At 42.8% G+C, this 72,089-nt stretch overlaps 1 protein-coding gene across 2 annotated transcripts; it reads left to right on the top strand.

Moving 5' to 3' along the window:
* Window positions 1–19,274: 19,274 nt before the first annotated feature.
* Window positions 19,275–51,385, top strand: THOC1 (THO complex subunit 1). 2 transcript variants are annotated; one of them, XM_077492547.1, is made up of 22 exons: window positions 19,275–19,433; window positions 26,180–26,253; window positions 27,152–27,212; window positions 29,600–29,666; window positions 30,936–31,054; window positions 31,712–31,760; window positions 32,103–32,198; window positions 32,305–32,387; window positions 32,496–32,572; window positions 33,182–33,290; window positions 34,266–34,397; window positions 34,623–34,723; window positions 36,344–36,410; window positions 36,505–36,555; window positions 36,628–36,698; window positions 38,288–38,383; window positions 40,914–40,979; window positions 42,854–42,937; window positions 45,787–45,934; window positions 46,388–46,417; window positions 46,496–46,580; window positions 50,907–51,385. In XM_077492547.1, the coding sequence occupies exons 1-22, from the start codon at window positions 19,386–19,388 to the stop codon at window positions 51,206–51,208; spliced, it is 2,016 nt and encodes a 671-aa protein (XP_077348673.1). In that variant the 5' UTR covers window positions 19,275–19,385; the 3' UTR covers window positions 51,209–51,385. The 2 variants fall into 2 exon arrangements, with proteins under 2 accessions (XP_077348673.1, XP_077348674.1); XM_077492548.1 differs by lacking the exon at window positions 46,388–46,417 and having other exon boundaries at window positions 19,276–19,433.
* Window positions 51,386–72,089: the final 20,704 nt, after the last annotated feature.

Consider the following 72,089-nt stretch of genomic DNA (forward strand, 5'->3'; position numbering starts at 1 on the left):
TCTCTCCTCCAGCTGTCGGCATCTCCTGCTCATATCTCAAATAAGCCGCGCTGAAGAAGGGGGCGGGTACACTGTTTTCCCATTGGCTGAGGAGGCAGTGGAGAGGCGGGGCAACTACAATCTCGGGATTTTTACATTAAAAGTATGTCGGTAAGGGACATTTCAGGGATAGAAGTAAAAAAACACAGATTTTTTACATACTGTCCCTGTTTTTATTATGGCTGACAACCCTGATGGGGCCCCCTAGTGGCCGGGCCCTCGGTCCGTGACCGAGTGACCGAATGGTCAGTCCGCCCCTGGACCGAAGGACCTGGTATGCTCTTGGAGGGAGAACCCATGCCGGTTTTTTATTTCAAATTTGGTGTGGAGTTCCCCCTCAAGATTCATACCAAACACAGTGCCTGGTATTGGCGGGGATCCAAGTCGGATGTCCGTTCATTGAAGTCGGACGCGTCTCTGACTTCAAGTCGCAGGGCAAAGTCGGATCCAGAGTAGGACGAGTGTCGTGTCGCACCAGTGTAAACCCGGGCCTCAAAGTTGGACCGACTTGTGCCGGACCAGTTAAGACAGCTATCATAGGGAAACATTGATTTGCACACGTCATGCGACATGATCTCCAAAAGTTGGAGCGTTTGTTGTACCAGTGTGGACCTGGTCTTAGGCCGACATCCATCCAACTTCAATTAATGGGGATCCGACTTTGATCCCAACAATGCCAGGCACTTGCATCTGGTATAAATGTTTAGGGGGAACTCCACACAAAAAAATGAAAAAACCTCCATATGGTATGGAGGGAGAGTTCCCCCTCCAAGACCATACCAGGCCCTTTGTTCTAGCATGGATTTTAAGGGGAACCCCCATGCCAAAAAAACGGTGTGGGGTCCCCCCCCAAACCCATAGCAGAGCCTTCTCCGAGCACGAAGCCCGGCAGGCCAGGAAAGGGGGTGGGGACCTGAACCATAGCAGGCCGCATGCCCTCAACATAGGGGGTAGGTGTATTGGGGCAGAGCGTGCGCCCGCCCACCCCAAAGCATCTTGTTCCCATGTTGATGAGGACAAGGGCCTCTTCCCGACATCCCTGGGCGTTGGTTGTCGGGGTATGCGGGTGGGGGGCTTATTGGAATCTGGAAGCCCCCTTAAACAAGGGGGCCCCCAGATCCAAGCCCACCACCCTATGTGAATGAGTATGAGGTAAATAGTACCCCTACCCATTCATGTAAAAAAGTGTCAAAAATAAAACACAGTACACAGGTTTTTAAAGTATTTTATTAAGGCAGCTCTATCATCTCTTTCAACTTCTTCCCCTCTCCGGCTCTTCTCCCTCTTTTGGCGACATCTTCTGCCTCTGCCACTGTCTTCTGCCCTCTCCAGTTCTTCTCCCTCTGTCCGCTGTCTTCTCGCTCTTTTGCCATGTCTTCTCCCTCTGTTCTTCTGCCGATGTTGACTCAACGCTCTCTCCCGCTCTAATGCTGGGAGCGTGGTGTGCCACTACTTATAGTGGCATGGGCGAGTTCACTGGGTGACTTCACCCGGAGGCCCCACCCCTTATGATGTCACGGTCTGGGACATCAACGCCCCCCCACCCCAAAGCACCCATCCCCCCATGTTGAGGGCATGCAGCCTGGTATGGTTCAGGAGGGAGGAGCGCTCGTCCCCGCCCCCTTTCTTGGCTTGCTGGGCTGCGTGCTCAAAGAAGGGTCTGGTATGGATGTTTTTTTCGGCGTGGTGCTTCTCCTTAAAATCCATGCGAGACCGAGGGGCCTGGTATGGTCTTGGAGGGGGAATCCATGCTGTTTTCCTTTAAATTTGGCGTGGAGTTCCCCATTAAGATCATCAGAGTACAAGTCGCATGCCAAAGTCGGATCAGTTAGGACGGCGATCCGACTTTGATCCGTCTTCAGTGATATTCAATGGGCTGAAGTAGGATCAAAGTCGGACCAAAGTAGTGCAGGGAGCATTTTCAAAGTCGGACCAACTTGTGTCGGACCAGTTAAGACGGCTCTCATAGGGAAACATTGGTTTTCACACGTAATGCGACATGAGCTCCCAGTGTTGGAGCATTTGCCGTACCAGTGTGAGCGTGATGTAGATCATTGTTTTTTTTCCTAAAGTAGAGCAAATGGAAAAGAAAAACAGATAAGCAGAAATTATTTCTGCTTATTTATATTGAACTTTGTGTTTTTTGGTAACCAGTAAATTATAGGGTGAGTTTTAAAACATACCATGATACTGGGAAAGAAGAAAACTTCCCATAGTATAAAAATAAATTGCATGAGGAGAAAGCGGACTGGAATGGTTGTTTTTTTTCTCAGTCCAGTTAGCTACTACAAGCAACATAGACTGTTTTTCAGCCAGTAAGCATGGTTAGGAAAACATAAAGGTAAATTCTGTCTAAAGCAAATATTTAGAGTGACACTAAATTCTTTAAAAACAAATCTATTAAAGCACAGTATGTATTCTTTATTGATACTAAAGTCTGTTTTTTTTTTTTGCTTAAAAATAACAAACATATACTTACCCGCTCTGTGTAGTGGTTTTACACAGAGCAGCCCAGATTCTCCTCTCCTTGGGTCCCTTGCAGGTGCTCCTGGCCCCTCCCTCCTGTCACGTGCCCCTACAGCAAGCAGCTATCTATATTGGCACCCCGCCCCCTCTTTCTCCTCATTGGCTCCCTGGCTTTGATTGCCAATCAGTAGGGAGCGTCCTGGACAGTCAGACTCTCGTGCAACTTCGCTGGATCGAGATGGGGCTCAGGCAAGTATTTGGGGGACTGGGGGGGGCTATTGCACATAGAAAACCTTCCAACTTTAGAACCACCTTAACTCAAAAGGTACCTTCCTAAGCCTAAGCCTCCTCCAAAGACCTTTATTTTTCCTACTGTGACCTGACTTCCTGTTAGAGGGTAGCTACATTTGTGTTCCATTGCCCTATATGTAGGAACATAGCTACCTTCTTTTGCTCACTCCCGAGATGGACTAGGTACTACAGACTATGGACTGTGGACTTTGGGATTTGTAGTGTGCATTGAGCAGTGCACATGACTGTAACTAATGTGCACTGCTCTTTTCCAACAATTGACAGGGGATGTCACAAGAAAGAAGAAAACACAATACAGGCAGTCCCCGGGTTACAAACAAGATAGGGACTGTAGGTTTGTTCTTAAGTTGAATCTGTTTGTAAGTCGGAACAGGTACATTTTTTAAGTGTAGCTCCAGCCAAAAAATCTATTTTTAAGCTTTTTGGTTAACATAGGGAAGGGTTATCACCCCTGTAACATTTGTTTTGCTGTCTGTGCCCCTGTTCAGAAGATTTGCCTTAATTTCTGTCCCCATGACAATTGGATTTGGAAAATTTTGGGTTGTTGTGGATTGGTGATGGAGCATCAGTGGAGACACCTTTTTCCCATAATAACTCTTACAGGAGTGAATTTGCCTTCCTAGGGCTAGATTTAATCTCACTTCATCTCACTTCCTGCGGTCTCCTTCTGTTTGCAAGTAGGAATCCTTTGTAAGTTGGATCTGTGTAACTAGGGGACCGCCTGTAACAAACAATTTCATGAAAACTATCAATTATATTTGGAAAATATGGAAATTGTTTATCATCATTTTAAAGCCTGAATATAAAAAATAAAAAATAAAATTTAATAATAATACCAATGACTTGCAGATCTAGAAGTACCAGTAGAATCTTCAACATCCAACACTTCTGACTCTGCTGGCCACTGCATCACTTTAGTGTCCCTGCAGCATCAAGTGTTGAATGCTGAAGATTTTACAAAACTGAGAATAAAATGAAAATTGGTTTAACTTTGCCCCTTACACTGATACACTGACTAGCAATGCAGTCATATAATGCTAAATCTATTATGTTTGTAAATTGATCATGTAAGCATTTCAGATGTCTTTGGATGATAGAAGCTGGTGAAAAAGTAGTGAACTTCCGCACTGATGTAATCTACCTGAACAATATCCCTGCTGGTCTTATTTTTCCTCAACAAGGAATGGGGATGAGAAATGTGTTTTCAACTGTTCCACTCTAAAAAAAATTGATATCATTATCATGAACTAAAATTCCTGTTGACACACAAATCTGGACTCACCTTTAGTTCCTGCTGATTTATTACAACGCCTACTTAAAGTAGTAGTAAAGGCAGAAAAAAAGAAAAAAAAGAAAAGAAAACTTCCCCCCACAAGTCGATGGCATAATGTGCTAGTATGCATAGCATACTAGCACACTATGAAAGACTCATCTTAAAAGGAAGCCCTCCAGTGGCGCTTTGTCAATGCTAACAGGGAGCCAATGGCTTCTCTCCTATCAATCTATCCAATCAAGACCCCGTGCAGAGAGGGAGAGTGCGTCAGGTAAGTAAAACAGGTGGGGCTGGGGGGCCGGTCACTGCCAGAAGTTTTTTCACCTTAATGCATAGGATGCAGAGTATTGGCAGGGTATTGCAGAGTATTGGCAGGGTATTGCAGAGTATTGGCAGGGTATTGGGTATTGCAGAGTATTGGCAGGGTATTGGGTATTGCAGAGTTATGGCAGGGAATTAAGGGGCTAAATTTCGGTGAGCAGCGATGTGGGCACTCCAGATGCAGCCCGAAGCGCTGCTGACACCGATCTCTTCCCCCTCCGCTGTACCGATCGGTACAGAGAGGGGAGGGAAGAACCGGCGTCATAACATGTTTACAAGTGATCGCCCTGTTATTTGAAGGAGCGGTCACGTGGTAAACGGCCGCGATGAGGACCTGTGGACCCGGCGGTCCTGGATGCTCTCGAGTGCGTGCCCCAGGGGGCACGCGAGAGCAGAATTCTGGGAGGCCGTTAATTAACGGCCTCTCAGAGTAAAACAACCACACTGTAGCCGTTAATCGGCTATGGACCAGTTGTTAAGTGGTTAAAGTATCACGCTACCTGAATTTCAGAGGTAGTATCGACCACGACACCAGATGTTTTGATGTAAAGAATGGGAGCCAATGCATTGTAATGTATTTCCACCTCTTTAATTCACTGTAACAAATGTCTCATTGTTAATAGAGTCTCTTCACATCTTTTGTTCCCACAGTAACACTGTCTGTTTTATGTCTTTTCTCTCAATAAAAAAAAAAAGGATTATACAAAAAAAGTATTCACAGTCAATGTAGGTGGAAAACCTTGATACAGCTAGACCCAGAAGCATAGTTTTCAAAGTAACCCCTAAGCATTAGTCCTGTCCCCACTCCCCTAGAAAGATACAAACACTTCATACTCACCAGATATGCACGTCCACTCACTGATGGCGTATTTCACAGAACTTTCAGGACCACTCAAGCAGGGCTTCAAAATTCACAAACCAGCACAAATCTTGTCCACAGGAATGCTTTCTGTTCTGGGTCTCTTGTAGAGGACTTCTTAGCTTATAGGAACTCAAGACAAAAATACATTAGGGTTTGGGTTCTGTGCAGGATTTCTTTCCACACTCCTGCTTCTGGGGTACCAAATGAAATAAATAGGGGAAATTCAAAACCACCCCATATTTATTTCACCCAACTTCTATAAATCCCCCTGCCAATAACACCATCACCAAATTGCTTCCTAACATAAAGCCCCCAACCCTCATAACCTTTACTGTACATCTAATCCTACCCCACAACTTTTATAACTCATAAAAAATGTAGCTGCTCCCTTGGTTCAGGGTGATGGCAATGGTGAAGACACTTGGATAAGGCTATGTAGACATGTGGCCACATTTCTAAACCTCGGTTCAATGTTTGTTAGATATAACTACAAGCAGTGTAAGCCAGCCCTGGGGGGTAGCTAGCTCGGGAGGCTACACTGTGTTATCTGTATAACAAGTGTTACACTATTCCTATTTTAGTACACAAAAGCTGCAGCTTGTTTACCTTTGCCTTGTGCAGACGAAAAGTGAAAGATGTTGGCTGCTAGAAGTAATAGACATATTTTGTTTCCCTTTTTTTTGTTTTAGGGAAAAAAGCAGCAGGGGTAGACAAACTTTGACCTGCCAGCTCTTGCCAAACTGCAAGTCCCATTATGCCTCATCATGCTTGTAGCTGTCAGAGTCTTGCCATGCATCATGGGACTTGTAGTTCTGCAATACCTGGAGGGCTGAATTTCACCTAACTCAACCCTACAGTGTCTGTTTCCTGACATCTCCCAGCTCCATTCTACCAGGGAACCAAACTGCATTTTAACAGGTTCCTTGGTTAAAAAAAAAGTAGACAGAAACAAGTAGAAAAAATAACTCACAAAGTTTATGACCATAGATAAATGCACATCAGTAAATATATCTATCTATCTATCTATCTATCTATCTATCTATCTATCTATCTATCTATCTATCTATCTATCTATCTATCTATCTATCTATCTATCTATCTATCTTTTCTGTTCTAGTTTTAGTATCTTTCCAGCAATGCTCCAACACAATGCTGACACCTGCTGTTCGTTTTGATGTGTGTTTGTTTCACAGTCAGGAACATAGAAAATCGTTGTCTGTATGTTATCACTTGAAGTGTGACTATTGCAAATTTTACAAAACGAAATACAAAAGCTAAAATTTGTTGCAAATCTACTGGGATCAGCACTACAATATTTACCCAAGATGTTCCATAAAAATCCACAAGAGAAAGTATATACTGTATAGATTGTAAAGCCTTTGTATAACTCCCAACTGTCCTGCATTTGGAGGGACTGTCCCTCTTTTGAGACCAAATCCCACTGTCCCTTGTGCAGCCTCAGTCACTCATTTGGTCTGTTGTGTACATCTCTATACAAAACAATCTATTTTCCTACCAAAAGGGTTGGGCTGCACTAAACCTTTTGGGCTAGTTCACACCACAAAAACATCCTCCAGATCTGTTCCAGATGCGTTTCTTCATGCACGTTTTTGATGAGTTTCAGTGCGTTTTTGATGTGTTTCTGAGGCCATTCCAGACGCTTTCAGTCCAGTACAGTTTTGTGCAGGAAAAATGGTTTCAAGAGGCTTAAGGAAGAAGCCATCCCAAACGCATTGCTATGCCTACCCATGCCTCCAGTCTGTGATGAGCCTTCTGGGATTCCCCAGTTGTCATCCTCCTGCTCTGACTGAGTTCAGTGCTGTCTGTGCCTCACTGCAGCCTGGCTTGCCTTCAGCATACATAGTTGCCAACATTTCCCAAAAAAATTTAGGAACACTTTTTTGTAAAAAGCGAGTGTAGGCAGAGTAGTATGTTAATTAGGGGTGGGGTATTCATTTTATGGGCATGGCCGACAGGAAAAATGGTAGTGCACTGTGGCAAAAATGGGTGTGGTTTAAATTATGCTAAATTGTTGGGCATGGCTTAAAGGGGTGTGGTTAGTGTCTGTTTACATCTGTCTGTCCATAGGGATGCATGGACCTTAGTGCAACACAACTGAGAATGCTCAGACCTGCATATAGCTCTAGTTTTAGCTCCATTAGAGTTCATTTACTAAAGATAGAGAGTGCAAAATTTGTCACACTTCTGCAGAGAAACCAATCAGCTTTTAACCTTAGCTTGTTTAATTAAGCGTAAATAAAACCTGGAAGCTGATTGTTTTCTATGCAGAAGTGTGACAGATTTTGCACATTTTAGCTTTAGTAAATAAACCCCAATGCCTTTTTTACAGAGCACTATAGTAAATACCAGAATGAGCGCTGTGTTAACCACTACAGCCCCGGACCAATAAACACCTTAAAGAGGAGGTCCATTTAAAAAAAAAAAAGTCAGCAGCTGCAGTGTTTGCATAAACAATAATAATAATAATAATAATAAATAATAATAATAATAAACACACTCACCTGTCCAGGGCGCCCGCGATGTCGGCCGCCCGAGGCCGACCCGTCCCTCGGCTCTCGGGTCTCGGCGCCGCCATTCCCTCTAAGGGAAACAGGCAGTGGAGCTTTATGGCTTCACTGCCCGTTTCCTACTGCGCATGCGCAAGTCCCGCAGCTACTGCGCATGCGCGAGTCCCGCAGCGCTTTCTGAATGGGACGCGCTGTGTTCTGGAACACACAGTTCTGAGAACACAGCGCGACCCATTACCCAGAAGACGCCGCGACGAAGAGAGAAGACAGAAGATCTCCGCGGAGGAGGAAGAGGAAGATTAGGAGAAAGTGCCTAGCAACAGGCATTTCTGGTAAGTAAAAAAAAAATTTTTTTCATTTTTTTTTTTTATATTTTTTTGTAATTTTTAATATTTTTTTGTTTTCAGGGTGGCCCTCCACTTTAAGGACCAGAGGTATTTTTCCAATTTCGCACTGTGCTGCTTTAACTGGTAATTGCGCGGTCATGCAATATTGCACCCAAACAAAATTTGCGTCCTTTTCTTCCCACAAATAGAGCTTTCTTTTGATGGTATTTGATTGCCTCTGCGATTTTTATTTTTTGCGATATAAATGGAAAAAGAGCGAAAATTTTGAAAAAAAAAGATATTTTCTTCTTTTTGTTATAAGAAAAATCGAATAAACTAAATTTTAGTCATACATTGAGGGTAAAATTTATTCAGCCACATGTCTTTAGTAAAAAAAATGTCAATAAGCGTATATTTTTTGGTTTGCGCAAAAGTTATAGCGTCTACAAACTAGAGTACATTTTCTGGAATTTACACAGCTTTTAATTTATGACTGCCTATCTCATTTCTTGAGGTGCTAAAATGGCAGGGCAGTACAACCCCCCCCCCCCCCCCCCCAATGACCCCATTTTGGAAAGTAGACACCCCAAGGAAATTGCTGAGGGCATTGAATTTTTTTATTTTTTTTTGTCCCAAGTGATTGAATAATGACAAAAAAAAAAAAGTTTACAAAAAGTTGTCACTAAATGATATATTGCTCACACATGCCATAGCTATATGTGGAATTGCACCCCAAAATATATTCTGCTGCTTCTCCTGAGTACGGGGATACCACATATGTGGGATTTTTTGGGAGTCCAGCCGCGTACGGGACCCCGAAAACCAATCACTGCCTTCAGGATTTCTAAGGGTGCAAATTTTTTGATTTCACTCCTCACTACCTATCACAGTTTCGAAGGCCATAAAATGCCAAAATAGCACAACCCCCCCAATGACCCCATTTTGGAAGTAGACACCCCATGCTATTTACTGAGAGGCATATTGAGTCCATGAAATATTTTATATTTTGCCACAAGTTGCAGGAATCTTACAATTTTTAATTTTTTTTTGCACAAAGTTGTCACTAAATGATATATTGCTCACACATGCTATGGGCATAAGTGAAATTACACCCCAAAATAAATTCTGCTGCTTCTCCTGAGTACGGGGATACCACAAGTAATGCAGCGGGGGCATTTTAATAGGCAAGCAAGGGGACTAGTAGGAACAGCAGGGATTTCACACAAACGAAGCAATACAAAGATTGAGTGTGTTTTTATTTATTACACAAAAAAAGGGGGTTTATACTTGCCTGTTGTGTGCAATGCTATTTATTCATTTTTTTTTTTTTTATGCTATGTTTATTTGAAGATGCAGAATGAATGTTTTTAGGGCCGGTTCACACTGCTGCATGGTGGAAGATCGCATGTGATTCACACTGCAGTGCAAATCACAAATCATAGCTGAATTCGCATCGCATTCAGACCAAACTCGCACAGAACCCTTTTTTAGTCCGCAGCAGAATCGGATCACATGGGTGTTCACACCCATGTGATCTGATTGCTGTCCGAATTTGCAGATCACACTGCAATATGCAAACTGATCTGGGGCTGTCACTAACTTTTAACCACTTCAGCCCCGGACCAATTGTCAGCCTAAGGACCAGAGGTCTTTTTACAATTTCGCTCTGCTTTAACTGGTAATTGTGCAGTCATGCAATGTTGTACCCAAACGAAATTTGCGTCCTTTTCTTCCCACAAATAGAGCTTTCTTTTGATGGTATTTGATTGCCTCTGCGATATTCCTTTTTTACGATATAAAAGGAAAGACTGAAAATTAAAAAAATATATATATATATATGTATATATGTATATGTGTGTGTGTGTATATGTATGTATGTATAATATAATATAATATAATATAATATAATATAATTTTTTTTTTTTTTTTTTGTTATAAGAAAAATCGAATGAACTAAATTTTAGTCATACATTTAGGCCAAAATGTATTCAGCCACGTGTGTCTTTAGTAAAAAAAAATGTCAATAAGCGTATATTTTTTTTGCGCAAAAGTTATAGCATCTACAAACTAGAGTACATTTTCTGGAATTTACACAGCTTTTAATTTATGACTGCCTATCTCATTTCTTGAGGTGCTAAAATGGCAGGGCAGTACAAACCCCCCCAAATGACCCCATTTTGGAAAGTAGACACCCCAAGGAAATTGCTGATGGGTATGTTGAGCCCATTGAATATTTCTTTTTTTTGTCCTAAGGGATTGAATAATGACAAAAAAAAATAAAAAATTGCACGCCAAAATATATTCCGCTACTTCTCCCGAGTATGGGGATACCACATGTGTGGGACTTTTTGGGAGTCTAGTCGCGCACGGCACCCCGAAAACCAATCGCCACCTTCAGGATTTCTAAGGGTATATTTTTTTTTGTCCCAAGTGATTGAATAATGACACACAAAAAAAAAAAAGTTTACAAAAAGTTGTCACTAAATGATATATTGCTCACACATGCCATGGTTATATGTGGAATTGCATCCCAAAATAAAGTACAAACCCCCCCCAAATGACCCCATTTTGGAAAGTAGACACCCCAAGGAAATTGCTGATGGGTATGTTGAGCCCATTGAATATTTCTTTTTTTTGTCCTAAGGGATTGAATAATGACAAAAAAAAATAAAAAATTGCACGCCAAAATATATTCCGCTACTTCTCCCGAGTATGGGGATACCACATGTGTGGGACTTTTTGGGAGTCTAGTCACGCACGGCACCCCGAAAACCAATCACCACCTTCAGGATTTCTAAGGGTGCAAATTTTTGATTTCACTCCTCACTACCTATCACAGTTTCAAAGGCCATAAAATGCCAAAATAGCACAAAACCCCCCAAAATGACACCATTTTGGAAAGTAGACACCCCAAGCTATTTACTGAGAGGCATGTTGAGTCCATGGAATATTTTATATTTTGCCACAAGTTGCGGGAATATTACAAACTTTTTTTTTTTGCACAAAGTTGTCACTAAATGATATATTGCTCACACATGCTATGGGCATAAGTCAAATTACACCCCAAAATAAATTCTGCTGAGTACGGGGATACCACATGTGGGGGACTTTTTGGGAGCCTAGCCACGTACGGGACCCCAAAAACCAAGCACTGCCTTCCGGATTTAAATATAAAATGCTACCAAAAAAACTGTTAGCGATCACAGGGATCAGGCCTGACTCTGCGATCGCTGCAGTTATGTGTTTAGTGTTTTTTAAGTGACAGTGATCGATCGATACTGCACTTGGGTGGGCTGGGCAGAGGAGCAAAACGCAGGTGCTAGCAGGTATCTGGGCTGATCCCGCTAACAATGCGTTTTTTTGGAACCCTAAACTGCTGGGGACGCTAGTATAGATCTGATCAGATCAGATATTGATCTGTTCAGATTCTATACCACTACGGGAGGTTTATGCTTTGCGTGTGGGTGTTAGCGGTACTGGCACTAACCTAGCGCTGCCTGGGGCGACGCAGACCCTGACCCTAAATCCTAATTGATATCACCCGCCGGGTGATCAGGGGGTTAAACCTTTATTGGGTAATAAATGGTGGTTGCCCTGATGCTATAAAAAGCAAACTAACCAGAGTCACCCGTAACACTTATACGGTGATCAGTGGTGAAAGGGTTAACTAGGGGCAATCAGGGGGTTCAAATTTTTATTAGGTAGTATATGGGGTCCCTGGCGCTATATAAAAACCTGACGGGGAACCTAAATAACTAACTGGCTAACCAGCGTCACCAGTGACACTTATACTGTGATCGCTGGTGAAAGGGTTAACTAGGGACAATCAGGGGGTTAAAACCATTATTGGGTAGTATATGGGGGTACCTAACGCTATAAAAACCTGGCGGTGAACCTAAAAAAATAACTAGCTACCTAACGACACTAGTGACACTAATGCAGCGATCAGAAAAACGATCGCTTAGTGACACTGGCAAAAGGGGGTGAAAGGGTTAACTAGGGGCAATCAGGGGGTTAAAACCATTATTGGGTAGTATATCGGGGTACCTAGCGCTATAAAAACCTGGCGGTGAACCTAAAAAAATAACTAGATACCTAGCGCCACTAGTGACAATAATGCAGCGATCAGAAAAATGATCGCTTAGTGACACTGGCAAAAGGGGGTGAAAGGGTTAACTAGGGGCAATCAGGGGGTTAAAACCATTATTGGGTAGTATATCGGGGTACCTAGCGCTATAAAAACCTGGCGGTGAACCTAAAAAAAAACTAGCTACCTAGCGACACTAATGCAGCGATCAGAAAAATGATCGCTTAGTGACACTGGCAAAAGGGGGTGAAAGGGTTAACTAGGGGCAATCAGGGGGTTAAAAACATTATTGGGTAGTATATCGGGGTACCTAGCGCTATAAAAACCCGGCGGTGAACCTAAAAAAATAACTAGCTACCTAGCGACACTAGCGACACTAATGCAGCGATCAGAAAAATGATCGCTTAGTGTCACTGGCAAAAGGGGGTGAAAGGGTTAACTAGGGGCAATCAGGGGGTTAAAACCATTATTGGGTAGTATATCGGGGTACCTAGCGCTATAAAAACCTGGCGGTGAACCTAAAAAAATAACTAGCTACCTAGCGACAGTAGCGACACTAATGCAGCGATCAGAAAAATGATCGCTTAGTGGCACTGGCAAAAGGGGGTGAAAGGGTTAACTAGGGGCAATCAGGGGGTTAAAACCATTATTGGGTAGTATATCGGGGTACCTAGCGATATAAAAACCTGGCGGTGAACCTAAAAAAATAACTAGCTACCTAGCGACAGTAGCGACACTAATGCAGCGATCAGAAAAATGATCGCTTAGTGACACTGGCAAAAGGGGGTGAAAGGGATAACTCTAGGGGCAATCAGGGGGTTAAATCTTTATTGGGGGGTGATAGGGGGCTACCCTGGACCTAACACTAACTGCCCTGACAGTTTTTACTGTTACAACTGACACTGAATGGAGTGATCAGTAAAGAAATGATCAATGCAATCAGTGACACTGTGACTGGGGGGGAGGGGGGGCGGGGGGGATCGGCGGGCGATCGGGGGGGGGATCGGGGGGGGGGGGGGGGTTTGTGTGCCTGTGTGTACCTACATGTCAGTGTAGTGTTGGTGCACACTTACTTTTAGTCTTCTCCTCGTAGTCCGGTCAAAAAGACCGCCCCGAAGAGAATGACATCACTTCCTCCTTCCTGTGTAAACAATACACAGTGGGAGGAAGCTTCTCATTGGCCAGGAGCGATCCAGAGGGGGTGGCCAGAAACCAACGGCCATCCCCTCATCACGGATCGCTCCTGGAGCGAACCGGACCGCCGTATCCAGCGGGAGGGGGTCCGATCTGACCCCCGACCCGCTGGAAGGCAGGCACGTACATGTACGTGCTTGTGCCTGCCTGTGCCATTGCGATGACGTACAATGGCAATACGGCGGTCCTTAAGTGGTTAAAGAGCCTTTTTTGGGAGTCAAAATTGGTGCTATTATGCCTCGCACACACTGGACGTTAAGATAACATTATAAAAACATCAGTAGCTTTGCAGTTTTTCAACTTTGTCAAATTTTTTTTTCAATGGATCAAAAATGTTAAAAAATGTTTTTATCAGCGTTAGAGCGTTTTTACAGCTGAAAAACGTCTCTCAGAACCCACTCGTTTTGGGGTTTATTTACTGCTCAAAAACGCCATTGCCCAACTGTTGATAACAGCCTATGTGTGCATGGACACATAGGATAACATGATGGAGATGTTTAATAACTGTAGAAAAAAAACATCTACAACCAAAAACAGCTGCTGTATAAACGTCAAAAAAACGTCCAGTATGCATGTGGCCAATTGTGTATTCCAATGCAAGTTTTAGCCATTGATTCTTATGGTACAAGTGTAACTTCTCCAAATAAATCCTTTTAATGTTGAGATGGATTCTCTGAAATAAATTTTCCTTTGCAACATTGTAATCTATTTTGTTTTTAAGAATGCTAGAATGTTTTGATGTTTTGGTAAAATATATTTTTCTCTGCCACTTTCACTTGTTACTATTCATCTCACAAGAATCTTTACCCAAACTGACTCAGGCGTCTTTACAAACCACAAACAATACCATTGCTGATGCAAATTTAAAATGAGTCACAATGTTTGTACTTTTTATTATTTACAAATAATCATAATTTGGGCCCAAAAAAGATGTACCAAAATCAAACAGAAATCAAAATGTAATTTCCAAACACTTGAGGGTAATATCACTATTCTACACTCACCCACAAAGAACCACCAAATATCACAGAAGTCAAGAAGAAGAACTAAATTAAAAACTAAACTAAATAATACATTTATAAATAATAAATCAAGAAGAAAAACTCTTGAGTAATGTAATTCCATCACCAGTATGTACAAAGAAATGCAGTATTAATGTGTAGGAGGTCCTCACATGTGGCAGCTCTGTGGCTTAGCGGTTAGAACTTCTATTTAGCATCCCTGAGCGTCTGGGTTTGAATGCCGCTTCATGGAGAGAAGTTGTCTTATCTCCCAGGTCTTACAACTATGTCTGAATATAGTATTTATGTGTAGGAGGGTTCCACCACAATTGTAAATCTTGCCAGATACACTATCTAGCCAAAATTTTTGGAATACCTGCCTTTACACACACATTAACTTTAATGACAGCCCAGTCTTAGTCCATAGGGTTAAAAAATTATTTGGCCCTCCCTTTGCAGCTAGAACTGCTTCTGGGAAGGCTAGGAAGGCTATACACAAGTTTTAGTGTGTCTATGGGAATATTTGACCATTCTTCCAGAAGTGCATTTGTGAGGCCAGGCTCTGATGTTGGATGAGAAGGCCTGGCTTGCAGTCTGTGCTCTAATTCAGCCAAAATATGTTCTATTGGGTTGAGGTCAGGACTCTGTGCAGGCCAGTCAAGTTCCTCCACCTCAAACTCCCTCATCCATGTCTTTATGGACCTTGCTTTGTGAACTGGTGTGCAGTCATGTTGGAACAGGAAGGGGCCATTCTAAAACTGTTCCTACAACGTTGGGAGCATGAAATTATCCAAAATGTCTGGGTATGCTGATGCCTTAAGAGTTCCCTTCACTGGAACTAAGAGGCCAAGCCCAACCCCTTTTTGAAAAAAGGGGGCAGGCTTTCTGTGTGACGACAATGGATGGTCACGCCCTATGGCTGTGTAAAAAACAACAGACAGAAGGTGACAACACAACAGAGGAAGATGGCAGTGAGGAAGAACCTGGCGGCGAGGAAGAACACAGCAGCGGGAGACACAGAGGCTGCTTGCCCTTTCTTAGTGGCCCATGAGCGTCTGCCTCTCCTCGTTGGCCTTCGGGACATGATGTATTTTTTGTTTTCCAAACCACACTACACTGTATTAGATACTGTGTACACCGCCTGAAGTGTATTAGAAAGTGTACAATGGCTGCACTGTATTGTATACTGTGTACACCACCAGAAGTGTAATAGAAACTGTACACACTGTATTAGATACTGTGTACACTGTCTGCACTGTATTAGCAACTTACAATGGCTGCACTGTATTATATACTGTGTACACCACCAGAAGTGTATTAGAAACTGTACTCACTGTATTAGATACTGTGTACACCGCCTGAACTGTATTAGCAACTGTACTATGGCTGCACTGTATTGTATACTGTGTACACCACTACAAGTGTAGTAGAAACTGTACACGCTGTATTAGATACTGTGTACACCACCTGCACTGTATTAGCAACTGTACACCATGGAAGGCATTGTAGATATAGGCTACACTGGATACAGAGTATATACATATATATATATATATATATATATATATATATATATATACAAGACTGTATATATATATATATATATATATATATATATATATATATATATATACAGTGCCTTGCGAAAGTATTCGGCTCCCTTGCCACATTTCAGGTTTCAAACATAAAGATATAAAATTTTTATTTTTTGTGAAGAATCACCCACAAGTGGGACACAATTGTGAAGTGGAACGAAATCTATTGGATTTTTGAAACTTTTTTAACTAATAAAAAAATGAAAAGTGGGGCGTGCAAAATTATTCGGCCCCCTTGCGTTAATACTTTGTAGAGCCACCTTTTGCTGCGATTACAGCTGCAAGTCACTTGGGGTATGTCTCTATCAGTTTTGCACATCGAGAGACTGAAATTCTTGCCCATTCTTCCTTGCAAAACAGCTTGAGCTCAGTGAGGTTGGATGGAGAGCATTTGTGAACAGCAGTTTTCAGCTCTTTCCACAGATTCTCGATTGGATTCAGGTCTGGACTTTGACTTGGCCATTCTAACACCTGAATACGTTTATTTGTGAACCATTCCTTTGTAGATTTTGCTGTATGTTTGGGATCATTGTCTTGTTGGAAGATAAATCTCCGTCCCAGTTTCAGGTCTTTTGCAGACTCCAACAGGTTTTCATCCAGAATGGTCCTATATTTGGCTGCATCCATCTTCCCCTCAATTTTAACCATCTTCCCTGTCCCTGCTGAAGAAAAGCAGGCCCAAACCATGATGCTTCCACTACCATGTTTGACAGTGGGGATGGTGTGTTGAGGGTGATGAGCTGTGTTGCTTTTACACCAAACATATCATTTTGCAATGTGGGCAAAAAGTTTGATTTTGGTTTCATCTGACCAGAGCACCTTCTTCCACATGTTTGGTGTGTCTCCCAGGTGGCTTGTGGCAAACTTTAGACGAGACTTTTTATGGATATCTTTAAGAAATGGCTTTCTTCTTGCCACTCTTCCATAAAGGCCAGATTTGTGCAGTGTATGACTGATTGTTGTCCTATGGACAGACTCTCCCACCTCAGCTGTAGTTCTCTGCAGTTCATCCAGAATGATCATGGGCCTCTTGGCTGCATCTCTGATCAGTCTTCTCCTTGTCTAAGCTGAAAGTTTAGAGGGATGGCCAGGTCTTGGTAGATTTGCAGTGGTCTGATACTCCTTCCATTTCAAAATGATCGCTTGCACAGTGCTCCTTGGGATGTTTAAAGCTTGGGAAATCTTTTTGTATCCAAATCCGGCTTTAAACTTCTCCACAACAGTATTACGGACCTGCCTGGTGTGTTCCTTGGTCTTCATAATGCTCTCTGCGCTTTCAACAGAACCCGGAGACTATCACAGAGCAGGTGCATTTATACAGAGACTTGATTACACACAGGTGGATTCTACTTACTATTATCTAGACGGTATATATATATTACTACACTGCCTGCACTGACTGAATATCAAGTAAACACTGAATATAAAGTCTATGCTAAATGCAGAGTATATATATATATATATATATATATATATATATATATATATATATATATATATATATATATATTATATATATATATATATATATATATATATATATATTAGACTGACTTATATATATATATATATATATATATATCAAATACAATGGCACTAACTGAATAACCTGCCTGCTTAAACTAACTCAAGCTACCTCTCTGTCCATGCCAACAACAGTACACACAGCCGCTCGGTAAGCAGCCTTATATAGTGTGGGACGTGGACTTAGTCCACCTCAGCCATGATTGGCCAAAGGCACCTTGCCTTTGACCAATTATGGCTCTCTCAGCAGAGCGTGTTGTGATTGCCCAAAGCATGCAGGTCAGGTGCATGCTTTGGCCAATCATTATACAGCAATGCACTGCGATCTCGCAATGCATTATGAGGCATTCTGTAGCTCTCAATTTTTCCGCTAACGCCTCATATGTTTGGTTCATTTTAGAACAAACACAGACTCGAACTGTGGGCTCACTACCAACAGATAAACCTATAATAAGGCCTACCTGTAGGTAAAATTTAGGAGATATTCCCCTTGCATGGAGCCACTGACGACAGCGGCGCATGCGCAGTGAAGGTCCTGTGCATCGTGCCAGAACTTGCCGGAACGGAGGGCTCCCGCACGCTAGGGTTGCCACCTCATCCCTTTAAAACCGAACACATATTAATTACACAGGTTCTGTGGCTGATTAAGGTGGTAATTAAACTCACTTGGTGCCTTGTCCGCATTAAATTAGCCTCAGAACCTGTGTTATTCATATGTGTTCTGGTTTAAAGGGATGAGGTGGCAAGCACGCGTGGGAGCGACACCATCACGGTTCCGCCACTGACAGCACCGGAGCCATGAACCCAGAAGAAATGCAAAGGGAACATGTCAGCCCCCTCATCGGTGACTGGGCGGCCCTGTGGGAGCTTTGTTCGAAGGTAAGTGTTTCATAATGAGCTAGTATGCAATGCTCATTATGCCTTTGCCTTACAGGTTTTTTTTTTTTTTTGGCATACAACCGCTTTAAAGCAGAGTTCTGCCAGAAATTTTTTTTTTATTTAAAGTCATAAGCTACAAAAAGTGTAGCTGCTGACTTTTAATAATGGGACACTCACCTGTCCCATGGTCTAGCAATGCGGGCAAACGAAGCCTCGCTCCTCTCCGCCGGCATTCTTACTGCCTGGCACACACTGCGCATGCGTGAGCCACACGTGCTGTGAATGGCCGGCCAATCTTCTGAGACCTGTGACGAGTCCCAGAAGATTGCAGGGAGGGAGGGAGGGGGGAGAGGTCATCTTCTTTCCAGCCCCGTGGAGCCAGGGGAGGAGGAGGGAGCTGGGTACCTCTAAAAAGAGGGTATTTGCCCCCCCCCCCCAAAAAATGACATGCCAAATGTGTCATGTCAGGGGGTCACCATCACTTAAAGCAGTTCCATTTTTTGGTGGAGTAGTCAGTAAATGACCTCCTAACGCTGTTCTGATGAATTGTATAATTGTATAACTGTGCTGTATCCCTTTATTCTGTAAAGCCCTGCACATACTGTTAGCCCTATATACCCTATATAATGATAATAATGTCATACTACAAGGTAACCAGCAAAATATAACTCCAAAATGTGCAAAGCTAAATCACTGAAGAGTGTAAATACAAATGTCTCTGATTGGTCATTCTACTTGTCACATCATCCTTATGACACGACTCAGCGTTCACACAACACACTAGCCCAGAGCCCCGCCCCATCAACACTAGCAAATAACCCCGCCCACCCCATCGTTCGCCTCGGTACAAGCGACATCTCCATACGGTAGCTAGAGTGTCTCCCCTACCGGAAGTGACCTTCCCTTCCTTGCCTGAGAGTTCGGCGCTCTGTGATGATGTCATGAACAAGGGACGGGAATTGTAAGAATCGGTGAAGTATGTCTCCGCTGTTGTTCAGCCTGCAGGAGGCGAGGAATAAATTCATGGTGAGTAGTTTCTGCCACTGTGTGCTTGTGTCATCTCATGTGATGTTACATGGAAACAACGTGCAAAGAATTGCAGTCCCTGATTCATAGGGACAGCCTGGGGGTGTTGTGCCTGGCGTTTCCCGTGGTCACTGAGCTGCACGTGTAATGTTTGGCCCTATATCCTGCTTATATTTTTTTATTCCTATCTTCAGTGCACACTAGGTCTGCATGTTCCTTCAGGACAGGGTTGTTACCCTGTGCACATGCACATTGGGCATCCAATCGCGGGGCCACTTCACACCGGTGTCCTATCACATTGTGTCCCTCATCAGATAGTGTCCGCTGTGTACTGCGCATGCGCAGGACACACAGATTCCGAAAATAGCCGAAGATGAACGGCGCCTGCCCCGTGAGTCCAGGTTCTAGCCCCACCATCCAAGTGGACATAGAGTTGTAATAAAAAGAGCCGAGCGCAGCGAGGCCATGCCCGAAGCATGGCACAAGCGCTGCCCCTGCACAGTACAGGGTGGACACTATCTGATGGACGGATGCTATATGCCAGAACACCGGAACAATTGATTATTAAAGAGGAAGTAAACTTTCTCTGCTGGCATTTGCCTATAGGTAAGTCTATAATAAGACTTGCCTATAGGTAGTGTAAATATCTCCTAAACGTGCTCCATTTAGGAAATATTTACATTATATGCAGCCAGTGACATCACTGCCACATGAGCTCTGAATGAACCGCTGATTGTACTTCCGCGTGTATGCGGGCAGTGATGTAATCGCGGCTCTGGCCATTCGCATATCCGGAGCACACAAACCCGGAAGCAAGATGGGTAAAGATAGGAGCGTCTGCAGCGCTGATATTGAGGCACTGGAACAGCTTAGTTTTTAAGGTAAGGTTCACATAATGTGCTAATATGTGATGCATACTAGCACATTATGACTTTACCATGCAGGGAAAAAAAAACATCCCGCGGTATACAACCGCACCATGAACACATCTCATAAGTACAGCGCGTTTGTAGCCACCAAACTGCATGCTACTGCATTACAATGCGGTACAATCTGAAAAAGTAGCGATTACCACGTTGCAGTACATTTGGTAGCTCATTGAAATGAATAAGCTGTTAACACTCCTGAACTCATCTCTGCTTATTTACACCAGCTCAACAAAGAAGTCCTGGACATTATTTTAACCCTTTTAGCTTCTATGCAAGACACAATTATTTTTTTTCCGTATTTGCTCCCTGCTGATGGCTTTTTTGTAGAAGGGATTTAGGTGGCTGAGAATAAGTAGCGTAGAACTGCATAGATTTACAGCCAGTTTAGTAATGGAGGTTAAATTAACCAGATTTAATAAAAAATCGGGTTAGAGAATATTTGTTAAAGGTACTGTGTGTTTGTGGTGTTTTTTTTTTTTTTTTTTTTCATTTAGAATAACAAAACTTGTCAAACCTACCTGCTCTGTGCAATAGTTTCACACAGAGCTGCCCTGAACCTCCTTTTCTGGGGTCCTCCCCCCCCTCTTTGTCTTCTTTTTCCTCCCCCATAGCCAGCTGTGGGGGCAGATGCTCCTGAGCTGGGCTGTGTGTCTCTCTAGACACACACAGCCTGACACAGGCCTGCTCATTATCACAGGGTATGATTGACAGCAGCAGGAGCCAATGGCTCCCATTGCTGCCTCTGAGTCCTGTGAGGAAAGAGAGTGCAGCGCTGCTGTTCTCAGGCACAGCGCTCGATCGAGATTCAGCTCAGGTAAGTATTGGGGGGGTGGGATGCGGGTAACTAATAATGGGGGGGGGGGAAGATGTCCAGCCTGAGCTTTTTAAACTGGGCTCCTCCAGTGGGTCAAAGGAGTGCACTTCTTCGTTTTGCACTTCTGTGACTCATTTATAGCGGAGCGCAGTCTGAAGTCCACTCTCCGCTGACATCAGTCGAGGCAGCAGGTCATCTCGACTTTCAAGTCTGGATCCGCCAGCTGCCTTGACTGATGGCAGTCTCAGCGAGCCACTGAGACAGCCTCTCCCCGCTCCTCCACAGCTCATCGCTCCAATGAGCTTGGAGAAGCAGACCAGGAGGGATGCTGACTGACAGTGCAATATTTTTGTTTGTTTATTAAACTTTGTTTTACTTATATAAATGTTCTATATCGCATAGAGCAGCACGATTCTAGATGCAATGAGAATCAACATTTATTTTGATTAGAATAAAGTTCATCATCTTTCACATTATAAAAAAAAAAAATTGGGCTAACTTTACTGTTTATTTAAAAAAATAAAATAAATCTCATTTCATTGAAGTGTATTTTTTTTCTCCAAAAATTGCATTTGAAGGACCGCTGCGCAAATACAGCGTGACATAAAATATTGCAATGATTCTCATTTTATTCTTTGGGGCAGTGATGGTGAACCTTGGCAACCCAGATGTTTTGGAACTACATTTTCCACGACGCTCATGCACTCTGCAGTGTAGTTGAGTATCATAGTTCCAAAACATCTGGGGTGCCAAGGTTTGCCATCACTGTTCTAGGGTCTCTGCTAAAAAAAAATATATTTATTAATTTTTGGGGGTTTCAAGTAATTTCCTAGCAAAAAAAATACTGATTTTTAACTTGTAAGCAATAAGTGTCAGAAAAAGGTTTAGTCTTTTAAAGTGGACCTTCAGTCAGTTTCAATCTTTTTCTCTATTAAATCTTCTGCCCTTGTTTTAACTTTGGATACAAAGCCCACTTCTTGTTTCTTGTCTGGTAAAAAGCCTAGGCTTACTACACCATTCACATCTCTATTACTCTTGTGAGAGTTTGCCATAAAGGTAGATGAGTCATAAGAGGGCCAATGAAAGTTGCAGAGCTGGAGGTGTGCCTTTGTGTGTCTGTGTAAATCCAGGAAGTAAACGGGCAGCAGCTTTAGCTGCCTACAGTTAAAGTGATTGCAGCCAGGCTCAGCTGAGGGAGATTTCTGCAGCATATTCGGCAAGTACAAAATCACAGTTTTATATAAAATATGCAAAGTGATGTTTTTATTACAAATTATGTACACAGACTGCAGTTCCTCTTTAAGTGGTAACACTGACCTCATTTACAGGCCGAAGTTCACCCCTTTAAAGCGGTAGTTGTTTTTTTTAAACCTGCAAAGCAAAAGGCATAATGAGCTAGTATGCACTGCATACTAGCTCATTATGAAATACTTACCTTAGAACGAGGCCCCGACATCTGGCCCGAACCACGCCGAGGGAGCTGACATGCTCCCTCGGCGTTTCTTCCGGGTATCGCGGCTCCGGCGCTGTGAGTGGCCGGAGCCGCGATATCGTCACTCCCGCGCATGCGCGCGGGAGATTTCATTCCGGCCTGTCGGCCACTGCCGGATTTTCAGGCCGAGAACCCCCTTGTGCGCATGCGCCGCTGCAGTCAGCGACGCATACCGAGGGGAATATTTTTTTACCTACAGGTAAGCCTTATTATAGGCTTTCCTGTAGGTAAAAGTAAAAAAATTGAGCATACAACCACTTTAAAGAGAATGTAAACCCACTCTCATGATTTCTAAATTTTTTTCCATAGTGTTCATCTATAAGGCGATACATGCCTCCTGCGTGTATCCTTACCTGTCAAATATTTCCCCTTTAGCTGTTTGGAGCCCTGCAATATGCTGGATTCTGTGGGCAGGTCTGTTGTCCAGGGCTCGGAGGGTGAAGTTGTGATGTCAGTAGAATCGAGATTGCAAATTTTTTTATTTTTTACGATTAATCGCGTAGCTCTGTTATCACAATGGCTAAATCTGTGTTGGTAGTGCATGTTTAAATCCTAATACCATAAATAATACGTTTATTTGATTTTTAGTCCAGGAGTATATAATGAGTTTGGCAATTCTAGACAAATGCTTAAATAAAGCATTACAGTTTAACCATGTGCCACCAAATCACATGCATGTAAGTCGTTGGCTTGAGGTAGTTGTGCTGGAGTGATGCCTGCAGATTCGGGCATCACCCCGGTACCTTTTTATTTATTTTTTTACAGCTGATGGTTGGCTCTCTTGTAATAACAATCCAATGCGCTAAGCAGCCACTTGGCTGTTATTACAAGCAGCGGGAGGAACGAAACCTGAACAAATCTAGAATCGGCTTTGAGTGAGGACTGGATATGGTAACCTGGACATCACTTCTGGTTTACTCGGAAGCCAGCGGTGGCAGTTTTCATAAATCATAAGTTTTCAAAAATACCAATCTTGGCCTTTTGTATACTTTGAAGTGCAGGTAGGGGTTCAGGGTCCTATAGAACCCCGATCCCTCCCTAAAGACGACATTCCTTGTGACAGCAATAAAAGTGATTCCAAAAAATAATAAAACATTTAAAGGGACCCTGTCCATCTGCACTCAAGCGCATAAGCAAACAGTCAGGTTGAAAAAAGACACAAGTCCATCCAGCTCAACCAAAATAAATAAATAAATAAATAAAAAATATCGTACAATCCAATATACCCAATTCTATACCCACAGTTGATCCAGAGGAATGCAAAAAACCCTAGCCGAGCATGCTCCAATTTGCTACAGCAGGGGGAAAAAATTCCTTCCTGATCCCCCAAGAGGCAATCGGATTTTCCCTGAAATACTTTACCTATAAATGTTAGTACCCAGTTATATTATGTACATTTAGGAAAGAATCCAGGCCTTTCTTAAAGCAATCTACTGAGCTGGCCAGAACCACCTCTGGCAGGAGTCTCTTCCACATTTTCACAGCTTTCACTGTGAAGTAACCTTTCCTTATTTGGAGATTAAATCTCTTTTCCTCTAGACATAAAGAGTCCCCCCTGTCCTCTGTGTTGACCGTAAAGAGAATAACTCCACACCAAGTTCACTATATGGACCCCTTGTATATTTGAACATGTTGATCATATCCCCACTTAATCTCCTCTTCTCAAGAGTGAATACATTTAGTTCCTCTAATCTTTCCTCATAGCTTCCTTCATTCCTCTTATCAGTTTGGTTGCCCTTCTCTGCACTTTCTCCAGTTCCCTGATATCCTTTTTGAGAACTGGTGCCCAAAACTGAACTGCATATTCCAGATGAGGTCTTACTAATGATTTGTACAGGGGAAAAATGATATCTCTCTATCTGGAGTCCATACCTCTCTTAATACAAGAAAGGACTTTGCTCGCTTTGGAAACTGCATCTTGGCATTGCATGCTATTTATTGAGCTTATGATCTACCAAAACCTCCAGATACTTCTCCACTATGGATTCCCCCAGTTGTATTCCCCCCTAGCATGTATGGTGCATGCATGTTCTTAGCCCCCAAGTGCATAACTTTACATTTCTCAACATTAAACCTCATCTGCCACATAGTTGCCCAATTAGACAGGGCATTGAGGTCGGCTTGTAAATTGGAGACATCCTGTAAGGACATTATTCCACTGCATAGCTTGGTGTCATCTGCAAAGACAGAAATGGTACTTTTAATCCCAGACCCAATATCATTTATAAAGATATTAAAAAGTAAGGGTTCCAGCTCTGAACCTTGGGGTATACCACTGATAACCTTAGACCATTCAGAGTAAGAACCATTAACCACGACTCTCTGAATTCTGGCTTTTTAGCACGTTTTCTATCCATTTACAAACTGATATTTCCAGGCCTGTAGACTTTACCTTACACATGAGCCATGTGTGCGGAACTGTATCGAACACTTTTGCAAAATCCAAGTATACCACGTCCACCACCACCCCTCTGTCCAAGGTTTTACTTGCCACCTCATAAAAAGAAATCAGGTTTGTCTGACAACTTCTGTCTTTCATGAATCCATGATGTCTGTTGCTTTAATGTTTTTTTCCAGCAAGAACTCATCTGTGGTCTTTTATTAAATGCTCTGGTATCTTCCCGACTATAGAAGTTAAACTAACAGGTCTATAGTTATTTGGTAAAGACTTTGATCCCTTTTTAAATATAGGCACCACGTTCGCCCTGCGCCAATCCAGTGGTACTATTCCCGTCATTAATGAGTCCCTAAAAACGCACGCATATGTAAGTCAGGCCTGCAATTGTTAGAGCGAGAGCAATAATTCTAGTGAAAGACCTTCTCTGTAACTATATAAACAGGTAACTGTTAAACATTTTTAAAGCGTTGCCGATGGTGATTTATAAGTACCGTTGTTTGTCGCCCATTCCACGAGTGTGCACAATTTCAAAGCATGACATGTTGGGTATCTATTTACTCGGCGTAACATCATTCACATTCAACAAAATAATTGAACTAACTTTACTGTTTGTTTGTGTTTACAATTCATTAAAGTGTATTTTTTTTTTCCAAAAAAAATTGCGCTTGAAAGACTGAGCAAATACGGTGTGACATAAAATATTGCAAAACCTCCATTTTATTTTCTAGGGTCTCTGCTAAAAAAAAAAAAATGTATGTATGTTTGGGGGTTTTTTCCAGCAAAAAAATACGGATTTTAACTTCTAAGCAACAAATGTCTGAAAAGGGCCTGGTCTTCAAGTCGATTTTTAGTTGACCAAAATGGACTGGAGATTTTAGCCAACTAAAATACAACTAAGATGGGATTTTATTCAAAAGACTATGACTAAAAAAAACTAAATTAAAATTTGATGTCAAAATTAACAATGGTTTCTAATTGATCGTGGCTGTATTTGTTCTGTGCTGTAATTTTCTATCAACCGGTCTCTTTGTATGCAATAGAAGGCAAAATTATGTTACCTGTGACATGTATTCATGTGATTAACGCTGCTTTTACTTCTGCTTGATTCCTCAGAATGCTACCAGAGAAGCTGTGGCTAGCAAGAACACCAAGCAATTGTTGACTGCGTTTAGCCAGGTGGCTGGAAGGTAATGCAGACTTTGTTTTATTTTTATTTTTTTACAATCAAAGGTGCTTTATTGTCATAAAAGGAAAAATTACAGTATACCAGTTGACACAGTACATAACACTACACGTGAGTTGGACATAATTACTGACAGAAATCAACTTGGTGCAGGCAAGATATAGACTATAGTGCATTTGTACTAATACATGGATAATTTCTGTATTCCCACTCCACTTCTAAAGCCCTTACGGATATGAAACGAAGGGTATTAGGAAGATGTCCATGGAGTCCACACCCTCTCAAATTTCCATGGACAACCCCGGTTCACATAAGTTATCCTATACATGGGCTGCCTCGTTATACAGACTCTAAAGTAATTGGCTAAAGCAGAGCTCCACCCAAAAGGGGAAATTCAGCTTTAAGGCCTCCTCCCCGACTCCTGTTTGTAAAATGGAGCTTTTGGGGCGGAAGGGGGGGGGGGGTGGCGAGTATTTTGATTTTGACAAGTACCCGCTCCCACTTCCACTCCAACCGCCTAGGCGATCCGAAGTGGAAGTTCTTTCCCTCCCTCCCGCAGGCTTCTAGGACCCGTTACGTGTCCCAGAAGACCGCTGGACTATTCAGTGTGCAGTGGGCACCCGGCTGTGAAGCTGCAAGCCTATAGTAAAGATCCTGGTGGCAAAGAGAGATACACACAGGGTGAAAACAGCTGGGCCGAGCATGGCGCTGGATCATGGGACTGGTGAATGGTTGTTTGTTAAAAGTCAGCAGCTACAGTTTTTTATTTATTAATTTTTTTTTGTAGCTGCCGACTTCATTTCTCCATAGGAGACTGGAGCTCCTCTTTAATTTTTGTTTCCATGCATTTCATACATCTGACCTTCTCCCCTCCCTTTTTTATTTATTTTTATGTTTTGCAGTGAAAATGAGAAAAAGCTGACACTTGACCAAGTTTTCAGAGGTGTTTTGGAGGAGGAAATTGTAAGTAAACTGTTGAAATAACCATTTGAAAAGACAGTTCAACCTGTGTGGATATGTGTTTGTGTACATAATCATTTCCCATATCTCTGTATATTGTGTTCGCTAAGATGCACATCCAAGAGTATTTTAAACTATCAATATTCCTGTTGACGCCACTGATTGTGGAAGTGAGTTCCACATCCTTTACTGCCCTGACAGTGAAAAACCCCCTACGCAGCTCATATACCCAGTGAAGTGAACAGCCTCAGATGTTACACAGAGATGAAACAAATCTCCCTACATAAGTTTTACTTGTATATCTGCTGTCTTCAGCTTGCTATATTCTTTAGAATGTGCACTTTAAAGTGGAAGTAAACTCCCCTATTGTTTTCAGCCAAGGAAGCTGCCATCTTTGCCTCTGTTTAATCTTCAACTGCTATGGTGCTGCCCATGTGATTTGTTATACCACCAGCCGTTGGATGGTTTGATAGTTTGGCTGAGAGCACAGCCAATGTGCAGTTGGCATTCCCGGCATGCCTTTTTTTTTTTTAACTGTTTAAATCAATGGGTTTACTTCCACTTTAAGTTCCAATTTTTTTTCTTCCTATTCAGCACTGTGAGTGAAGTCTTGCCATACACTGTGTGACAGCTTGTTGGAACACACACACACACACACACACACACACACACACACACACACACACACGAGCAGCAGAAAGACACGTGACTTAAGGCCTTGGAGAGAGATAAGTAAATGCTACAGATGTGCTTAGGTCAAATTATATGAATCAGGTTTATATTCACTTTAAGGTTAAAACGCTTCTCTTCAAATCTCATTGTGTGTCCTTTTACACTCCCGAGACTGAATAGTTTCCTACCTACACTGGGACTGCCATTGAGATATTTGTATATCGCTATCATATCCCCTTTCAAGTGTCTCTTCTCCAGGGGGGATACGTTTAGTGCATGTAGTCGTTCCTCATATTTCAGCATTTGGCCTTTTATTTAGGCACACACAATGCTTTCACTTGGTATAGTGGTATAGTCATCCAAGATTTATTTATTTTTCCTCTCTAATGGAAAATATATATTTATATTATAATGTGTGTGTGTTTCACCTAGAATTGTGCCTATTCTGGCCTATGTGGTTCGTTGCAGTGCAATTTTGTTAAGGCAGCTCAATGAGGCTTTTTTTGCCCAACAATGTACCCCAGGAGAGTTGGTTTTTGTTTACAGGGCTGCATTCACACTTCTATGACTCAAGTCAAGTAACTTTGGAGTGCAACTTGGATGTAACTTGTTGTCACTCTGCAAAGTCAGAACAAACTGTTGCACCACTGTTGAATGTGAAGGATTCAGGCAAGACTTTCTTTCAACCTCTTATGCCGTGTACACACGATCGGAATTTCAGCCTTTAAAAGACCGATGAGAATTTTTTTGTCGGAAAAATGCGACCGTGTGTAAGCTCCATCAGTCTTTTGCTGCCCGAATTCCAGCCAACAAAAGATTGAGAGCATGCTTTCAATTTTTCAGTTGGGGAAAAGTTCCTATCTGAAAATGCTATTGTCTGTGGCAATTCCGACGTGCAAAATTCCTAAGCATGCTCAGAAGCATTGAACTTAATTTTCTCGGCTCGCTGTAGTGTTGTACGTCAACGTGTTCTTGACGGTCGTAATTTCAGTGAACTTTTGTGTGACCGTGTGTATGCAAGGCAAACTTGATTGGAATCCCGTTGGAAAAGCAGTCCTATCTTTTTCCGACGAGAAATCCGATCATGTGTACGCGGCATAAGAGTGAACATTGTAGTCTGTGGCCCTCAAGTTGCATGAAAGTCAGGCCAAAGTAGTGCATGAACTACTTTAAAGTCCCTAAGACTTTAAATCGCACATATATGAATAGTAATCATTGGAAAACAGGGTATGACTTGTCATGCAACTTTGAAATCCAAAGTCGCATGACCAGTCACACAAGTGTGGATGGGGGGTAATGCCACTGAATCAAAATTACAGCAATATCTATCCAACTTAAAAAATATAGCCAGAATGAGGTTAAACCACTTTCAGAAAACGGCTGCTCCATACCACCAGTCATCATCCATCAAGGGGATTTCCACAGTGCAGTTTTTGCTTATACACAGGAATTGCTCTAATATTCAAGACTTTCAAAGGGAAAGTAGGTACTTGAAAAATGGGTTTAAAGCCATTGGATATTGAGTTTTAAAGTGGTTGTAAAGCCTTAAGGTTCTTTTGGTTCCTGTATACCTGTATCTTTTTATTATGGTGTTTATTGATAAGTGCGTACTGTTTCATTCCTTCCGTAAGTAAATGAATTCTCTGATTTTTGTAGTTGTTTGATGGTAACAGTGATTATTTAACTTCATTATTTCATACATTTTGTGTTTATTGTAGATTAACCAAGCATCTTGTGACAACTGTCTTGCGATTATTTCTCTTGCCATCAATGGCGTTACAGAAGGTATGAACTTTAAATTTGAACATATGAAATGTATCAAAGACAGATAGAAATACCTATGTGGTAGCACCGCTAAATATATGAACATCCATACTTTTTTTTTTTTTTTTTTTATATTTATACAAGGTACAAATGCAAGTGATTTACACTTTTATTACTGTGGGGGTGGGGCAACGCACAACCATTCAATTGTTTTTCAATGAAATGTATCGCTTTTTTGTTCTGCTTGGTAAAGGGAAGCCCTCATGGTCTTGCATCATGCTTGCAGCAGTGGAGCTGGTCTCCAGTGATAAATGTTGTAGCCATCCTCTTGTGGTTGCTGGCACAGAACTTCTACTATCATTATTGAAAGGCAGAAACTTCTGAACCATTCTGCAGCATGTTATCCTGAGCACTAACCTGGGCTCCCAAGTTTTCCTTCCAGTTGCTGCCATTTGAGCAAGTGTCGCTGCTAGATTTTTATTATAAGCTTAGCAAAAGAAAAATATAATGGGCAAGCAACCTTCTGGTATGCAAGGAAGCAAAGCCAGAAATGTATTGTTTGTCCCAGACCCCGACACTGTATATCTGCTTCTTTTTCAGTGTGTATGTGTAATAAATATATATATATTTTGCATTTTGAGATGCTGGGAGTGAAGGTGACAAAGGTGATAAAGCAAGCAAATGATTAAAATTAAATTTATCTCAATACTTTCACCAAATGACTAGTGCTTTGCTGTGCCTGAACATACTTTTTCATTGTGTCCAAACTATGTTCTTTTGTAACCCTGGACCATGCTACTCTCTACAAGCGAAAGTCTTAAAGTACAACTATAAACTTTTTTGATAGCGTAAAGGGTTATTTATTGTCATCTGCATGGCATGGGAGAGCCTGGTAAAGGCAGCGGTGGGAGGGAGGTAGGACCCTCTTCCAACACCTGTAATGGTAATTCAGGGGCTGCTTGGCCCCTCATAACTTTTAAATAAGAGAATCGCTGGGGATAAAAACTACCGGGACCATGATCCCGTTATAACCACGTTCATACTGTGCTGTATACAGTACATGTGCGGCGGTAGAGTGGTGGTAAATGCAGGCATGTTTATCAGCTGTGGTGTGCAATGATATTTTACTTTCTTCAAATTCTTTTTTTATGACAAAATGGATTTGTGGCAAAACATTTTATTTTGAATATAGAGATATTAATATGTGGCAGGGGAATTCAGAAGGATTTGGTTGGCATAATGTTTTGACTTTTAACTATACCGTAAACTATACTTATTTTTTTCATGAAGGTATTTGTACAGCTACCACACCTTTTGTGCTCTTGGGAGATGTCCTTGACTGTCTTCCTCTGGACCACTGCGACAGAATCTTTACATTTGTTGAGAAAAATGTTGGAACATGGAAAGCCGTAAGTAAAAGTGCTTTAAGGTACACTTAGATCCTGTCCTAGAAGGAGAAAATGCTAAAGAAGCCCGATAACCACAACAATGATGAATTCCTGTTTTTCCTTATTAGTGCCCTTAAGTATATCTCATTTGACCATCCATGTTAGGCTGGGTTCACATATGTGCGAAATGGATGCAGGTTTCCCCACATCCAATTTACATGGGATGCGAGTGTGAACGGCTTTCCATGGAGCCGGATCACACAGGTCAAGGGTGGCTGCGGTCCGCATTCCCAAAAGGTCCAGTGCGTGTTTGGGTCCGATTCAGGTGCAAATTCAGGCAAAAATTCTGACCTGTTTCGCACCTGAACCAGTAAACAGGGACGTACCAAACTCCATGCTGGGAAACGCGGCCGCACATATGTGAACCCGACCTTGGTGAATCTGTTTTGTTGCAGTAGACCTATTTTAGGTTTGGCTATACACTTGATTCAGTGAGGTTTTCACTGAATACTAAAGACAAATGATGATGATCATTTTCTCATCATAACTATTATTATTTTGATTTTATTTTTATCTTATTTTCTGCTTTTTTACCATTGCTATGTACTGTGTTTTTGGTATTGGGGCATTATATGCTTTAATACCTGATCTGCATGAACTTTTCTCTTCTGATTTCAGAATACATTTTATTCAGCTGGCAAAAACTACTTGCTAAGGATGTGTAATGGTAAGAGCCTCAAATTTTACTAGTTCTTTTTTTACCCTCCTGTTTCTGTTTATCCCGATGTTCATGATTGCATTTTGGGGACAGAGACTTATTTAGTTCTGATAGGGTAAATAGTTTCAATAAACATCATAAGGTATGGAGCAGAAAAACACTGGTTTTCCACAGTTCTCTTCAGCCATGTGACTAACTTTCATATCTCATTGGATTATGGATACTGTTTGAAAATAAGAATCCTTATTTTGGTGTTTTAGCTTTGTGACTTGAGCCTATAGTCTGCGTAACCTGGGGTTGTGTAGGAAAAGTTATGAATCTTTTGTACTTTTCTTGCAATGTTTTTTCCAGACCTTTTGAGGAGACTCTCCAAGTCACAGAACACAGTGTTTTGTGGGAGGATTCAGCTGTTTCTTGCCCGCCTATTTCCACTTTCAGAAAAATCAGGTGAGTTTCAGACTGCTGTCAGTTGGTACCATTCATTGGGAAAAAACTTTGATAAATGAGACTGACAGTTAACATAGTAATTACTTTTTTATGATTTGTTTCTAAGGTTTGAATTTGCAGAGTCAATTTAACCTGGAGAATGTCACAGTGTTCAATGTCAATGAGAGCGAGAGCACTCTGGGACAGAAAGTGAGTGCCATTTTTCCCAATATTTAATATAGTTAACAGTGATGTTCTATTTAATTTACATGAGCAGATAAACTTTTCCTATATTAAAAAAATTATTTTCTTTAACAGCAAGTGGAGGATAGGGATGATGGAATGGAGATTGAGGAAGGTGAAATGGGAGATGACGAAGTCCCTAACAACAGTTCGTAAGTATGCCCGTTGATCTGCATTGGAGTTGATGCAAACGATTACAGCCATGTCGTTGTAAAATTCAGTCGTACCCTGTGAGAATTGTATTTAAGTGCTCAGATTTAGCCCTTGTTCACACTGACATGTTTTTCTAGTCGTTTCTCTATGCCTAACTATGCTCAACATGCAGAATCCTATTCTTTCTTCTCCCTGTCCACACTTGTACACTTAGTTGCCTTACACTCAAAGTACATGAGCTTTTTATTTTTAGCATATTGAGGCAGTTTTGGCCTCCTAGACTTCAAAAGGAGTGCCTTTAAATGTGCGATACATTTTTTTCTCCTTATTCAGCCCAGGATACAAACATGTGAAGCTTGATACAAATGCAGTAAATGCCTGTATTACACCTAAACATGCTTGAAAAAATTGCTTCATAGTCACCTGTAATAATGCTCTGCTCAGGTATGAATGCAGGCTTTAGTCTTTCAGCGAATGTAAAGAACAGCGGGGCTTTTCGGGCCACACAGAAGTGTCCTGATTGGTTGCTTTCCTGGGAAGTCAGATTGATTTATAGGCATAAGTATGCAGTATTATATATAACGTAATTTCATTTTTTTTTTCCCTAGGTCAATTCCCATAGATTACAACCTATATAGAAAGTTTTGGTCACTGCAGGACTTTTTCAGGAATCCAGTACAGTGCTATGACAAGAGTTCCTGGAAGACCTTTCTTAAGGTATACTTCCCTTATAGGTGATATATAGAGCATAGTTTCAATATTTTATAAATGAAAATTAAAATTTGATTTGTATTACATTTCAGACAGCTAAATGTCAAATTATGCAAATTACTATTTTGTTTTTACAGTGTTCAGCAGATAGGGCGCTACAATATTCTGATTACAAAATGTTATTGGTTCTTAAACTGCGTTCGCACAGGCGTTTAGCCACAGTGCAAATCCCAGTGGCTGTTTCCTGCTGCTGGGTCAAGTCCATACACTGTAATGACAGGCTGTTGGTTGCAGCCATTTGTGCTTGTTTGCAAAACCAGCAATCGCTGTCTGTGCAAATGGGCTAATTTCCTGCTCCTGGGATTCACACCGTTGTTAAATGTCTGTGCAAATGGTGCCTTATATTTTGTGCTATTTGATCCCATGCTGAGAAGGTATATTTAGAATCCACACACAGATGAATGAGTCAGAAGAGGAACACAACCCCTCCATCCTTCTTTTTTTCTCTTCCCCCCCCCCCCCCCCAGTTTTATAAATACAAACAGTCCAAAACTTAGAAGCTGCTTCTAGGCTGTTCACATGTGCAGTGTTTTGGAGGCATCCTGTGGTGATGTGTCCCTTTTTGTAAAATGTGAACACTTTAAGTAATAGTGTATTGAAAACCATGCTTTCTCTTTAGTTCCAATTTTTTTTTTTTTTTTTTTTTTTTTTTTCTCCAATAACTGAAATGTACAAGGCACCAGGACACCTTCATCAAGAGATCTTTAACACCTGGCTTTCTTCATTATAAAATGTATTATATTGTCTTGCCTATACAATTTTTAAAGTATGTTTAACTTTTATTGTAATTTTTATGCTATATACTATCAGCATTTTGCACTGAAGGATGAGAGGCTGCTGTATTTGTATGCCATTTTTTTTAATCTGGAATGAAATTTTATAATCTTTGCTTATATAAGACTCTCCTCCCTTTTTGTCTAGTTCTCGGAGGAGGTTCTTGCGGTGTTTAAGAGTTACAAGCTGGACGATACTCAGGCGTCACGAAAAAAAATCGAAGAGCTGAAATCAGGAGGTGAACATGTGTACTTTGCCAAGTTCCTCACAAGTGAAAAGGTAATATAAATGTCACAAACTGTGTGCACGTTAAGATTTTCTACAGTAATTGGACCAAACAGCTGTCATTCTGCTTAGTTCTGTCTCTGATCAAGATATACTGCTAATGACAGGCCTTTATCCAACTTTCCAAATCTATTTCTTGTATTCCTGTGATCTTATAGAGAACAAATTTGGTTCAGTGAAGTGTGTTAATTTTTTTTTCTGTATATATTGTTGTTTTAGTTAATGGATTTGCAGTTGAGTGACAGCAACTTCCGCCGACATATCTTGTTGCAGTATCTTATATTGTTCCAGTACTTAAAAGGCCAAGTAAAGTTTAAGAGGTAATTTATGTATTGATACAGTAATTGTGTATATACTGGTTCTTTTGAGGGGGGGGGGGGGGACTCAACAAAGCAACCGTGAAGAGGTGGGGTTTTTGGATTTTTATCTTGTATTATACCAATTACAGGACGTCTTCTCTGATGTTTACAATGCCTTTTTAATTGAAATTAAGTAAAATTGTACTTCTAAGTGAAGTAAATTTCATTGCTGCTGGGAATCAAAGTGTATCTAAACCTAAAAACAAAAAATGTAATATGATGCAGTTTACCAATCCTTCAATGTGGTGGCTGCATTCATTTTTTCTTTCGTCTAGTATTTTTCACCTGGAGATTGTGCCAGTAACACGCTTCCCACCCTAGGGACAATAGTCACTCACTTTACTGTATGTATGGAGGAGCAGCCTTTTTGCCCTAGGACAGGACTACAAACACCACTTCCCTCCTTATCTCTGTAACATAGGATGAAGGTGTTCTGTAGTCAACAGAAAAAAAACTGGGCTAGGCTGGTAACACCACATAGTACACAGGATAGCACTGTAGTTATGGCAGGATCAATAGGTATTTATTTATTTTTTCCAGATGAGTGTGCTTCTCATAAACTATTCTGTGGTGTAAAGGAGATGTACCTTCTGGTACTTTTATACTTTGTGTTTAACAAAATGCTTAGGTTGAAGGCAACAAAACATTTCCTTCTTTGGGATTTCCAGTTCATCTTGGAATACCTAACCATAATAGAAACAAACTTCCAACAGCAGATCCTGGCCAATCTGGTCATTACAAAGATAGATTGTTTAATATTCAGTACATATTGACACAGAGGGGGATTGAGTTGATTACGTATTGCACTTCCCTACACCTTTGTCAGATTAGACCATTTTTAATTGAATGTTGCTTACAATCAAGCCATTTATGACCAGTAAGCACAAATGGAGAGAGGAGTAGCCTAAAAGTGTATCTAATACTGAAACATTAATTTCTTGTATTCTGTTGGAGAGATTTCCCTTCATGTCCTGTCCTATCCTGTAGACACAGCAAGAATTGAGCAGAAATCCCTCTGAAGTAAGGCCCCATTCACACTGGGGTGCTTTGCAGGTGCTACAGTGCTAAAAAATAGCACCTGCAAAGCGCCCTGAAACAACCGCTGCTGTGTTGGGCTTTTACACAGGAATGGTGTGCTTGCAGGATGTTAAAAAAAAAAAAAAAAAACACCCCTGCAAGCAGCATTTTTGGAGCGGTGTATACACCGCTCCTGCCCATTGAAATCAATGGGGCAGCGCAGCTATACAGCTGCCAAAGCACTGCTGCAGCGCCACTTTGCAGGTGGTTTTAACCCTTTTTCAGCCGCTAGTAGGGGTTAAAACCGCCCCACTAGTGGCCGAATAGCGTCGGTAAAGTGCCGCTGAAAAATAACGCCGTTTTACTGCCGACGCCGCTCCCGCCCCAGCGTGAAAGGGGCCTAAAGGGAAATCCCTCATTAATACAGATGTCTCCTTTTGGCCTTTTGCCTTTTTTAAATATACTTTTTATTATGTGTTCAGTATGGTATGTATTCACTCCTATAGTCATTTTGAAATGGTCCTGATCTCTTGCTTATCACATGCAAATTCTTTTGTATTTCAGCTCCAATTATGTGCTGCTAGATGAGCAATCTCTTTGGATTGAAGATACCACCAAGAACGTTCATCAGGTATATAGATAAAGATTGTTACTGCTTTGCTCACTTATATTGTAGCAATCCAAAATGGCATACATTTTTTTTAATTTTTTTCCCTTTATTTTAGTTGCTGCGTGAGACTCCCCCTGATGGAGAGAAGTTTTCAAAAATGGTGGAGGTATGCCATATCATATAGCAATATTGTGGTGGTTAAAGAATGAGCAAAATATTGAACTTGCCTTCTATTTAGCACATACTGAACACAGAAGAAAACTGGAATTCTTGGAAAAATGAAGGCTGTCCAAGTTTCGTGAAAGAGAGGTAAGAGGTGCGCGGCTTTTTTGAGTCTGTGTGTTAATGCTCTGTTTTTGCTACCCTACTGTTTTATTTATTCAGTGTTTTTAATGTGTGCAAGCATTTTTATATAATATATATTATAAAAAAATTGTGTTAGTATCCTGGAGAATCTAACCCTAGCATTGGTGTTAGAGCCGCACGATTAACTGTTGAGAATCGAGATCGCGATTCTTTCCCCCTCGCAATTGTAACAAAGCATTTTCCCGATTCTATGCAGAGTTCTCTGCTCAAGCCGACAGCTGTCAAAAAAACAGGCAGTCTGCTACGTTTCACAACATTCCACAGCTGCTGAGCTAACTATAAACATTGTAAGGGCCAGTTCACACCAGATGCAGTGTGTTGTGTGTTTTTTTTATTTTTATTTTTTTCTGCATCAAAAACGCATGGAAAGTAGGTTATATGGTTTTCAATGGCATAGTTCACACCAGTGCTTGCAGTTCCAGTTACAGAACAAAAAGTAAATGTGCTGCATTTTTTTTTCCTGCACTGGAACGCTGTAAAACATGTCAAAAATGCACCTAAATGCACCAAAAACGCACTGCAACACACTTGTCCTTATTTAAGGTTAAGAAAAAAAAGGGAGGGGGGAGCACTGGACTGCATCGAAAATGCACTGGAACGCATCAAAAACGCGCAAGCAGAAAAGTACCTGGAACGCATCCGGGCTGCATTTCTATGGTGTGAACTGGCCCTTACGTTTTGGGCTTTGGATCAAAGGAATGAACTTCGTTCTATAAATGACTTAAAGACTAAACCTTTTTCTGACACTTGTTGGTTTCAAGTTAAAATCCTTATTTTTGCTACAAAATGACTTGGAACCCCCAGGTAAATAACTCTTCAAGTACTACCACTGCCCCAAAAGTAACCTAAATGTGCAACAGCTGCTACTTTAAATATAAGCATTTACAGTATAAATTTAAAATAGTAGCATTAAACAGTATAAATAAACCCAGTGATAGTGATCAGCACTAATATAAAATAAGCAATTAATAAAGTTTGTGCAAAAATAGTCCATACATAAGACTGGATTGTCTCCAACAAGGAAAGCTGAATATATCCTGATATGAAATCTTCAAAACTTTCAACACATTCCGTGTACTCAGTGTCCCCTTTTGGTTAAACACTCACCGAATGATGCCTTGCGCTCTCATGCGTGGCAAACCAGCATCAACCCTTACAGGGTTAAATATTCAAATGTGACACCCAATTATCAGACTCTCCCATATGTTTTTATATTTTTACAAGCATTGTGAATAACTATTGACCTTGATAGCCCAGGATAGGTTGGACATATACCGTATTTATCGGTGCGTTACGCACTTTTTTTTCCCCCTAAAATCAGGGGGAAATCTTTTTTTTTTTTTTTTTTTTTTTTTTTGTTTCCCTTAAACATCCCTATTTTTATTTTTATTTTTTAAATTCCCTCCTAAACTTGGGGTGCGTGTTATACGCCGATTAAATATGGTAATAATATTGAGACCATGTTTAGAAAAAAAACGAACTGAAAATTGAGTTTGAACATGTGTAAATTGTTTGCTTTCTTTTTATTTCAGACAGCAAGACAACAAACCACAGAAAGTAGCAAGAAAACGTCCAGCCCCTGAGGACTTTCTGGGCAAAGGTTCAAATAAAAAGCTCCTAATGGGAAAGTAAGATCCCCCATTCTGTTGTCTTTATATGGAAACTCAATATTTTTATGTCACCTAGGGGCACCCTAGTGGGTGTTCACATTTATAGGGCTTCATATGCCTCATACTGAAGGCTTTCAATGGCATCTGTATTGTGTGCTTGAAGATGTTTGGTCTTTTCATTTACTCATTCTGTCACTTGATAAGCAGAATTTTATCTCGGGCATTTTTTTTTTCCTGCATGATTTGAAGGGGCATCAGTAAGAGAAAGTGTTGAGAAAGAAACAGGGGAAAAAGTATTTGATCCCCTGCTGATTTTGTATGGGTGTTTTTTTGTTTTGTTTTTTGTCAGTGGGCAAACATAAGTTTTACCAATTTAATGGTAGGTTTATTTTTTTTTAACAGTGAGAGACCGAATACCCTCAAATATCCAGAAAAAAACACATTTCAAAAGTTATAAATTGATTTGCATTTTAATGAGTGAAATAAGTATTTGACCCTTTTGCAAAACATGACTTGTGCATGACAGGTTTGTACACATCTTAGGGGGGATTGTGTCCTCTTTGCAGTCTCCTCTCCAAGTCATTACGTCGTCAAGGCTGACGTTTGGTAACTCGCACCTTCAGCTCCCTCCACATTTTTTCTATGGGATTAAAGTCTTCTTGAGCCACTTCTTTGTTGCCTTGGCTGTGTGTTTTGGGTCATTGTCATGCTGGAATACCCATCTACTACCCATTTTCAATGCCCTGGCTGAGGGAAGGAGGTTCTCGCCCAAGATTTGATGGCACGTGGCCCCGTCCATCATCCCTTTCATGCGGTGAAGTTGTCCTGTCCTCTTAGCAGAACACCCCCCCCAAGCATAATGTTTCCACCTCCCATGTTGGATGGTGTTCTTGGGGTCATGGTCAGCATTCCTCCTCCCTCCTCCTCACAAGGCGAGTGGAGTTGATGCCAAAGACCTTGATTTCTGAATCATTCAGATGTTTATTTCAGTTACTTATATAGCGCCATCAATTTACGCAGCACTTTACATATACATTGTACATTTACATGAGTCCCTACCCTCAAGGAGCTTACAATCTAAGGTCCCTAACTCGCATTCATACATACTAGGGACAATTTAGACATGATCCAATTAACTTACCAGCATGTTCATTAGCAACTTCAGACAGGCCTGTACATGTGCTTTCTTGAGTAGGGGGACCTTGCTGCAGGATTTCAGTCCTTCAGGGCATAGTGTGTTACCAATTAATTTCTTGGTGAGTATTGTTGCCTTCTGGGGAGGTTTATGTGTAATCTCCATTAGTAACTAGTAATATTTGTATGTGTGTGTGTGATAGATAGATATATATTATATGAGATCTAAATTGGCAGGCTTTAGTATAAGGACTTAATTGATTTACCGGTTCCTTTTTGATCTGCAAGAGATTTTTATGGGTGTGTAATATAGGAGATGTTGTGCTGTTTACCCTTTCGTAAACCCAGATGTGAGAAAAGGACCACATCAAATTAAATACTTTATGGTAGACCTTACGGGGCTGGGGTAATTGGCTAGGTCGGGCATTTTCAAACCCCTTTTGTTAACCCTTTTATCAACTTCAACAGACACATTTGATATGCAGAGAATATGGCCATCTGTTCAGGAATAGGCAATTTGCTTAGGATAGGACCTTAGATAACTAATGCCCCATTCAAGAGAAGGTAATAACCTGGCCTAATTAAGTTTCTCCCCAAGAAAGGAGGTGCTAGTGAGGGGCTGGGCTATGTTAAATCAAGGGGATGGGGGGGCGGGGGGGTGGTGGGAATTGTCCAGTCCTGGATGAGATACGCCTGAAGGCAGGAGAGGCGTAAGCTAATTCTGCCGATCGGAGTGGCCCTATACAAGTCTATGAGAGATGGGCCTTTATTAGTTTAAATTTAAACAGATATGGCAGGAGACAGGAATCTGATCTGGGCCCTCACACAACACCACTGGTAAATATAAGGACATCTCCTAGTATAAATGCTTGTCCTACATGTTTTGCTATTTGTATTTTAATGTTTTGAGGAATATGCTCTGTATTCCTGCCATTTAATCTATGATTTTTCTTCCTTTTTGTCTGTACTATAGATTGCTGTGTATTAGTTTAGACCATCTTACTACTTGCCAATACATTTTTTGTTGTGTTTTAAAGCTTTCACTCATGGTCAGAGAACTCTCCTTAATCCAAATCATAGCTGAGCTGTATTAAATCCCAAAATATAACTTACGGGAAATACTATGGTCCCAGCTGCCTTGAGATCATTGACCAGATTCATTTATTATTTTTATTTTTTTTGTTCTGTCTCGCTGTTAAAATAAACCTACCAGTAAAATTTTAGACTTATTTCTTTGTCAGTGGGCAAACGTACAAAATCAGCAGGGGGATCAAATACTTTTTCCCCTCACTGTAGGTGATTTCATATTGTTAGGAAGTCTCCCCCTGTTATCCCATATGTGTGGCAAACTAGCAGTGGTATATCATAAACAAGGATGGATTAACCACTTCTGACTAGAGTATATCATTAACAGTGATGAATTAACCCGGCTGTGGAATCTTTGCCCAGACAACATAGAGGCATGCAAGTTAGAAAGCAGGTAAGCCAGCACATTTGTGCTTTTATTTCTTTAATGCAGTGTGTGTAACATCTGATTCTATTTGTTTTAACCTGAAAAGCATTAGTAAAGACCATATGAAATGTATTACTCATTATCATTACTAAAATGGCTGGGTACTAGTTTTTAAAGTGATACTAAATACACACTGTTTAATTTTATATTGTCTCTTCTCTTTCTGTATATGGATGATGGCACTGTAATTTAAACAAAAAAATAAATAAATCTAAGTCCCTTTTTCCTAATTGATATATAGCTGTCACGTGACCCAGATCTACGGGCAGTGCACTTTAGTTGCGGTCATGTGCATTTCTTTATGTACACTACAAATCCCTTATCCATGGTCCCTAGTCTGTCTCGGGAGAGAGCAAGAGGGTTCCTACATACAGTGAGACCATGCAGTTTGAATGTAGCCACCCTCTAACAGAAAGTCTATCACAGCAGCAAAAAAACAAAAACAAAAAAAAAGAAAACATAAATTTGGAGGGTGCTAGGAGCAATAGAAGGTACTTTTTTATTTTCACAAAGTCTGATGCTTCAGTGTTTGTAGATCCTTTTTTCAAGATATTACTATGGTATACTGAAGTATAATTGCATGCATTTCATAAGTGTCAAGGGCTTTTATTGATAATTACATTAAGTTTATGCAGAGTCAATATTTGCAATGTTGACCCTTCTTTTTCCAGACCTCTGCAATTTGCCCTGGGATTCTGTCAATCAACTTCTGGGCCACATCCTGACTGATGGCAGCCCATTCTTGCATAATAAATGCTTGGAGTTTGTCAGAATTCTCAATTAAATTAAGGTCTGGGAGGTTTTCCTGGCCATGGACCCAAACTTTTTGATGTTTTATTCCCCAAGCCACTTATCACTTTTGCTATATGGCATCATGCTGGAAAAGGCATTGTTATTCACCAAACTGTTCTTGGATGGTTGGGAGAAGTTGCTGTCAGGGGATGTTTTCATACCATTCTTTATTCATGGCTGTGTTCCTAGGCAAAATTGTTAGTGAGCTCGCTCCCTTGGCTGAAAAAGCAACCCCACACATGAATGGTGTCTGGATGCTTTACTGTTGGAATGACACAGAACTGATGGTAGTGCTTTTCTTCTCCGGAGAAGATTTATTTTTTTTTTTTCTGGATGCCCCAAACAATCGGAAAGGAGATTCATCAGAGAAAATTACTTTACCCCAGTCCTCAGCAGTCCAATCCCTGTACCTTTTGAAGAATATTAGTTTGCCCCCTGATGTTTTTCCTGGAGAGAAGTGATTTCTTTGCTGCCCTTCTTGAGACCAGGCCATCCTCCAAAAGTCTTCTCACACCTGCCTGATCCCGCAGCTGAATCTACTGTAGAAGATGGTCTTGGTGCTTGCTGGACTTTCTTGGGTCCCCTGGAGCCTCCTTCACAAATGCAGTGGAAATGTTTTTTTATGGCATTAAAGTGGAATTAAATCCATGGATTTAAACAGTTAAAAAAAAAGAAAAAAAAAGCATGCCGGGAATGCTAACACCATAGCAGTTGAAGATTAAACAGAAGCAAAGATGGCAGCTTCCTTGGCTGAAAACGATAGGGGAGTTTACTTCCACTTTAAGTTCGTTTTCATGGCAAAGAGGGCCTTTGCAATTCATTTTTTGGAGTATATGCAAATTGCTATCATAAAAACTGAGGCAGCAGACTTTGAAAATGTTATATATTGTGTAATTCACAAAACATTTGGTCGCGGCTGTATTTCTAAAACACAGTTTAGTGTCACTGTTAACATTGTGGCACGTAGAGGACTCTCTAGAAAGGGAGAGAGTCGTAGCTAACACCATAGCCTGATTGCTCTTAATGATGTCTTCTATATTGTGTTTTAGAGAGTTTATGCCAACGCTGGAACAGTTTTTTGAAGAGGCCATTGAACAAGCAGATCCTGAAAACATGGTGGAAAACGAATACAAGTATGTCAAAGACCCGCAGTCATTGAAAAAAATAATTGTGTTTTTTATATTAGGTGGCATGTATATGGAGCCTTGTGAAATGTATTTGTAATCAAGGTGGTACTCTACAGAATTTATTTTTTTTTTCACCGATAGCAGAGTGCCTGTATTCTTATTTTAAATGTATTTTCCTTTTAAATTACAAAACATTACATTCATATTCAACATATACATACATATAGTACTCCTTTTGAGTATGCAAACCATAAAACATTTAAAATACCCATTAGTATACAAATGATTTCAGAATTCTCTCCAACCAAGGAGGGGCTGGGGGACTTGAAACTGTTGTCTAAAGAATTGTGAATATTAAATCTTTTGGGGTGAATCCTGAGGTGACTGCTTACCGCTGTCTCCCAAAAAAACACCCTTATCCCAAGTTCCCTTGCTAAACATCCAAAGTACTCTTATCCCTGGGAAAGGGGAAAAAATAAATCTAAAAAATGGTTTCTTTAAATATATTTTGTGATTGAGCTTAAAAGAGAAATATGGGTTTTGGCTTTTTGCAGATTAATACTTACCTAGGTCCGGTTCCCTTATCTGTCCCCCGGTGCCTCTGCACCGAGGACTAAGCGATTGAACACCACTGATCGCTTGGTTCTGACAGCTTCCCAAGCAGAGAGCTGCTGTCAGTCACAGCTCTCTGCTCTGCTCACTGGAGCACGGAGGGAACAGGAACAGCTGGCTAAGGCTCTCAGCGGCTCACTGAGAGCCAGGTGTTGGTTTAGGGATCTAGGCAGATCCCAACTTCCATTGGCGTGATGCCGCGGCGCCTGGACATCAGCAGAGAGCGACTTTCAGCCCGCTCTCTGCTGAAAACGGGTCACAGCAGTGGAAAAACGAACTGCAATCCTTGATCCACAGGAGAAGTATAGCCAAACGATTGGGAGACCCATCTGTCCCAAATTTTATGCCATGGAATCTGTAAGACTCTCCATAAATTTCTCAATGGAAAAAGTCCACTGAAATCTAGTCTTCACTGTTGCTAAAGAGAGGGAGTCAGTTGGCAAAGCCTTAGCATTGCTCTGGTTGCCGTAGGGACATGTAGCAACAGTTTAATTTGGCATTTGATCAGTCTGTCTAGTTTGAGGTTAAGCAATGCCTCACCTGGCATTGTAGGGATGACTAAACCTAACAATCTGGCCAACATGTTGTAAACTTGAGTCCAGAGTTGTTGGGAAAATCAGGAACAGGATTAAAGTCACCACCTCCTTGACTCTGACGTTCATGTACACAGGCTGGGAGGAAGAGGAGTGATTTTAGGGGGGGGGTGGGTGGAGGTTAGAGGATATTTGCTAGGGGGTGTTTTGTTTTGGGTTAGAGAGGACCTGTGCTAGGAGGGGGGCAGATTTGACGTTTAACCACCCCACCCCCCCAGCACAATTCCTCTCCCCTTCCAAAGCACCCCCTAGTTTACAGGGGTCTCAGACTTGTATCCCTCCAGCTGTTGTGAAACTTCAAGTCCCATCATGCCTCTGCCTGTGGGATTCATGCTTGTAACTGTCAGCCTTGCAATGTCTCATGGGACTTGTAGTTTCACAACAGCTGGAGGGCCGCCAGTTTGAGACCCCCTGCCCTAGCACATATCCTTAATCCCCCACCCCCCTCGAATCAAAGATCCCATACCGGCACCCCCCTCCCCCTGATCCCAATCCGGCTCCATCCACTACTATGATTCCCTTCCCTTCCATCCAACAACTCTGATCCCACCCCAATCCCGTCCTGGCTCCATCCACTGTGGCAGGCTGGGGGGAAAGCTGTGCCAATGCAACTAAATTTTATTGTACACAAACGCAATAAAATCCACACATTTTTGATAAAATATTAATGTGAGGTTGTGTTGAGTAAATGGATACCAAATCTGTCAACTCTCAAAATACATGTGCCTGCAAAGCAGCGAAAAAATATATGGTCCCCAAAATTGTCCATAGGTGACACTTTGAAAGCCTTTTTTACAGGTCTTCAGTTTAGAGTTAACATTGAATGATGGTCCTAGAATTATTGCTCTCTCCGGCCACAATTGACCAAAGGGTTAGGGGAATTCTCACAACACACAATTCATGTCTGTGATTCCTCAGATATATTTTCTACGGCTTCTCACATGTGCTGTGAAATGGATTTCCTTTAACTGCATCAAAGGTATTCAATCATGTATTTAAAGCGGAGTTCCGGCGTTTTTGTTTTTTTTTTACTTTTATTTTTTTGCAGCTGCTGACTTTTTTAAAATATGGACACTTGCCTGTCCAGCTTGCCTGCGATGTAGGCACCTGAAGTTGATCGGCTCTCGGGTGCTGCCGCCACCATCTTCGGTATGGGCAAGTTGCTCTGTGCAATACGGATGGTCCTTGCTGTTTCCCAGCAGACACCTGGGGGATGACAGGAAGTGGTGTAGCTAGCCGCAGAATCAGCGGCTATCTATGCCCAGATGTGGGTGCAGATACCTGTATTATACAGGTATCTTCACACACACCAATTGTGGCACTGGAGGGAGGGTTCCGATGAGCGAAAGTTCCACTTTAGGGTGAAGCTCTGCTATAAAGAATTAGAAACTGAAGAGCATCTTTTAAAACTGGCATTGATTTTTTTTCCAGAATGAATACTGAGGCCTCCTTGTGTATTTTTTCACCTGCCTTTTGTTATGGCTTCACACTGCTCTCTAGGAGATTTTAAGGGAGTGTTACTGGGACTGTCACCTGTTTGAAGGCTGCTACCTGTATTTTGTTTTGCATATACAACATGCAATATTTAAATTCCACCAGATGATGGCTAGTAGTAATAAGTGGTGTGTTTGTTTTTTTCCCCCCCCACAGGGTAGTAAACAACTCAAATTATGGCTGGCGTGCGTTGAGGCTATTGGCTCGTAGAAGTCCTCACTTTTTCCAACCTACCAATCAGCAGTTTAGGAGTTTACCAGAATATCTGGAGAATATGGTGATCAAGTTAGCCAAGGAATTGCCAGTAAGCTGTCTTTTTCTTTTACTGTTTTATTATCAGGTGAAAGCTATTTTTTTTTTTTAGTAACAATGTGTGGGCTGTCTTTTTTTTTTTTTTATTTTAATTTTTTTTTCTCCAGCCAATTTTGCAACTACTTTCATGGATTACTTTATATATTGAAACACTGTATTGAAATAACACTTGTAATGGTGTTTCCATGTAATATTATTATGCCTTGGTTATCCGGAATTGTGTGGAATAAAGGATCCTTATAGCAGTGTACATTTTTTGCTGTGTTTTAAGTGGAGTTGTATTTACCATGGAGTGAATAGAATTGTAGCATTTAGTGTAAACTAAACTAATGGGAGCTACGTACTGTCAGCCAGGAGTAAAGGGAAAAGTAAGTACATAGATAAGTAAAAGGTATTAAATAGCAATAAAATATTCATTTTTTTTTTTTTGTCACCTTTTACTTAGACTCCTAAACTACACAAATTGAAGATCAGGGTAAATGAGATAAAGATCATACTGTATATAAAATTTGGTGCTCTCACCATATGGATACTAACCACTCTGTTCTGTTAGCCCCCATCAGAGGAAATAAAAACAGGAGAGGATGAAGATGAGGATGATGAAGACAACGAATCTTTATTAAAGGAAAACAATGAAAGTAAGTGTAGCATTACTTACCTGCCTGTGCACACTTTTTTTCTTTCCAGAAATCCCAGAACATGAGGCTGTTTATTAACAAATGAAAGAAAAAAGGTTTTTGTTTTTATAACGACTAATCTTTAGGACTGTTCATTCCTGCTGTTAAAGTGCCAGCAGTGATCATTAGGGGCTTGTTCATTACATTACAAAAAAGGTGTTTCCGCTGTAATGCCTCCAATTAGTCTAGTATCTGATACCCAAGACTCTTCTAGCTTTTTAAAACTCCACTTTACAACGTTATCCATTTACCAAAGTCATTATCTTTATCACTTAACATGCTTTTCTCTCTTGCTGGCTGTGGTACTATATGCATAACTATGAGCATTCCTGTTGCCATGACCTGATCTTGGATATGGATTGATATAGGTGTGTGTATATGTATGTATATATCGCGATCATCTCTATTTTTGGTTCCATCTTTATAATATCTGTATGAGTATCAGTTTAGACACTTTTTATAGTACCCTCAGACATGGCAGTGCCTGAATGGAATAGATCATACCCTGCAGTTATCTAGAATAAATTGGTCCATTCAAAGGTCATGCATATGAAGTTGTTTTAAAATGAACGGCAAAACGGGGGGAAGAAAGGAGATACCTGATCGCATTTCCCTTTGTTCTCAGCAGCATTAGGGCTAGGGGAGGAGAAACGGCACACTGAGCTTCCCAGTGAATAGCTGTGCAGCGGGGGCATTTTAATAGGCAAGCAAGGGGACTAGTAGGAACAGCAGGGATTTCACACAAACGAAGCAATACAAAGATTGAGTGTGTTTTTATTTATTACACAAAAAAAGGGGGTTTATACTTGCCTGTTGTGTGCAATGCTATTTATTCATTTTTTTTTTTATGCTATGTTTATTTGAAGATGCAGAATGAATGTTTTTAGGGCCGGTTCACACTGCTGCATGGTGGAAGATCGCATGTGATTCACACTGCAGTGCAAATCACAAATCATAGCTGAATTCGCATTGCATTCAGACCAAACTCGCACAGAACCCTTTTTTAGTCTGCAGCAGAATCGGATCACATGGGTGTTCACACCCATGTGATCTGATTGCTGTCCGAATTTGCAGATCACACTGCAATATGCAAACTGATCTGGGGCTGTCACTAACTTTTAACCACTTCAGCCCCGGACCAATTGTCAGCCTAAGGACCAGAGGTCTTTTTACAATTTCGCTCTGCTTTAACTGGTAATTGTGCAGTCATGCAATGTTGTACCCAAACGAAATTTGCGTCCTTTTCTTCCCACAAATAGAGCTTTCTTTTGATGGTATTTGATTGCCTCTGCGATATTCCTTTTTTACGATATAAAAGGAAAGACTGAAAATTAAAAAAAAAAAAAAAAAAAATATATATATATATATATATATATATATATATATATATATATATATATATATATATATATATATATAATATATATATATATGTGTGTGTGTATAATATAATATAATTTTTTTTTTATTTTTTTTTTGTTATAAGAAAAATCGAATGAACTAAATTTTAGTCATACATTTAGGCCAAAATGTATTCAGCCACGTGTGTCTTTAGTAAAAAAAATGTCAATAAGCGTATATTTTTTTTGCGCAAAAGTTATAGCGTCTACAAACTAGAGTACATTTTCTGGAATTTACACAGCTTTTAATTTATGACTGCCTATCTCATTTCTTGAGGTGCTAAAATGGCAGGGCAGTACAAACCCCCCCCCAATGACCCCATTTTGGAAAGTAGACACCCCAAGGAAATTGCTGAGGGCATTGAATTTTTTTATTTTATTTTTTGTCCCAAGTGATTGAATAATGACAAAAAAAAAAAAGTTTACAAAAAGTTGTCACTAAATGATATATTGCTCACACATGCCATAGCTATATGTGGAATTGCACCCCAAAATATATTCTGCTGCTTCTCCTGAGTACGGGGATACCACATATGTGGGATTTTTTGGGAGTCCAGCCGCGTACGGGACCCCGAAAACCAATCACTGCCTTCAGGATTTCTAAGGGTGCAAATTTTTTGATTTCACTCCTCACTACCTATCACAGTTTCGAAGGCCATAAAATGCCAAAATAGCACAACCCCCCCAATGACCCCATTTTGGAAGTAGACACCCCATGCTATTTACGGAGAGGCATATTGAGTCCATGAAATATTTTATATTTTGCCACAAGTTGCAGGAATCTTACAATTTTAAATTTTTTTTTGCACAAAGTTGTCACTAAATGATATATTGCTCACACATGCTATGGGCATAAGTGAAATTACACCCCAAAATAAATTCTGCTGCTTCTCCTGAGTATGGGGATACCACATGTGGGGGACTTTTTGGGAGCCTAGCCACGTACGGGACCCCGAAAACCAAGCACTGCCTTCAGGATTTAAATATAAAAAGCTACCAAAAAAAACTGTAAGCGATCGCAGGGATCAGGCCTGACACTGCGAACGCTGCAGTTATGTGTTTTGTAAGTGACAGTGATCGATCGATACTGCACTTGGGTGGGCTGGGCGGAGGGGCAAAACGCAGGTGCCAGCAGATATCTGGGCTGATCCCGCTAACAATGTGTTTTTTGGAACCCTAAACTGCTGGGGACGCTAGTAATAGATCTGATCAGATATTGATCTGTTCAGATTCTATACCACTACGGGAGGTTTATGCTTTGCGCGTGGGTGTTAGCGGTACTGGCACTAACCTAGCGCTGCCTGGGGCGACGCAGACCCTGACCCTAAAACCTAATTGATATCACCCGCCGGGTGATCAGGGGGTTAAACCTTTATTGGGTAATAAATGGTGGGTACCCTGATGCTATAAAAAGCAAACTAACTAACCAGTCACCCGTAACACTTATACGGTGATCACTGGTGAAAGGGTTAACTAGGGGCAATCGGGGGGTTAAAATCTTTATTAGGTAGTATATGGGGGTCTCTGGCGCTATATAAAAACCTGACGGGGAACCTAAATAACTAACTGGCTAACCAGCATCACCAGTGGCACTTATACGGTGATCGCTGGTGAAAGGGTTAACTAGGGGCAATCAGGGGGTTAAAACTATTATTGGGTAGTATATGGGGGAACCTAGCGCTATAAAAACCTGGCGGTGAACCTAAAAAAATAACTAGCTACCTAGCAGCACCAGTGACACTAATGCAGCTATCAGAAAAACGATCGCTTAGTGACACTGGCAAAAGGGGTGAAAGGGTTAACTCTAGGGGCAATAAGAGGGTTAAACCTTTATTGGGGGGGGTAGAGGGCTAGCCTGCACCTAACACTAACTGCCCTGACTGTTTTTAATGTCACAACTGACACTAAATGCAGTGATCAGTAAATAAATGATCACTACAATCAGTGACACTGTGACTGGGGGAGGGGGGGTGGATTTGTGTGCCTATGTGTACCTACATGTCAGTGTAGTGTTGGTGCACACTTACTATGTGTTCTCCTCGCAGTCCGGTCAAAAAGACCGCCCCGAGGAGAATGACATCACTTCCTCCCTGCCTGTGTTTACACTACACAGGTGGGGGAAGCTTCTCATTCGCCAGGAGCGATCGATGGCCAGAAACCAACGCCCATCCCCTCATCCTGGATCGCTCCTGAAGCGAAACGGACCGCCACAGCCAGCGGGAGGGGGTCCGGTCGGACCCCCCCACCCGCTGGAAGGCAAGCACGTACATGTACGTGCTTGTGCCTGTCGGTGCCATTCTGCCGATGTACATTGCCATGCGGCGGTCCTTAAGTGGTTAATTGACACTCCCAGGAGTTCGCATAGGGCATTGTGAACTGCTTCCGGGAGACGCGCGATGTGGAAACCCGCAGTGGATTCACAGGGTTTCCGCATCGCTGCAGTGTGAACAGAGTCTAAAACCCGGCAGAAGTACACTTGGACACACTGACTAGCAACAATTATTATAAGTTAAACAACCAAGCTGGTGTCACGTTAAAACAAAAGTCCCATATAGATATCACCTTATCCTCTCTATACATAGCTTACAACAGTAAAAGGTAAGTACATGTACCTCACAGCACTTGCTAAATAGGGATGCATGTTTTTGCTTTGATAGTGAGTTTGTTTTAAAACTCTGTATGATAAATGCAAAGTCCCACCCAATTCTGCTCCTATTTTTGCACATGCTTTTTTGGGGATGGTATTCATGTAGGGCTGAATCATCCACATTTACCCCCCGTACCCCTTAACTAGACAAGTTTGTTTAAAGTTTCTGCATTTTTTGTGAATTTTAGACACATATGAAACCTTTTGATGTAACAATGTATGCTTTAAACTAATTTGCAGGTCCAGAAGTCCAGCAACAGAATCCAGTCTCTGGTGAGCTGATAGAAGCACTTGCCAACAAGCTTGGAGAGCACTGGAAAACACTGGCCCCTTACTTAGAAATAAAAGACTCCGACATGAAGGTTATTGAATCGGACAGTGAAGACGTGAAAATGAGGGCAAAATTGTTACTTATCGCTTGGCAAGATCGAGAAGGAGCTCGTGCCACCACTGAGAATCTTATTTCCGCTTTGAATCAGGCTCATTTAAATGAACTGGCAGAAATCTTAGCCAGTGACGCAGAAAATTGCACACAAATCTAGCACGGTAAACCTATTTTGTATGGTTTTTTTAATCTCATTCCCTAGCTGGTACCACTGTCATGTGACACATTGCTGTGCAATGCCTTTTCCTTGCTACCAGCATGCAAGACTTTCGTTGGATACCTTTTTTTGTGATAGATTTGTATGTACATGTAATAAAAAAAAATTAAAAAATGATCTAACTTGGTTAATTTGTTTTACCTAAAAACTTGACTGTATATTCATTGACAAAATAGGATTTTTGTGCTTGCCATAAAATCTTTTTTTGGAGTCCATTGAAGCGCACAGGTAGCATTTTACCTTCAGGCTTTACTACCAGCTAGAAGTGGATTGGACACTGGCAAACTGTAGGCCAGCCGAAGAAACCTCTCCTACTGGTAACATACCTCCATATGGCACTGCTCAAAGCCGCCTCCCATACCATCTCACTGACTCCCTCTCTGCTTCAGATGCTGTCAGTCATAAGAGGGCCAATGAGAGCTGTAGAGCTGGAGGTGTGTGTCTGTGTAAATCCAGGAAGTGAACGGGCAGCTGCCCACAGTTAAAACAATTGCAGCCAGACTCAGTGGAGGGAAATTTTTGCAGCATATTTGGCAAGTACAGAATCGGTGTATATAAAATAATATGCAAAGTGGTTGGAGGGAAGCTTCAGAATGGCAAAGATGTTTTAATTTTATAAATTGTGAGCAGACTGCAGTTCCTCTTTAACCACTTCCAGCCCAAGGGCATCATATGACATCCTGGACTTTGAGTGGGAATTCTAAATGATGCCTGCAGTTGCATCTTTTACAGCCAGCAGTTTTGTACACTGTAAGAATAATCGTCGCGGCAGTTCAGCTGCTTGATCGTTCTCACAGGCGACAGGAGGGGACATCCGCCCTCCCGCCGCCCTTGGTGCTTCTACCGACTTGCCCACGTGATTGGCGAGCAGGAGAATAATGAATCCGCCGCCTGCAGAAGTTGAGAATATAAATTTCTGGTGACCCAGATGGTCCCCAGTAACCTCTATGACCCTTGGAGGCCTGGGTGTGACATTGTGTGTAAAAATAAAAGTAGAATAAACAATAAAAATTAAAGTGTCCCTGTATGCTCACGTGCAGAAGCGAACACATATGTAAGTCGCACCCACATATGTAAATGGCGTTCAAATCACACTTTGGGTATCGCCATGTGTTGGCGCAAGAGCAACAATTCTAGCCCAAGACGACCTGTAACTCTAAACACTGGTAACATGTAAAGAAAAAAAAAATGTAAATCGTCGCCTATGGCGATTTTTAAGTACCAGAGTTTAGCGGTATTCCACAAGTGTGCACAATTTTAAAGCGCCACATGTTCAGTATCTATTTACTCGGCGTAACATCTTTTACATTCTACTAAAAAAAAATGGGCTAACTTTACTGTGTTGAATTCATGAAACACTCCCTAGAGCAATATTCCCTAGAGCCTTTGCTAAAAAAAAAATATATATAATGTTTGGGGGTTCTGAGTAATTTTCTAGCCAAAAGTTATGATTTTTACATTTAGTTGAGGCGTACCAGAATAGGCCCGGTATGGAAGTGGTTAATCGGGGTGAAATATATCAGATGGCTGCAGGGAATGTAGCTGTAGCTTTTACTTTTCTCTTTGAGACGTGGTTGATACAGAGTGCAACCCACAGTTTTGTATTGCTGTTAAAGCAATACTGAGAGCATAATCATAAACATGAAGGGTGGATTTACTAAAAGATGAGTGAAATCTGGTGCAGCTCTGCATAGAAACCACTCTGCTTTTTTTTTTTTTTTTTTTTTTTTTTGCGCCAAAGTTTAATTGAACAAGCTGAAGTTGGAAGCAGATTGGCTATCATGGACAGCTGCACCAGATTTTTCCCTCTCCAAATTTTTAGTAAATCAACCTCTGCATCCTCAATGGACTCCCAGCAAATTTTATATGGCGAGTACAAAAATTCTACACTGGAGAAACCACTATGGGCAAAGGGGATGTGTAATTATTTGATACAGTATACTGTAATCTTACAGATTACAGTACTGTATCTATACTGTGTTAAAAACTTTTTTTGAATTTGGCACCAAACTCAGTCCCCGTGCGTCGCAAGCGTCACTGTCACAGATCGAGTGAGACACGGCGGCTCGCTGATCACAGCGGGGAGACATCACTGGATCCAGGGGACAAGGTAAGTAACCCTTACATGGATCCAGCAATGTGATCCCGAGTCTGGCTCGGGAATACCGCTTATGGTACTGAATTCTCACCCCGAGCCAGACTCGGGAATACCGCCAAGGAGGTTAAACACACTGCTAATAGTCCTAGCAAAATTTCCATTCAGTGTACCTCTAGCAGACCTGATACAGGAGATGGTAAGAGACTGCAGAGCTGATACAAAAGATCAATGCAGCCTCACCATTGCCTGTCGGATGCAACCTGCGTGTGCCCGGATCAGAGCAGTGATCTGTGTGCCACGGAGCTGGATTTGAACTGCCTGGGCCACAGTAACTATATCCCGCCTGTGTTCATGTCACACTGATTCAATGTCCCGCCATTGAATCAGTGTGCCTTCTATCACAGGAAGCGGGACTTTGTTCTGCCGGAGCATTGCACTGTATGTAGCTGAGGCTACATGCCATTCATTGTTACTGTGGCCTGTGCAATTCAGCTCAGTGGCATACTGAGATTGCTGCTCTGTGAGAGGGAGGGGATATTAGGGCATGTCATGACACCCCCCCGCAATGGGCAGCACCAGGGGAAGACCCCGCCCCCCTTTTTGGCTTCCATTATTGGCATTTCCTTTTCTTTCGGCCAATGCTGAAAACAGTTTCTGGCCAAAATTTTGGTGCACCACTAATCCCTTGAAGTAGTATAAAAGTGGGGGAAAAAAATGTACCTTCTAAAATACAAAGGATGTGTGATGCTCACAATTTCATGGAGAGAGGTGGTAGGCTGACACTGCTAATCGCCATAGCATACCTCAAGAGATGGTTTGTTAGCTGCCCTTACATTACAGTAAGTGTGCAAAATTTTTATTTGCTAAGAGTTTAACTATAGTATTACTTTGTAATCTGCTGATAAAGGGAAAAAGCCTAAAGCCTCATCAGATTTTCTGCAGACAAAGCGGCAGACTTTTATCCGAAGGGCGTTGGCCAGGAACTTGTCTTGCATACAAACAGCACACAATTGTTGGCCAACAAACAAACGTAGTGAAGTACTACGTGGTTTTTTCATCTCTTTAGCACCACCCTTTGGGCACCTTCTGCTAATGTGTTTGGTGAGCATTGATTCCAAGCATGCGTGTTTGTACTTTGGACTTTTGTGCGGACTTGTGTACACACGCTCGGAAAATCCGACAACACACTGTTGTCTGGAAAATGTATAATCCTGCCATCCAACATTTGTCTGATGGAGCGTACAAACGGTCAGCTTTTCCGCCAACAGCCTGTCATGACACAATTCCTGTCGGAAAATCCGATCGCGTATACAAGGCTTAGGAGTGCCCCTTGATTCTTTTTTTTTTCTGGCACTACTAATACGTCTGTAACTTTTTGAGAGAAATTTTGGAAGCTTGCTTGTGTAAGTAGGCATAATTATTTGGAAAACTGACACTTTATATACTGTACACGGTACCCATAATAACATGGCACTTAGATGCTCCCCAAGACCTTGTTCAGTTTGTATGTAAAAATTAGGGCTGTTAATGATTCAAATTTTCGTGTTCGATTAATCGTTTTTTTAAATCAATTACCGTATATACTCGAGTATAGGCCGACCCGAATATAAGCCGAGGCCCCCAATTTACCCCCAAAAAAACTGGCAAACTTATTGACTCGTGTATAAGCCGAGGGTGAGACATGCCTGTCCATCCCTGTGTGTGTGTCCGTCCATCCCTGTGTGTCCGTCCATCCCTGTGTGTCCGTCCATCCCTGTGTGTCCGTCCATCCATCCCTGTGTGTGTGTGTGTCCATCCATCCATCCATCCCTGTGTGTGTGTGTCCATCCATCCATCCATCCATCCCTGTGTGTGTGTGTCCATCCATCCATCCATCCATCCATCCCTGTGTGTGTGTGTGTCCATCCATCCATCCATCCCTGTGTGTGTGTGTGTCCATCCATCCATCCATCCCTGTGTGTGTGTGTGTCTCCATCCATCCATCCATCCCTGTGTGTGTGTGTCTCCATCCATCCATCCATCCCTGTGTGTGTGTGTCTCCATCCATCCATCCATCCCTGTGTGTGTGTGTCTCCATCCATCCATCCCTGTGTGTGTGTGTGTCTCCATCCATCCATCCCTGTGTGTGTGTGTGTGTCTCCATCCATCCATCCCTGTGTGTGTGTGTCTCCATCCATCCATCCCTGTGTGTGTGTCTCCATCCATCCATCCCTGTGTGTGTGTGTATCCCATCCATCCATCCCTGTGTGTGTGTGTGTGTCCAGCCTACCTGTGTCCCGAGCCTGTGTCCCGAGCCTCCGTCCCGTGCCTTGCCTCCGTCCCGTGTCGTGCCTTGCCTCCGTCCCGTGTCGTGCCTTGCCTCCGTCCCGTCCCGTGCCGTGCCGTGCCGTGCCTTGCCTTGCCTCCGTCCCGTGCCTTGCCAGGATCGTCGGCGCCTCGGCGGCCATTGTAAAATTCAAAAGCCGCGCCTCCGCCTTCGCCTGTGATAGGCGGAACACTGAATTTCCCAGCAGCCTGTGTTCCGCCTATCACGGACATCGTCTCATCCTCGTCCGTAGTACGAGGATGAGACGATGTCCGTGATAGGCGGAACACAGGCTGCTGGGAAATTCAGTGTTCCGCCTATCACAGGCGAAGGCGGAGCCGGAGGCGCGGCTTTTGAATTATAGAATGGCCGCTGTCTGTCTGCTCGACACGCTGATCGAGCAGGCAGACAGCGATGACTCGAGTATAAGCCGAGGGGGGCACTTTCAGCCTCAAAAAAGAGGCTGAAAATCTCGGCTTATACTCGAGTATATACGGTAATCGACTAATTTTGATTTAATTATAACGCACATACAGATCCAACTACTTTTAGCTGATCTCCTTGCATTGAAACTCTGCATTAGTCAGTGGTAAATGTGGTATACACTATATACAATCACCCGACACTAGTTCGCACAATCCATGACTTAACTTCACAGTTCACACAAATACGTTTTTTTAATTCAAACTGTAGCACTGACGTAATTTATTTTCCCCAGTTGTCTTCCAGGACAGCCCTTGAGAGATGGAGTCGCTCCCATCGACCCAGGAAACACATTGCCAACAGTTCAAAAAGGTGGTCCTTCAGGTCCCTGGCCAGTCATTTGTGTTTCCTCCATCGGAGGAACATGTTGCCAAGAACCAGGCTCGGGGGCTACCTGAAGGGGGACTGGGTCCTATGCGGCAGCCTTCAAGCTAGTCCGCATTTTGTTGGCATCAACTTTTAAATCTCTCCGGGATTTAATTACGGATGTAGGTCCAGCTGCTTCCACCAGTAGGGCGACTACAATCTTCTCCTCACCATGCCTTACAACACCCAGGTCCGGGGAGACCCGTATAGTCAGGGAGCATAGCCCCGCGTTAGTACTGAATCCTCTGATGTACATTCAGACCAGGAGGAGGATCAGGCTGTAGCTAACAAGGGTGCAAGATATAAGCTATCTCTTGAGGAAGTAGAAGAGCTATTGAGCACCATTTATGATACTCTGAAAATTGATGAAAAATAGACTCAATTAACCAGACATGATCTAATATATGAGACTCTGGGGAAAAAGAAAGCGAAAGCTTTTCCCATACATAAGGTGCTTTCTGACCTGTTCCTTAAGGAATGGTCTGAGCCAGATAAAAGGGTCTTCTTTCCCAATTCACTAAAAAGAAGATTCCCTTTTGATGAGAGCCCAGAGGCGGTCTGGAATAAGAATCCTAAACTAGACGCTCCTCTATCCAAGATCTCTAAACAGTCTGACCTAGCCTTTGAGGACATGGGTTATTTAAAGGATCCAATGGACAGAAGGACAGACGTAGTCCTAAAGAGGGCCTAGGATGCTTCCATGGCAGGTTTGAAACCAGCTCTAGCCACATCTTGTGTGGCTAGAAATCTGGAGTTCTGGTTATGAAAACTGCAGGAACATCTTAACCACTAGAGATCCGTGCTATAGCCGAATGACGGCTACATCGCGGGCCTGCTTTGCCGGGACTACGTCTGATGATGTCACATGCAGGAGCGGCCTACGCGCCCCCTGAGGGGTGCGCGTGGCGCGCTCTGTGATCAGCGAGTCTATGAGACTCGCCTGATCACGGATCGGAGCAAGGGGTTGATCCCAACCCCTTACCACGTGATTAGCTGTCAGCCAATGACAGCTGATCATGTGACACAACAGAGCCGGTAATCGGCTATTTTTCCTCCTCGCGCTGACAGCACGAGGAGAAAAAAAAAAAGCGCCGAGCACCGGCGGCCGTGAGAGGGACTTCAGTCCCGATCACGGCCAGCTCATCAGTGCCCACCTGCCTCCTGCTAGTGCCACCTACATATTAAAGTGGCACCCATCAGTGCCCACAGTGCCACCCATCAGTGCCCACAATCTGCCTCAACAGTGCTGCACCCCAGTGCCACATATCTGTGCCCATCAGTGTCATCTACCAGTGCCACCTATCAGTGCCCATCAGTCCCATCTATCAGTGCCACCCATCAGTGCCATCTTATCTGTGCCCATCAGTACTGCCTTATCTGTGCCTATCGCTGCCACCTTATCAGTGCCGCCTCATCAGTGCATTTCAATGAAGGAGAAAAATGACCTGTTTGCAAAATTTTATAACAAACTATGAAACATGATTTTTTTTTATTTATTTTGCATCTTTTTTTGTTTGTTTAGCAAAAAATAAAACTCCCAGCTGTAATTAAATACCACCAAGAGAAAGCTCTATTTGTGGGAAAAAAAATTATAAAAATTTCATTTGGGTACAGTGTTGTATGCCCGCGCAATTGTCATTCAAAGTGCATCAGCGCTGAAAGCTGAAAATTGGTCTGGGCAGGAGGGGGGTTTAAGTGCCCAGTAAGCAAGTGGTTAAAGCAGGCACTCTTAGGGCTGAACTATTAAAAACCTTTCCTATGCTTTTTAAAGTCACGAGTTTAATTTCTGATGCCTCCACTGATTCCGTTAAGTTCACAGCTAAGTCGGCAGCACTCTCAGTTGCAGGTAGGAGAGCAGTATGGATGAAAACTTGGGGAGGAGACACTGCGTCTAAAACTCGCCTGTGCAGTGTCCCTTTTACAGGAGACCTAGTCTTTGGGCCTGAATTAGATACCACCTTAGGATGGCAGACAAAAAGAAAAATTTTCAAAGGAAATTTTTTCGGCCCGCAAAGACAGAGAAGGAGTTGAAACCCAAAAAGGACTGGACGGGACAAAAAGGAAAAGGGGGCATACTTTTTAACCGCCCCAGTCAGACCCCCAAGCCCCAGTGACAGGTTACATACATACTTACATAGTCAGGTTGAAAAAAGACACATGTCCATCAAGTTCAACCACAAAAAAAAATAAAAAAATTTATAATAATATCATACAATCCCATATACCCAATTCTATACCCACAGTTGATCCAGAGGAAGGCAAAAAAAAACAGCAGAGCATGATCCAATTTGCTAAAGCAGGGGAAAAAATTCCTTCCTGATCCCCCGAGAGGCAATCGCATTTTCCCCAGATCAACTTTACCTATAAATGTTAGTACCCAGTTATATTATGTACACTTAGGAAATAATCCAGGCCCTTCTTAAAGCAATCCACTGAGCTGGCCAGAACCACCTCTGCAGGGAGTCTATTCCACATTTTCACAGCTCTTACTGTGAAGAAACCTTTCCGTATTTGGGGATGAAATCTCTTTTCCTCTAGACGTAAAGAGTGCCCCCTTGTCCTCTTTGTTGACTGTAAAGTGAATAACTCAACACCAAGTTTACTATATGGACCCCTTATATATTTGTACATGTTGATCATATCACCCCTTAATCTCCTCTTATCAAGAGAGAATAAATTCAGTTCCTCTAATCTTTCCTCATAGCTGAGTTCCTCCATGCCTCTTATCAGTTTGGTTGCCCTTCTCTGCACTTTCTCCAGTTCCCCGATATCCTTTTTGAGAACTGGTGCCCAAAACTGAACGGCATATTCCAGATGAGGTCTTACTAATGATTTGAACAGGGGCAAAATTATATCTCTCTCTCTGGAGTCCATACCTCTCTTAACCACTTTCAGACCGGACCAATTTGCTGGTCAAAGACCAGACCACTTTTTGCGATTCGGCACTGCGTCGCTTTAACTGACAATTGCGCGGTTGTGCGACGTGGCTCCCAAACAAAATTGACGTCCTTTTTTTCCCACAAATAGAGCTTTCTTTTGGTGGTATTTGATCACCCCTGCGGTTTTTATTTTTTGCGCTATAAACAAAAATAGAGCGACAATTTTGAAAAAAACGCATTATTTTTTACTTTTTGTTATAATAAATATCCCCCAAAAATATATAAAAAAACATTTTTTTCCCTCAATTTAGGCCGATACGTATTCTTCTACATATTTTTGGTAAAAAAAATCGCAATAAGCGATTATTGATTGGTTTGCACAAAAGTTATAGCGTTTACAAAATAGGGATAGTTTTATAGCATTTTTATTAATAATTTTTTATTATTTTTTTTTTTACTAGTAATGGCGGCGATCAGCGATTTTTATTGTGACTGCGACATTGTCGGGGACCCATCGGACATTTTTTACACATTTTTGGGACCATTGTCATTTATACAGTAATCACTGCTATATAAATGCAGTGATTCCTGTGTAAATGACACTGGCAGTGAAAGGGTTAACCAGTGGGTGGCAGTGTAGGGGTTAAGTGTTCCTAGGGGTGTGTTACTAACTGTGGGGGGGTTGGGCTTTCATTTAGTGTACACTGATCTCTGCTCCAATCACATGGAGCAGAGATCAGCGTCACTAGTTGCTAGGCAGAATGGAAAAATGTTGTTTATACAGCATTTCCTCCATTCGGCCGCTCCGTGAGACGATCGCGGGGATGCCCGCGGCGATCGAGTCCGCGGGTCCCGCGACCGGACTCACGGGGGTCCCGACCAGCGCGGGAGCGCGCCGCCGGCGGCGCGCTCCCGATGGCAGGGCGGCATCGAATATTGGACGTACACGTACGCCAATATGCCTGCCCGTGCCATTCTGTCGACGTACATCGTCGTGCGCTGGTCGGGAAGTGGTTAATACAGGAAAGGACTTTGCTTTGGAAACCGCAGCTTGGCATTGCATGCTATTATTAAGCTTATGATCTACCAAAACCCCCAGATCCTTCTCCACTATGGATTCCCCCAGTTGTACTCCCCCTAGCATGTATGATGCATGCATATTCTTAGCCCCCAAGTGCATAACTTTACATTTATCAACATTAAACCTCATCTGCCACATAGTCGCCCAATTAGACAGAGCATTGAGGTCGGCTTGTAAATTGGAGACATCCTGTAAGGAGGTTATTCCACTGCATAACTTGGTGTCATCTGCAAAGACAGAAATTTTACTTTTGATCCCAGACCCAATATCATTTATAAAGATATTAAAAAGTAAGGGTCCCAGCACTGAACCTTGGGGTACACCACTGATAACCTTAGACCATTCAGAGTAAGAATCATTAACCACTACTCTCTGAATTCTGTCTTTTAGCCAGTTTTCTATCCATTTACAAATTGATAATTCCAAACCTGTAGACTTTACCTTACACATGAGCCGTGTGTGCGGAACTGTATCGAACGCTTTCGCAAAATCCAAGTATACCACGTCCACCACCACCCCTCTGTCCAAGGTTTTGCTTACTACCTCATAAAAAGAAATCAGGTTTGTCTGACAACTTCTGTCTTTCATGAATCCATGCTGTCTGTTGCTTAAAATATTTTTTTCCTGCAAGAACTCGTCTATGTGGTCTTTTATTAATCCCTCCAGTATCTTCCCAACTATAGAAGTTAAACTAACGGGTCTATAATTGCTTGATAAAGACTTTGTTCCCTTTTTAAATATAGGCACCACATTGGCTGTGCGCCAATCCAGTGGTACTATTCCTGTCATTAATGAGTCCCTAAAAATTAAATACAATGGCTTTGAAATTACAGAGCTCAATTCTTTTAGGATCCGTGGGTGGATGCCATCAGGTCCAGGTGCTTTATCCACCTTAATTCTGTCCAAATATTTCTGGGCCATATCACTTTTGAGCCATTGTGGATTTGGGGCTGCGTCACTACCACCCCCATTATAGACCTGAGCTCCCCCATGCTCCTTTGTATACACAGAGCTGAAGAAAGTATTTAATAAGTTGGCCTTCTCTTTGTCCCCAGTCACCCACTCCAGATTCTTTTGTAAAGGGCCTACATGCTCAGACTTGACCTTTTTACTATTAATATATTTGAAGAATTTTTTGGGGTTTGTCCTACTATCTTTTGCAATCTGTCTTTTATTTAGAATTTTTGCATCCTTGATATCCTTTTTACATATTCTGTTATATTCTTTGTAACATTTAAATGACACTAGCGTTCCCTCATTTTTATATTTTTTAAAAGCTCTTTTTTATAGTTTTTTTAACTTTGGCCGTGAGCCACATCGGTTTTATTTTTAGCCTTTTAAACTTATTGCCCATGGGAATATACTTTGCCGTGAGATCACAAACAGTCTTTTTGAAGAATTCCCATTTCTGTTCTGTGCCCTATGATGCCAGTATTCCCTCCCAGTCTAAGTCCTGGAGAGCAGCACAGGTTCCCTGTGGGGGGAAGGTTATCGAACTTTCTTCCACAGTGGGAAAGGATAACCTTAAACGAGTTTATCCTAAACATAATAAGAAGAGGTTATGCGCTAGTTTCACAGCTACCCACCCTCAAAATTTCTCGTAACAAAACTCCCAAGTCACTCAGAAAAGGCTAGGGCCTTACCATTACTGATAGGGGAGATGGTGGATCAAGAGGTATTAACACCAGTCCCCATTTAGGAGCAGGGGGACGGTTTTTACTCTCATATTTTGGTGGAAGGACGCAGAGAACCTAAACAAGGGGGTTCTCTGGGTCTTACCTATCACATCCACTCTGACCACGAATGCGAGCAATTGGGGCTGGGGAGCCCATCTCAACTCGAACTGGGCCCAGGGCAGGCGGACTCAGGAAGAGAGGCATTTCTCCTCCAATTGGAAGGAGCTAGCAGCAATCCTCAGAGCTATTCTAGCTTTTCAGACCACAATACGGGGTCACCATCTACAAGTCTGCTCAGACAATATGACGGCTGTAGCGTATCTAAACAAACAGGGAGGTACCAGAAGTCCTCGTTTAATGTCGGTGGCCAGGCACATTTTTCAGTGGGCAGAATCCAATCAAGTCCATTTCTGCAATACACTTGAAAGGGGAACTGAACAACACTGTGAACTTCTTGAGTTGACAACGAGTATCGAATCAAGAATGGTCGCTACATCCAGAGGTGTTCAATCTCATAGCAACTCACTGGGGAAGGCCAGTGGTGGATCTTTTTGCAAACAGGGAGAACGCAAAGGTTCCCAATTTTTGTTCTCTATGCCCAGGGGATTTCCCCTTGGCAGTAGATACCTTGCAGACTCCATGGATTTTCAGCTTGGCATATGCGTTTCCTCCACTTCACCTCATCCCAAGGGTTTTAGGGAAATTTCTTGCGGAGGAAACATGCTTAATTCTCGTGGTGCCGTTTTGGCTCAAAAGACCATGGTTTACAAGGCTGCTGCAGTTGACAGACCAACCTTCCCTGAGACTTCCTTGCAGACAGGACCTTCTGTCACAGGGACCTCTTTTTCATCCACAAATAACCATGCTGAACCTCTCAGCGTGGTTACCGAAGAAGAAATTTTGAGAAGGGCCTGACAGAGTAATTCAGACCTTATTACAGAGTAGAAAGCCAACCACCAGAGCCATTTATAAAAAAGTCTGGAGAAAATGTAATAGTTGGCTGGATGGCTGTGGGGAGAAAAACATGGATACAGCTAACATCCTTCAGTTTCTACAAGAGGGGATAGACAAAGGTCTAACTCCTAGTACTATCAAGGTTCAGATAGCTGCTCTAAGTGTGTACCTAGAAAAACGGTTACAGGAAGATCCTTTCATCTCTAGGTTTTGTAAAGCAATCTCTAGACGTAAACCAGTCAGAGTCAACAAAGCTCCATCCTGGGATCTAGCCTTTCTTTTTTTTTTTTTTTTTTTTCCACAAAATTTTTATTTGAAACAGAGAGAATACAAAGCCAACACAGGTATAGTAAACACAAACAGCATTTAGATACATCATATTCACTTGATCTACCCTAGCTGTTCAATATTAACATCTCCATTATCTGCCTTTGAGATCAATTGGTCACCTTAAAGTCAGGAGCAGGGGTTACATATCTTAGGGGATCAAGTTATAGAAACCATTTAGAAACACTTGAGGAAGGTAAACAGTAAGATTTATGTATTGTTAATACACTGACAATCTCAAGATCTGTATCCTGTATTGGGGGGCGAGATGTGTGTTACCATATATAATGAAAGATAATGATATTGATAAACAGGTCCCACTGCTATGCGGATGGGGGGTTGAAATAAGAGGACGACGTGAGTATGGGTGACAAGAGGAGGAAGAGAGGGGATGGGAGGAGGTGGAGGGCAGTATCGTCTCTGGCTCCCCTGAGGGATCTAGCCTTTCTATTGAAAGTGTTCTTGGGGTCACCCTTTGAACCTTTATCAGAGGCCTCTCTAAGACTGATTACATTCCAGACAGTACTTCTTGTGGCAATCACTTCAGCCCGTAGGGTTAGTGAGATACAAGCCTTTTCTTTAAGAGAGCCATTCCTACAAATTTTAGAAGACAGAGATGTTCTTAAGACAGACCATGTGTTCTTACCAATAGCGGCATCTAGTTTCCATAGTTCGCAGGACATTGTTCTTCCTTCTTTCTGTCAGAATGCATCAAATGAGAAAGAGGAAAGATTTCATTTAATAGACGTAAGGCGGTGCATTTTAGAATACCTTAGGGTTACAAATCCATTTAGAATCTCAGATTCTCTGTTTGTTCTGTTTTCAGGTTAACTTAAGGGACAGAAGTCCTCAAAAGCCACCATAGCTAGGTGGATCAGGTTAGCTGTAACAGAGGGTTATAGAGCAATGAACAAAGACCCTCCTGGGGGTATTGGAGCCCATTCCACAAGGGCATTAGCAGCATCCTGGGCAGAAAAGGCTGGCGCCACCCGGAGCAAATATGTAAAGCAGCCATGTGGTCAAGCTTTTCCACCTTTACAAAACATTATCGACTGGACCTAATGTCCAGTCAGCATCAGGCTTTTGGGAGGAAAGTCCTCCAGGCCGTGGTTCCCCCCCCCCCCCCCCCCCCTAATCTGATGAGTACTTGGAGATCCTCTCAAGGGCTGTCCTGGAAGACAACTGGGGAAAACCGGAGTTAGTACTTACCAGTAACTCCTTTTCCAGTGGTCTTCCAGGACAGCATGATCCCACCCTTTTTTCTCTTTTAATGTTGATATAATAACGATATTACTTGTTGTGGTTATGTTGTTTTTTACAGTTCCATCCTTCGGTTCTTGGTAAATGACTAGCCAGGGACCTGAAGGACCACCTTTTTGAACTGTCAGCAATGTGTTTCCTGGGTCCATGGGAGGGACTCCATCTCTCAAGGGCTGTCCTCGAAGACGACTGGAAAAGGAGTTACCTGTAAGTACTAACTTCGTTTTTTTTTTTCTCCACGGTAGAGTGACAATCCCTCCACCTCCGGTCTAACTAATCACTCTCACCTTATGGCATGGACCCCTGTGCAAGTATAAGTATAAGATTAAATTTTTGTGTTCAAACACAAACTACTCACATAAAGATGATAAAAACACTGCATGTAAAGCCGACAATCGCATTAGTTCCATAGGACAGCAGCGGGTGACGTCATGCGTAGCTCCTCTCCCGTACGTGTTATGTTCAATCAGAACTTCAATGTCACTGGACTCCTCCCCCCTTCCCGTCGTTAGCAGATGGAGGCACTTGGGGAAGGGGGGAGGAGTTCAGTGACGGCGATGTCTGTGACGTCACTGGATCGCTGGCGGAGAGGTGAGTACCGATCAAAAAAAATTAATCGATTAATCGAGGAATTAATCTTTAATTTCCACAGCCCTAGTAAAAATGTGTACAAGTTACGTTTGAAGTCTTTAATCACTTCAGCTCTGGAAGATTTACCCCCGCCTTCATGTCCAGGCCATTTATTTGCGATACGGCACTGCATTAATTTAACTGACAATTGCGCGGTCGTGCGACGCTGTACCCAAATAAAATGTAAGTCTTTTTTTTCCCCACAAATAGAGCTTTCTTTAGGTGGTATGACTCCCAGTGAGAGTGCTCCTCACTGGGAGTCACTACCCCTAAACTGACTCAGAACTGCGGTAAGAAAATGCAACCGTGCATTTACTTAAAGGTACTGTGTCTTTACCAAAAAAACAGGAAAAAAGGTAAGTGCAATTATACATCAGCCGATGCACTGACATCTACCTTGTAGAACTTTGTAAAGATGTGGACAGACGACCAAGTTGCCGCTTTACACACTTGAGCGACAGACGCTTGATGTTGGAAGGCCCAAGACGTTCCGATCGCCCTGGTGGAGTGGGCCGTGACCGGAAAGGGGGGGCACCTGCCCCTACAAGGCATAGGCCTGAACTACAATCTATCTGATCCACCTGGAAATGGTGGCCGACGAGACCGCCGTGCCTTTTTTTCAAACCAGCCACCGAAACAAGCAAGGAGTCTGACTTCCGAAAGGGAGCCGTAGCAGACAAAGGCACCCTCAGAGCCCGAACCATGTCCAGGGAATGGAGGGCCACCTCCTTAGGATATGTCAGTTTAGGACACAGAGATGGTGACACAATGTCTTCATTGATGTGAAACGCTGAAACCACTTTCGGCAGAAAAGAAGGTTGCGGACGCAACACCACCTTATCCTTATGGATCCAAAGCCGCCAGTTCTGAAACCCTCCTGGCCAAAGTAATGGCCACTAGAAAGACCACTTTCTGGGAAAGAGTCAACAGAGGGATCTCTCTGATATTTTTCAAATGGCGGTTTTTGAAGCGCCGATGACTCCAGGTTCAGATCCCACGGGGGGTAACGTTGGACGCACCAGAGGAACTACATGTCGGACCCCCTGAACAAAAGTGCTCACTAGAGAGTGAGATGCCGGGGTCACTGAGAAAAAAAAAAAAAGACAGCCAGAGCTGATATTTGTCCGTTAATGGTGCTTAAAACCAATTTCTGGTCTACTCCTTGCTGTAGAAACAGCAGGATCCTGGATATAGGAAAGGAGCGCGGACGCCATCCTTTCTGCTCACACATGGAGATGTAGGCCTTCCAGGTACGATGCTATATTCTTCCGAGAAGAAGATTTCTGTGCTCTCAGCATAGTTGGAATCACCGAGTCCGAAAGACCCGGTTCCTCAACACCTGGCTCTCAATAGCCATGCCGTTAAAACCAGCGATGGTAAAGCAGACGGAGATGGAGAATCGGACCTTGAGACAGAAGTTCTTCTCGTAATGGCATTCGCAATAGAGGGTCCGCCACCAGGCGCACTAGGTACGCATACCAGGGACGCTGGGGGCAATCAGTATTACTGGAATCCCCTCTGCCTCCACTCTGCGGAGCAGACGTAACAGTTTCAGCGGAGGGAAGGCATAGATCAGCTGGTACTGAGCCACCAGCGCGTCTGCCCAAGGATCTTTTGTCCTGGACACGAATCTCGGCACTTTCCGATTGAGATGGGAGGCCAGAAGATCTACGTCTGGTGTGCCCCATCGCAAGCACAGTAGCCTGAACACCTCCGGATGCAACGCCCATTCACCTGGGTCCAGCATCTGGCGAATTAGGTAGTCCACCTGCCAGTTCTCCACGGCCGGTACATGTCGCTCTGCCCACTGAAGGATCACGTAAGGGACAGATCGGATGCCTTCAAAGTCTTATCGACCATGTGGAGAGGCACAGCCTGATCACTCTCAGTTCGAGCAAATTGATTGGCAACTTGGATTCCTCCACCGACCAAAGGCCCTGGGTCGACTTAACTCCCATTACTCCACCCCAGCTGGTTAGGCTGGCATCCGTTGTGATCACTGTCCATTTCAGAGGTAGCAACGACTTCCCAGACCAAAGTGCTGGGGACCTCAGTCACCAGAGCAGGGAATCCCTGACTAACTGGCTCACCCGAATCTGCCGATCCAGGGACAACGGAGATTTGTCCCACTTTGTGCTATCAAACTCTGCCCAGCACCGGCAGCAACTGTGCAGTTCCAGGGAGCTGGGGCAGTTGGCCCATCTCCCCAGCCACAGATTACAGAATTTATGGACTTAATGGACTGTTCATCAGAGGATGTCATAGATTACGCATCACCTGCTCAAGTACTTGCAGCAGGACAGAGTACTGCAGACCCCTGCTCCACACCCGTGGTAGTTTCGGAGGCCCAAGGTGAGAAGGTGATGGTCCCTCTCTCCCAGTGGATTTCAGAGATGAAGGGAGGAGAAGCAGACATTTTCCCTCCCCAACAAGGGTTCATGCACCTGGGAGACAATACCAGTGAAAGGGAGTTCCAACAGCAGACTGCGCCGCCCAGAATGATGACGCCAACCCAGCTGAAGCGCTGGCAACTGGGCAGAGTGCTACCAACCTCTGCCCAGCACTGGTAGCGGCTGCAGAATTCCATGGAGCTGGGTCAGTCACCCTGTCTTTTCTCCAGTGGCTGAAAAGACTCGAGGGAGAAGGGTCAGTCCAGGCCTGTCCCCAGCAGCAGATATGTTCTCAGAGAGGCAGAGGTTGGCTGGGTGAGGAATACTCTGTTTGGACCAATTTGTTTGGGGTACTGTGTGGATACCGGCATTGGGGGGACTGGAATCACTGACTAACTTTGGAGTCAACCTGTCTGGGGTCTCCTCCTGTGTTAGTCTCCTGCCGAAAGGGGAGAAATGTGACAGACCTAGCCGGGACAGAGACTGTTGGAGAGGACAGTCTTTCCCTTGAGATTATGGGCCCTGGCATTTGGGGGAACGGTACTCTTTGTGAGCTGTACGCCTGGGGAGCCCTGAGGTGGTGTTACTTGGATTCAGATCCATGTCTCCCCCCCCCCCCCCCCCCCCCCAAAAAACACACAGACTCTGGATATGTATTTGCCATATTAGCAATAGACTGAATCACACTGTTGGGACACAAACTGTTAGATGCTAATGTCATGAACTCCAGCCACCTGTCTGTTGTGTAAATGAGACTAGTCTGGCTTGTAAGAATATTCCATACATTGTTGTTTGTGCTAATTAACTCTGTGTTTATGTTTATGGTAATGTGTATTGAATAGTCAAATCAGTGAGCTAGGATACAAAGTCTTACCCTGAAAAGTCCTATCACTCAGACAACTAGTCTGGGTCAATGATTAGATAATTAGCTCATGCTAATTAGGTTAGGTTTTAGTCTTCTACTGTATTATAAATACTTGTCATTTTGGTTCTAATAAACCAGTCCATGTTGAGCAGCTAAGCAAGTGTCGTCTTGTTTTGTGCTTGTGAGAGGTTGGAATATCTGATATCTATATTCAGACTTAGGAAGCGGTATACTGACGTAAGCACTCAATCGGAGTGTGGGATCGGATCCGTCACAGAAAGTATCCAGGACCGCATCACAAATGTACTTAAGGCATTGCACTAATTGGTCTACTAGTTCCACGCCGACAGGAAAAGCCTATTGCCCTCCCAATTCGAGGTGCAAAAGTTCGCCCACTCAGTGTCTGAGGCACAAGTGCGGATGCCAGTATTGGTCGCATAGTTGACCCTACAACCATGAACAAGGAACGAGCCACTGCCTCTGCCTTCCTGTCCGGGGGATCCTCAAAGGCAGGAGTCCCCTCTACCGGGATCGTGGTTACTTTGTTTAACCTGGATACTGGGGGGGTCCACGACCGGAGAAGCCAACCACTTTTCGAGAAGGCTTTCATCAAAGGGGTAACGTACCGCCATGTATTCGGGGACCGAAAAGGTCAGTTGCGGTCAACCCCATTCCTTGTAAATGAACTTATCGAAATAAGTCAGATACGGGAACACCTTAGGTGTACGGGCTGGCTTACAGGACCCAAAAGGGACCGCAACATCAGCAGAGGGATCTGCTGGCTCCTGAATTTTCAGGGTATCACGCACAGCTGTGATAAGCGCTCCAACAAGCGCTTTATCACACATGGACCCGGACGGGGACTCATCCTCACTGTCCGATCGTTCCTGGTCAGCGTCATCTGAAACGACAGAGCAGGAGTCACCCGCCTCAGCAGGGCCCGAGTCTGCGTCAGAGCTCTTCCCAGAGGACAGGGGGGCAGGGGCCATATTTTACCACCTTTGTACCCACGCACCGCCTCCATCTTGGCAACGAATTAATTGAGGACCGCCAACAAGCGCCCAGAGGCACTGCACTGTCTGCAGGCGAACCGGATGCAATTGGCTGGTTTTTGGGGGAAGAAAAAACTGTTTCTGAAGCCAAGCTGACCCTACCTTGTCTGCCACCTGTTGGGGACTTGTGATGGTCCCACCCTCCTAACTGCTGCTGGCCGAAGGGCTCTTCCCGCAGGACTCACCAGCCCGAATGAGTTCTGCGCCGTCCAGCTAAGAGTGCCTGTGTCCTGTGTCAGCTCCCAGATGCATAGGAGACCACGCCGCGCAGTGCAGAGCTGCTCAGAATGGCGCTGAAACTGAAAAACGTGTTCAGGCTTCAAGAACATGGCTGCCGAGCGTCCAGTATAAAGGACATAATCACAGGGAAAATGGCCACCGAACTACAGGAAAATGGAGACAGAGCATGTTGCTCCCTGGTCACACCAAAAATGCCCACGGAGCACTGTATACCATGAGGGAAAGTGAACAAACAGGCAGAGAAATGGCGGTGAAACAGCGCTACAGCGATCAACAGACACAGCCTCCAGCCATCTCCAGGGAGAGACCTACACACATCCAGGGCACAGCCATCCAGCGCAGAGCCCCTGTCTAGGGCGCGCACACACACACACAACGCTCAGAAGCCAATGCAGCATCCCCCACAGGGAAGGGGGAGGGAAGATAGGGAGAGAAGAGAGGGAGGTGAGGGACCCCCGAATCAACCTCCCAGGGAATGCCCAGCTGCTCAGCCCCACCGAGGCAGGGAGAGCTGTACTTACCAGTCCTGAAGAGCTGGGAGACATTCCATCACAGACCCACTCTACGATCAGTACGGGGTGGCTGGTGGCCCGGCACACACGCAGACATCAGTAGCCCGGTCATATGTGTGCCACGGAGCATATACACTCACCGACCGCCCCTGGAGCTGGGGCATGTCGTGGCCGACCCAGCACGGAGCTCTGGTCTGCACACGCTCACTGGCCAGGCTGGGGAGACTTCAAGGATAAGGAGTATCCAGCCTTTCACCCATTCTGCTGTTGATAGCAGATCACAGGATCTTTAATCTTGCACAAAAGGCAAAGCTTCTGCAGAAACATCCATGGACTTATGGGCCCGCAGGGTTCCTAGGTCCTACTCCTTCACTAGGCAGAAAAAAAACTGAGGCTGCAGTAGCAGTCTGAGGGGTTGTTACCTAAGGGACCACCTCTTGGGTGAACTATAAAGTTCTAGTTTTATTATCACATGTTAACATGTTATGCCTAGTCCTCTTCTGAAGGTGGCGTAACTACCCAATGGTCTAAGAAAGGAGCTGTGTCAGCCGGTGAACATAAGAGAAAAGACATTTGTACTCAATCTGTGGATAGTAAAAGAAAGGAACAAAAGAGCAACAGAGAACATAGACCTGAAGTGTGCCGGGGTCACGTGGTTAGTATGCCTAAAAGGGGGCATACCCAAGTATGAAATATAATGAATGACATGAAAAGAAAAGGGAATGGGTGGGTGGGACACGAGATCCAATGACCACGAGGGGAGGAGGCAAAGGAGGGCAGGCTTTAAGAAGCCTGAGCTGCGGTCAGCCTTACACTTGGAGTCAATCTGTGGATAGTAAAGGAAAGGAACAAAAGAGCAACAGAGAACATAGACGTGAAGTGTGCCGGGGTCACCCGGTCAGTATAAAATATGCTTAAAAGGTCCAGACCCTGTTTGGCCAACAAGGGGGCGGCAATGAAGTATGCATTTGGCTGCGGAGAGGGGAGCATCAGGAAAAGGCAACAAAGGAGCATCCCAGGATTTGACGAGCTGGTTTAAACCAACACCGGGCCCCCACACCTTGCCAGGCTCCAAGAACCTGATGCCAGTGCCGACCCCCGACTGTTGCGACTTGCAAGCATGCAGATGTAACAGAAAAAAACAGGGGCCCAAACCAGTTGATTGGCCAGAAACAAGCAAAACCCTGGCCAGAAACGCAACTCCCCTACCTTGGGAACCGCAAAAGGCCAGCTATATCGCTACCTTGAGCTCCAAACTGATAATGCAAAAAGGAGACCTGAGAGCATGTAAGATATGTCATGAAAAATATGACCCACAATGGGAAGACCACTGAGCACAGCAGGAGGACTACTCTTCTGGATCACCTAAGGATGGCTTAAAAGAGTGCGCAACAAATAAAGAAAAGCCTGTCAGGGCCTTCAACAAATATGAAATGCTGAGTCTCAGCCAGATACGCCCCGAAAGTGCTATGGGCAGATACGATCTGGAAGAGGCAAAAAACAAAGCAAATAGGGACTGGATAAAACCCCTCAGGACTTGGAAACCTAGCCCGGAAAGCCTGGAAAACATCCCAAGCAGTATCATGAGCCTACCTGGTATTCAAAATAAAACTAAATGATCAAGGCTGCTGCATCAGCCAAATGGGAATCCAATGCCTCACAAATGCTGGAACTGAAAAGAAGGTGTGACGCCGGCATCTGCA

This window comes from Lithobates pipiens, unplaced genomic scaffold (assembly GCF_037356315.1).
Source record: "Lithobates pipiens isolate NorthernLeopardFrog02 unplaced genomic scaffold, aLitPip1_a1.2 Scaffold_19, whole genome shotgun sequence".
Lineage (NCBI taxonomy): Eukaryota > Metazoa > Chordata > Amphibia > Anura > Ranidae > Lithobates > Lithobates pipiens.

Bases quoted from the DNA above. Each gene is read 5' to 3' on its own strand.
- THOC1 (XM_077492547.1), top strand. From the start codon at position 19,386: ATGTCTCCGCTGTTGTTCAGCCTGCAGGAGGCGAGGAATAAATTCATG. The intron at 31,761-32,102 runs GTAAGAGCCTCA...TGTTTTTTCCAG, and splicing joins CTTGCTAAGGATGTGTAATG to ACCTTTTGAGGAGACTCTCC. The intron at 40,980-42,853 runs GTAAGCCAGCAC...ATTGTGTTTTAG, and splicing joins GCATGCAAGTTAGAAAGCAG to AGAGTTTATGCCAACGCTGG.